The sequence below is a fragment of the Haliotis cracherodii genome, unplaced genomic scaffold, assembly GCF_022045235.1.
Source record: "Haliotis cracherodii isolate W230 unplaced genomic scaffold, xgHalCrac1.p SCAF_4, whole genome shotgun sequence".
Classification (NCBI taxonomy): domain Eukaryota; kingdom Metazoa; phylum Mollusca; class Gastropoda; order Lepetellida; family Haliotidae; genus Haliotis; species Haliotis cracherodii.
This window is the reverse complement of record NW_027266297.1, coordinates 24,305,376-24,368,746: the sequence shown is the minus strand read 5'-3', so window position 1 is coordinate 24,368,746 and position 63,371 is coordinate 24,305,376. Positions and strand designations below refer to the sequence as shown.

General features: G+C 40.9%; 2 protein-coding genes and 1 pseudogene across 2 annotated transcripts; 1 reads left to right on the top strand and 2 right to left on the bottom strand.

Moving 5' to 3' along the window:
* Positions 1–22,951: 22,951 nt before the first annotated feature.
* On the bottom strand, positions 22,952–23,359 carry LOC139479337 (profilin-1-like). The gene has a single exon (XM_071262196.1). The coding sequence runs from the start codon at positions 23,357–23,359 to the stop codon at positions 22,952–22,954; it is 408 nt and encodes a 135-aa protein (XP_071118297.1).
* Positions 23,360–35,842: 12,483 nt separating this feature from the next.
* Positions 35,843–58,368, bottom strand: LOC139478528 (DDB1- and CUL4-associated factor 15-like). The gene is made up of 13 exons (XM_071261022.1): positions 58,291–58,368; positions 53,783–53,901; positions 52,048–52,192; positions 50,416–50,522; positions 49,696–49,793; positions 47,127–48,095; positions 44,679–44,782; positions 43,526–43,645; positions 42,764–42,840; positions 41,983–42,041; positions 41,500–41,560; positions 40,945–41,057; positions 35,843–39,017 (listed from the first exon to the last, which is right to left on the bottom strand). The coding sequence occupies exons 1-13, from the start codon at positions 58,327–58,329 to the stop codon at positions 38,962–38,964; spliced, it is 2,067 nt and encodes a 688-aa protein (XP_071117123.1). The 5' UTR covers positions 58,330–58,368; the 3' UTR covers positions 35,843–38,961.
* Positions 58,369–61,882: 3,514 nt separating this feature from the next.
* LOC139479336 (uncharacterized) lies at positions 61,883–62,923 on the top strand (annotated as a pseudogene).
* Positions 62,924–63,371: the final 448 nt, after the last annotated feature.

Genomic DNA, 63,371 nt, shown 5'->3' with positions numbered 1-63,371 from the left:
GGGTAAAATGAAAGTATACATTTGAAAATTTAATTAAATTGACAGGGGGGCAAATATTTGTACAAGTATCAAGTTCAAGTTAACTTTCACAAGGAAAAATGTTTTCTATAAATTGTATACAGTAAACTACGTTTATAACGAACACGTTTATAACGAACAGACGGATATAACGAACTGGTTTTACCCGGGCACTTGATGTATATATTCTTATAATGAACGACGGTTATAACGAACTAAAATTAGTGGTCCCTCTGAGTTCGTTATAATCGTAGTTCACTGTATTTTTTACTTTTGCTGGTGTTATTTTTTGTGCTCAATAACTGTCAGAATTCTAAAGTTCAAGAATTCCATTTGGTCACATTTCTTCCGTCGGCCATTTTGTCGGTCATCATGGATTTCAAAATGGCCGACTTTTAAAAACTATATTCTACCATTAAATTATTCTATCATGGTGGGTATGGTGCTGACTGATCGGCTGTCACAACTGGGTCGAAACCGTGTTGGAACTTACTATCAGCGTGTCATGCCACAAGAGACAGCTATTTTCAAAAAAGAAAACACTCCACCATCCGCGTCACCATTGCGATATCGGCAAATTTCTAAAATAATGAACAAGATAATGAGCACATCCTTGTCAGTCATAGGACAGGATTCAGAAAACAGGTGTCAGTTTAATAAGATCGCAGAATACTGAGTGTAGGAGATATTTTTCTCAACCTGATGATATTGGTGTTGCTCTTATATGGCGGTAGCTAATTCCATTCCAAAAACGGATTTCATAACATATGTTCACAGTGAGTATCAGTTTCCTATCAAGAGTAGGCACCAACTCACCCACATCTGAACTCCCACACGTACATGCATACCCAGATGCAAACACACGTCCACGTCCACTCCAACACTGAAACACACGCCCACGCCCACGCCCACGCCCACCCCACGCCCACGCCTACACCCACACATACGTCCACTCCAACACTGAAACCCACGTTCACGCCCACGCAAACGTCGACGTCGACGTCCACTCCAACACCAACACTGAAACACACACACACACACCAACACACACACACACATCAATACCTGCTCAGCCGCTAACAACCCTCAAACACACACACGCACACGCACACGCACACGCACACGCACCCCCACACCCACCCACCCCACCCACACCCACACCCACACCCACACCCGGTCCTGCCTCCCTCTCTCCCAATTGCGCACACTCCTCTCTAACTCCATACAAGAAAGCAGGTAAACACAACACAGTCTACACACACCGCCAACATTGCTACACCTAGTTCTGAGAGAGATTATCCGAGACAGGCACAGTGAAGGAGGCGAGTTAGATAGTGCATATACGCCCCGGATATTGATTCGGGGAACCATGTCACTTTAGTAGGGAAAGGGTTGCCGGCGTACAGATAGAGGTTATAATAATCTTTCTCAGTCGATAATAAGTTTCCCCGTAAACCAAGCGGTGAATGTAATCTTTTGATATAACAACATGAAGACGGACTCCTAGATTCTGAATAGGCTTGGGGAGACCGAATTCCCCATGTCAAACTGTGTGGAGCCTCATCCTATTGATGAACAACCTATTTATAGAGACAGTTCCCGTCAAACCGTGCGCCAGTATGTAAGACAGGCTATGATATATTGAGGGTATTTATACTTTCTTGCCAAATACCATGTTCACCCTTTCGAGTGAATGAGAAAAGGTCATATTTTCATGACAGGCGCAGTTCAGAATGAAAATTGTTAACCTTTTTCTTTGATAAGTGTATGACAGTACTATACTTCTGTAATCATTACATTGTCAGTAGTATTCGATGAACTGCATTAATTTCAGGGACTGTCTCAATAATCCTAGACTGAGTCTAATATCTCTGATATTTGCAGATGTTTATTTTAGCGATTTGGCAATACTGATTGGTCAGTAAAAGTCACATTGCTTGGTTGTTGAAAACAGTACGTTTGTTGAGAACAGTACCCTATGACGTCTTCAGTTATTCATGACGTAAGAAATTGATGACATTTCGTCATTTGGACAATGGTTTGTCTGTAGTGAAGTTTCTCCCTACAATTGATATTAATACGTGTTTGTTCATTTTCTCTTTAACCAATTGGATGCCGAGTTATTTTTCTGACGCACAATCAGTGCTGAAAAGTAAACGATGTGTGGGAACTGCGCAACCTACTAACATCACGAAGAGGTGTAGATTACTACATTTTCTACACGAGGGTGTAAAATCAATTGCAAATATAAGATATGTTAGAAAAAACAGACATTGCAAAGTTTGTCCGAAATGAAGTTATGCGTAGATAAACAGCAAATAGTTGAAAGTGTAAGCGAACAAAACGCTGCTCGACACCTGAACGACATAATGATATATCAAAATTAATGTATCTATAGTCACCTGACTACCAAGCCTTACCTGGGTTGTAACCACGTGATCAAAACTCAATGAGTCTTGAAAAGCGCAATTTTGAATTTTTGTCATTAATGTCGGTCCGGAATGGCATGTTTTCATTTTATAAGTATTAAAACAGCTGCATCTGTCTTCGTTAACTAATAATCGCGATATTTCGTGAATCTGTTTCAGGTGGCGGGGACTATAAATTGATGACGTTTCAGAATAATCATTGCTGATTTGATAAATCACAGAAACCCGTGATCACTAATATGCTATATTTGTTGTTGAATTCTCCGAGTAAATTAGAAGATATTATCCGGTATTTAGGTTTTAAAACATACACGAAATAACGCATTGAATGGGGATTTAGCAAAAGGTCAAAAGTAGAGATATTTACGATGGACCTAATCTTCAGACGTCGTTTACAGTAATTCTGTTTTGCCCAAAATGACAGTGGGTGGTATCACATAACGGTGAATTTCCCACCGAATTCAAAACTGCGAAGTGAATTTATGGACGTGATGTATTTTGAGTCTTAGTCATATGTCCCTGTGGCAACCAAGGGTTTAAAATGAAAACGAGTAATATATTTCTATATTTGACTAACCTACTTGGAAAAACAGATGGATTACCTGTCGTGAATGAATGTTGTAAGTCCCTCGCCAACTGGAACAGATAATGATGATATAATCGGTATTTTCTCTAATTCTCTAAATAGCTTGTTACTGCGGACACATAACGTCATCCATTGTAAAGTGACGTACTGCATTTGAACGTGACGTCACCGTTTTTTCAGCGCGGCGTTATCAGTGTATCGTCGGCTTTAGCATCTATAGGCTACATTAAATGGCACACACACACACACACACACACACACACACACACACACACACATTTCATCATCTCAGTGATTTATAGTTGGTTAATTGGTAACATAGATATCTATATAATGTGACCGCCTCCGTGGTCTTGTGGTAGAGCGTCCGCCCGGAGAGCGGAAGGTTCGGGGTTAGATCCCGCTCCATAACAAAAGACGTTAAAAGATGCTACTTGTTGTTACACTGTCTGGCGCTCGGCATTAGGGGCTAAAACAAGGACTGGTCGGCTCGGAGTCAGTATACTGTGTCTGAGTGGGGTATTCATGTTAAACTGCGGCATGGTATCTCAAAGACCTAGCACTATAAATCGGCATCAGTCCGGACTAGAACAAGCAGCAATGCACACACGTGCATGCACGTCGCTATATAAGTTGATGCGACGTTAAACCCAATTTCACCTCACCTAACCTCACATCTTTATAATGTGACGATTGCGCCAGGTTTGTTTTCGCTGTATTTCAGAGAAGTTAAAATTGTAGACAGGGAAGGCAGACAGCCGGCGGAAAACGTGCGTGATGCGGATACTCCTTACTGGACATAACACAATGATAGTTGTACACACTGTTATTGTGGAGCGCATGTTTAGAGTTACATAAACAATCCAAGAGCAAATCTTGATTACACCGTTTCGGGGATCTTATATTCTGCGCGCCATTTCAGTGCTCTAGACTACGACAAGATTATTTTTTATAGAAAACGTTTTCTGAGATTATAATTAACATCATTTTAGCGACATTTAAAATGTTAACGGTGACAGCATAGACGAAAATAGTAATAATCAAAACATGGCAATTATGTATGTATGTGGCTAAGCTAAAAGCACCATTTGTTTGTTTTGTTTGTTGTTTAGCACATCACTTGTAAATAGTAGTCAGGATCAGTTTGTTTGTTGTTTAACGCCGCACTCAGCAATATTCCAGCTTATGACGGCGGTCTGTAAATAATCGAGTCTGGATCAGGCAATCCAGTGATTGGTATCATGAGCATTGATCCACGCAATTGGGATCGATGACATGCATCAACCAAGTCAGCGAGCCTGACCACCAGATCCCGTTAGTCGGTTCTTACGACAAGCATAGTCGCCTTTTACGGCTAGCATGACCTATTCTATCCCGGATCTTCACGGGTCCATTTACATTAAAATTGTACAATGAAATTCAATGTTTACAATATGCTCTATCATTTAAACAAGTTAAATATCTTTCGGTTTGTAACAATGATTTTATTTTGCGGTATTTGGTAAGATAAAGTGATTCAGAAATACTTTGGTGCCACTGATGACAAAATATATCCTTTAGTCTTTGCTTTAATGAATATAACAATAATGCACGTCGCTACAGAAGAGCAACAATCTTGAGCGCGACGTTAAACCCTGGTGTTATTCCGCCCACGAGGTACATGAATAATGTGTGATGTGATGTTTGTTTTCTTTACAAAGTGTTGCCTTTTGTAAACAAGATTACTATCCGGACAACATTGTTATCTACTTTGAGATTGATGTATGGATGAAGATGACACCATTAATCTGTCACAAGGGATTATCGTTGATCACGTTGACAATACATAACTCGTTAACATTGAGGAAATAGCGCCGCGACATTGCGAGGTGACATCTTACTGACTCTCCGTCTTGTTCTAACAGATTGCTACGAATTCCTACCTAAAGCGTATGTATGTCAATCAAATGCGAATACAACTGAGTGAGAGAGTGAGTATGGTTTTACGCCGTTTTTAGTAACATTCCATAGATATCGCGGCGGGGGTCACCAAAAATCGGCTTCAAACATTGTGTCCATGTGGGAAATCGAACCCGTGTCTTCAGTGTGACGAGCGAACGCTTTAACCACTAGGCTACCCGACACACGAACATAAGATGAGCAATAGAAAGAAGGATGGCAGTATATTATTGTGATGTAAAGATACTCCTTGTGTAATTAATGTTATGCCAATCATCCCTTCAATATACGTTTTGGACGTTCAAAGCAATCTGCTTATAAGCTGAAGAATTGGTTATTCGATGGTGATCTATTTGATTCGGGTATCGAATTTATCTTTTGGACCTTAAGTTTGCAGTGTATCAGTGACTTTTTTCAGCCTGGTAACGTTTTGATAACGTTGGTAATTTTGGGGTCAAATCAAATTTTCGAATGTATACCTTCTTTTTCCCGGCAGTTTACATTTGATCTGGTGAACAGGGTCCCGTTCCTCAAAGCCATCTTACTGCTACGACTGTCTTACGTGTATGTTGTAGAACGAGGCATAGTCTGTAGTTCATGAAAGGCTTTCTCCTAACCTAGCGCGGTACCTTAGTGAACTACATAGCGAGAACACCCAGACGGCACATAGTGAACTTAAATCATTGTAGCACGATTTGGCGGTGGCAGCGTAATGATGTGGGTGGTATTCTCCCACACTGGTAGAACAACTTAACGGTCTAACTCTATTGTTATGAAATTCCACAGCCGCCTGTTGTTCCGATCATGAACCATTAAACAGAACCACAATGAGTGAGTGAGTGAGTGAGTTGGGTTTAACGCCGCTTTTAACAGTATTCCAGTTATATCGCGGCGTGTCAGCTTAATGTGGGAGGAAAGCCTGAAGTGATGCAGGTCTCAGATGTTTACCACTTCGGTGAAACCCAGGGGCACGGGTATGTGCTGACAAACCTAGAAACATAATCGGGGCGAACCGGGATTCGAACCCACAATCAAAGGTTTCTGGCGTGCCCAAGGGACGCAACTCTGCACAGCGAATCGCAGCGCCTTAGACGACTGGGCCATCCGTGCCCCCAGAACCACAGTGGCCCTCTGGGGCGGTCGGGTAGCCTAGTGGTTAAAGGGTTCGCTCGTCACGCCGAAGACCCGGGTTCGTTTCCCGACATGGGTACAATGTGTGAAGCCAATTTCTGGTGTCCCCCGTCGTGATATGGCAGGAATATTGCTAAAAGCGCCGTTAAACCATACTCACTCACCCACTCAATGTGACCCTCACACTCACCAGATTTGAAACACCTGTGGGACTAGTTGGATGGCTGGGCAAGACATCACACTGCAACAGCTAACAACCATTTGCCACATAGCAAATACAATAGGCACTTGTCAAGGGAAAGAGCGGAGGATTTAAGTAAGCATGACAAAGGTTCCCGCTCGATGGGTCCCAAGGCCCCTGACTCGTTATCAGAAACGCTTCAGGTTCACCATCTCTAATGGGATATTTACATCGTTTTGAAGCAGACCCAGCTGACTGTGTTGAGTGATTTGTAACCATGGATGACTCTTGGGTTCATCACTATCAGCCAGAGACAACAGTCAACGCAGTGGAAACACTCCGAAGAAGGTAAAATCTGTTCCATCATCTGTCATGGTGATGACTTCGATTTTCTGGGATTCCAAAGGACTCCTACTGGTGGCCTACCTCCCAAAAGGCTAGAGCAGTAATGGCTAAGTTCCTAGAGCACAGCTCAGATTCATACGTCAACGTCACTTGCGTGAAACAATCACCAATACCACCTCTACACAATTACGGCAATACCAGGAGTGCGTAGGATGTCAGCCACGACTGCGAGGAACCGTTTACGCGCTGAAGGTATTCGCGCTAGACGACCAGTTCGAGTTGTCATTTCGACGGACCTGCATCGTCGGCTGCGACGTCAATGTTGTCAAGGTCACAGAGTATGGCAACAACTACGATGGAGACAAGTTTGGTTTAGTGACGAGTCACGTTTTATTCTTCGCCGTGCGGATTGTAGACGTCGTGTGTACAGGCGTCGCGGGGAACGTTTTGTACAAAACTGCTTACAGGAAGTGGACAGATTTGGTGATGGTAGTGTGATGATATGGGCAGCCATCTGCTACAGTGGTAGAACAGACTTGGTGCATATTCTGGGGAATTTAGCGCCACAACGTTACACGGGTGAGATTTTTCAGTCACACGTCCTTCCTATTATGCAACAAGCGAATGCCATTTTTCAACAAGACAACGCCCGACCTCCCAAGGAAAGACTGTCACCAGCCCCTTCAGGAATCACAACATTCAGGTCCTCCAGGCCTCAAGATTTAAACCTAATCGAACATGTATGGGATGCACTGGATCAACGACTGTGAGCACGTCAGCAACAACCACAGAACCTCCCCCCGACTGTTGGCACCAGCACTGCAGAGTGGGTGACCATTTCCCAGGCAAACAATTCGTGATCTGATTGCTACCCAGGGACGACGATGCCAGTCATTTTGGACTCGAAAAGTGGCCATACAAGATATTAAAAATCTACTGCTCCATGTGTGCCATATGCCATATGGAACTTGGGTCAATGACAATGTTGTGTGCCTTTTTTCGAACACTCGATTAACACCTAATGATTATTTATATGATATGAAACATATACGTCTAAAAATCACTTTTGCGTTTCTTTTTTTGCAGAGGATATAAACCTCTTATTACCTACGAGTGAGTGAGTGAATTGGGGTTAACGCTGCTTTTAACAGTATTCCAGTCATATCACGGCGTGTCAACTTAATGTGGGAGGAAAGCCCGAAGTGATGCAGGTCTTAGAGGTTTACCACTTCGGTGAAACCCACGACCACGGGTATGGTGCTGACAAACCTAGAAACATAATCGGGGCGAACCGGGATTCGAACCCACAATCATAGATTTCTGACGTGCCCAAGGGACGCAACTCTGCACAGCCAATTGCGGCGCCTTAGACGACTGGGCCACCCGTGCCACTTTATTACCTACGACCACAAACCGTCATCCTATAATATCAGTGTGTGTTTGTGAGCCAACTTACCCAGTGCTGCTCCTCATCTCCGGTGACATACAAGATAATGACTATCTTGTATTCAGAGAGTTTACAGCGGTAACGGAATATAGGTGTTTGTTGGCCAAATGAAATTGATAGCAGTGAAATTAATAACACACCCCTGACAGCTGTTTTTCTTGTCTATGTGCACATGATAGACGGCCGTCTCCAGTACGGGGTGATCGATCCTATCTCGTCTCGTCAGTGAATAAGGTAAACACTTTAATTTGATTTCTTAAGAAAAGAAATTGTAGAAAAACATCTTATGACACATCAAGCATACTGCAATGCTTCCATTTAAATTCAGCATGGTGAATTGAACACTATATTTGAAGAATATGGACTAGAAATCGGGAAATGGGCGGGGGATGGGGATTGTTGTTGTTTGTTGGGTTTGTTTTGTTTGTTTGTTGTTGTTGTTGTTTTGGGGGGTTAAATATTTTGTTTGTTTGTTTTCTGTTCATTAGGGGCGGGGTTGGGTTATTGGGTAGTTTTTTTGCTTTTTCTTGTTTCTTTGTTTGTTGTTGGGTTTGTTTGTTTGTTTGTTTGTTTTTTGGGGATCGGTTGTTAATGGGTTTTTTGTTTTGTTGAGTTTTTTTAGGGGGGCTTTTGATTTTGGTTTGGGTGTTTTGGGTGGGTGGGTGGAACATCGTGAAGCGTGACCTTATTCGGAAAACAATTCGCTCAGGATTGTCAAAACGAGGTATCCCTGGACCCAGCTTCGTTCCTGAATTGACATCACCATCTCAACCTCTCTTATAACTGACGTAGCGCTGACCTACTTTGGCTCAAGGTGTAGTTTGACTAGATGTTGTTTTAGCGTCATGTTAACAGAATCGGTCTCGAAACGGGCAGTCGTTGCGAATGAATCCAGGGTATCAATATAGGATGGATATATACCCTGGAAATGGGTTGGGGACATGTTCTGACATCTTAGAAAAACTCTCTCCATCTACATATACACTAAACAGTCACATGCCTAAGAAAACAGAGTGCACAAAGATAGGCGATGGTGACAGGAAGCTATGTACAACTATCTATATAGTGATGTACAGCTTTAATTATCAGCTCATCTTTCTTACGGTGAGATCTGATATGCTACATGGCAGGAGTAATCAACACTATTGTGAATATATGAGAACAACTTTATTTATTGTTGATTAAAACATAAACTTGTTTGTTGTTTAACGCCGCACTCAGCAATATTCCAGCTATATGACAGCGGTCTGTAAATAATCGTTTCTGGACCAGACCATCCAGTGATTGACAACATGAGCATCGGTCCACGCAATTGGGATCGATGACATGCATCAACCAAGTCAGCGAGACTGACCACCCGATCCCTTTAGTCGCCTTTTACGACAAGCATGGTCACCTTTTACGGCAAGCATGGTCACCTTTTACGGCAAGCATGGTACCTTTTACGACAAGCATGGTCACCTTTTACGACAAGCATGGTCACCTTTTACGACAAGCATAGTCACCTTTTACGACAAGCATAGTCGCCTTTTACGGCAAGCCTGGGTTGTTGGAGACCCGTTCTATACCGGATCTTCACGGGTCAACACATACACATTCAGGTGTAAAATGTTACTTACTATCGATGTAGACTATACGTTAGGGACCGACACATTTGATATTCTGAGAAGGAGGTAGGGGTACCTGGGACTTGGTATCGAAATTAAATATTTTTTTCAGCTACAGCCACAAATAAATTAAACTGTCAGCCTGAATTTTTAAAAGAAGAACGCCTTGCCTATTTCGGCAAAGTTCGGAACTGGACTTTGATCGTCATTTATCGTCCTTGCTTCGAGAAGATGATATTGAGAGTGAGTGAACAGGTCTTACGTAAGCTACAACACGACAGTGACATGAGCTTCACAAAGTGTAACCACACAAGGAATCAAACATGGACCGTTGACGTGTCGAAAGCATGAAAAAGAACATAGATTATTTACAGACCGCCGTCATATAGCTGCAATATTGCTGAGTGCGGCGTTAAGCAAACAAGCAAACAAACAAACAAACAAACATGACTAACTGGCTGAGTAGAGGTTGTGTGTTTGTTTGTTTGTTTGTTTGTTTGTTGTTTAACGCCGCACTCAGCAATATTCCAGTTATATGACGGCGGGCCATACAATCCAGTGATTAATATCAGAGGTTGAAGCTTAGCAAAATACTACACTTCTATATAATAAAACAATGTATGTATGTATGTATGTATGTATGTATGTATGTATGTATGTATGTATGTATGTCTGTCTGTCTGTCTGTCTGTCTGTCTGTCTGTCTGTCTGTATGTATATGTTGTTTCACGCTGCCGACAGTCATTTTATGTCACAGATGTGTGAGTCAGATCCACTGTCATAATGGCTGAGTACTTGGCAAAAATGACCTTTATAATTTGTCTGTTCGTCGGATAGGACGGACGGACGCCGGACAACGCGCCACGGGATAAAGCTCAAGATCTGGTTCAAGTTCAAACTATCTGCTCTACATTAATTGAATATGTTTACTTCGGGAAATGTTTATTGCGAATGTGTCGCTTTAAACCTTTAAAAGCACGATAAATGTTTCTTCGATTCAACCACTTTAGGTTTGGCAAACAAATCTGAAAAGCCAAAAATTAAACCTTTCATCTTTTATCATTGCAGGCTTATCTAAGATCAATATTAGTTCCGGCTTTTTTTAAACGCTGTCTTAATATAAAAAAGTGATATGTAACAGGCATACAACACGAATAAAGGGCAATCTGGTTTAACAAAATATGAATTATGAATCTTACCGGTATAAAATCAAAAAATCAAAATATAACTGCCATGACAAGAGAACCGATTTCCGGATTTCGATGTATATCTCTCCTTACCTGTCACGTCAAGGGTGGTGTGTTCTCCAGCCATCCCCCGCCATCCGCATCAACACTGCCGTGACTACAACAGCCGCGAAGACGACCTCATGAATGTTCATCGCCCGTTATCAGAGCCGCTTCGCTTTGATTTCCGATCACAGGAATAGTTCAGATCGAAGGCTCCACATCAAAGATCCTAGCGGCGGGATGGGTTCCACTGGCTTACAGAATAAACATTAGGATAGAAGCGACCGATATTACGAGTTGCTTTAGTCGTGTATTCGTGATAATCTAATTATACTGTCTTGATGAAGTTAAGTCCGCCGTCTTTGCGCCTGATATAGATAAACTGTGACTCACGTGTTGCGATTGTGTTCATGTGATTTACGGCGAAATATTTGGGTGTTTTCTTCGAATTTGTTTGTTGTTGGTGAGGAGTTTCAGAACAAGGATACTAGTAATCACAACTGATATCGTTTTGGAGAAGAGGTTATGTTTTGAGTTGAGATACCCGTGTAGTGAGACTATACTTCCCGTTTATAACTGTACTTTTGCATAATCCACCTTTTATCGCCAATGTTTAGTCACGGTAACAAGGAAACAAGTGAATGTTGTTTTACCCTGCTGCAAATAGCATTTCAAATATATATCTGTAATTGATCGAATCTGGTCCAGGCAAACCAGTGGTTGACAGCATGAGCAGATATCCACTATGTCGGAACACGATAAAACACAATCAGCGATGTCACACAGTGTAACAAACCGATTCTGACGGCAACCAAGGAGAGCAAGACGTCTATTTATCTCCGGTATACTGACCAGTCCTTGTTTTATCCCGTTAATGACGAGCGCCAGGCAGGGTAACAACAAGTACCATCTTTTTAACGTCTTTTGATATGACGTGGTCAGGGGATGGAACCACCCGCCTTCCGCCTTCCGCCTTCCGCCCTCCGGACCATGACACTAGTAAATCATATGTTACCTTTGTTTGTTTGTTGTGGTGATACAATTTGCTGTCCTGAGTTGCACCCCTTGGCTGAGACTGGATCTGATGATTGTGGGTTTGAGTTTCCTCAAACATGATCCTTGGTCCGTCAGCACTATACCCATGGTTTAGGTGTCGTCATATTTGTTATCCTCCGTCACTTACTGAAATACTGTTCAAAGCATTAAAGTGATCTTACTCATTTTAATTGTCCCTGTTAGAAAAGGACCCCAGGAACCAATGCTGGTCATGAGAGGCGACCGAATTAGGTTTGTTTGTTTGTTTGTTTGCTTGTTGTTAAACGCCGCACTCAGCAATATTCCAGCTATATGACGGCTGTCTGTAAATAATCGAATCTGGAGACAAACCAGTGATTGACATCATGAGCATCGATCCATGCAGTTGGGATACGATGACATGCATCAACCAAGTCAGTGAGCCTGACCACCCGATCCCGTTAGTCGCCTCTTACGACAAGCATCGTCGCCTTTTACGGGTTGTTGAAGACCTATTCTATCCCGGATCTTCAAGGGTCGAAAGCTCCTTTGACCTGCATGTCAGCGAGAGCTGTATTGGAGGACGTTTAGGACTTTTGTAATATCTAAGAACACGACCAATATCGGGACAAATCTGGATTTCAAGATGACAAGCGAATCTTATCTTATAAGGGAACAACTGCGCGTCTGCAAAAGACAAATATTCGGTTGTTCAAAATATGAAAATTCTCAGAAGTAACGACAGGTCAGGTGAGCCTCATCCATCCGGGCGATTACTGTTGTCCGTCGCGGGGAACGGCATCACTGCTTACTGCATGTTTTGTGTGTTGATTAACGCGGTATGTAAATGATCTGGACCAGACAAACCAGTGATTGACATCATGAGCATCGATCTAAGCAGTTTGGATACGATGACATGCATCAAGCAAGTCAGCGAACCTGACCGCCCGATCCCGTTAATGCCTCCTGCTAGCCCGGATCTTCGCAGGGGAGACAAACATGGGTGGCTGAAGGTAACTTCTAACCCGGTTCATCACGACGGGAGACAAACATAGGTGAAAGTCAGAAAATCACTGAGTCTAAATTAAGTAATACATCGTTTTTAAAGCCAGTGGGTGAGTATGATTTTACTCCGCTCAAAGCCCAATACAAGTCGAGGGGTGTTTGGGTAGCCGCGTGTTTAAAGCGTTCGCGAGTCACATGAAGACCACGGAGTTCAATTTGTCAAGCGGATCCTTGGTGTTACCCACCGTGGTTTTGCTGTACCACTGAACTGCCGGACAAAATAAAATATACACTTGAAAATTTGGTTAAAAAATTACAAGGCTATCAAAACGTTACTGGATTGAAAACAGTCGCCGAAACACCGCAAACTTAAGGTCTAAAACACAACTGTGATATCCGTATCAATACATCACAATCGAATAACTATTTCTCGCTTGTTTCATTTTTAGCCATCATCAAACATGTGTGTACTTTCTTTTGTCCGGCAGTATAAACCCCGTTTACAAACTCATCCCACTGTCAACTCAAAAAAAAACATCTGTTGCTGCGTAAGACGAATCGGATCCTGTTTTATAATAATGGTATCACTACCAAATATGTAAATATATATTTGTGGAGACGGTCCCTGTCTTCTGTCTCGGTGTCCTCACCACCCAGTCTATACTGTCAGTGCACTGTGTGACTCGGCTTATCACGGGGTCATGTCAAAGCTTCATTGTAGATATAAGTGGATTCACTTCGTCCACGACTGCTGGTGGGGTTGTATGGTAATGCACTCGAAGTATTATATTCCGACCAGTACGAGTGTTTGATATGTCGTATATTCAACAGGGGCTTGTTTCATTTCAGTGTGATTTATCGATTTCATATGCAAATACATCTTATCGTACCCCTACATTATATTCCACCGAATATTTCTATGAATATATTGTGCATATCAACGCCCGTAGTTTCGTTGTAAAAAACGATAATATGTTCCTCAAGCACTTTTGAAGATAACAATACTGTCGTTATTAACGGTTCGTCAGGAGTATGTTTCGCAAGCTAATATATCATTCAAGTAGTCATTGCACAATCCATTTCTTATACAACCGTGATATATGCCCTTGTAATAAGCAATGCCATATCAAATGACATAGAAACTTTGATTATAAATCAGGAACTCCATCATGCTAATAGGTTATGAATTAGTGAGTGGGTATGGTTTTACGCCGCTTATGGGAGTATTCCAGCAATATCACGACCGGGGACACCAGAAATGGGCTTCACACATTGTTTGTATGTGGGGAATCGAACACGGATCTTAGGTGTAACGAGCGAACGCTTTAACCACTAGGCTACCCTACCGCCACCGAAGTTAAGACATGAACTTTAGGGTTAAATAGAACTCCTTTAGGGCACTATAGTAGGGTTCGTCATAGCCGAGTATGAGCTAAATGCGACTTCGTTCATTGCGGAGTTGAACCGGGGCGAACCGGGATTCTAACACACAATCATAGGTTGCTGGCGTATCCAATGGACGCAACTCTGCACAGCGAATCGCGGCGCCTTAGACGACTTGGCCACCCGTGCCCCCTCCTCCCCCATCAAGCTGACACGCCGTAATATAACTGGAACACTGTTCAGAACGGCGTTAAATCCAACTCACTCACTCACTCGTTATATAGAAAAGAGACCTCATAGGCGAAGAGTGTGCTAGTGTGAATGCGTATGTGTGTGCCTTATATTGTACATAAGATACACACAAAATAGAATATTAGATCAGATGGTATATATACAGAACATAGAATATTAGATCAGATGGTATATATACAGAACATGGTACAAGGAGATATATCCATAACGTCTGAAGTCGTACATTATACAGTAATTTCAACAATTGACAATTGGCAGGGAGTATTCCTTTTTTAAAGACCGTATACGAAACAACCTATAATCACGAATAGTGCCACACATACCAATTCACCAACGCGTGGTTCACGTTGTACCTCTGTTCACACCAAGTCAACCGTTCACCCAGCACAGGCCATGCCAAGTACCCTGGATTGTTTTGTGACAATACGGGTTGTAAAATATGTCCACGGATACTTATAATATACATTAAGTGTCGATTCGCAAACGTGGGTCATAAACACATCTGCCACCTTCCACGCCGGTCGCCAGGACAGTCTATATACTAGTATCACGTCCCAGCGTCATGGACACAGACTGGGGTGGACTGTGTGGAGGGTACGATATCAAGGTGATACTATATCCATTTGAAGTCAGAACTAATAAGTTCAATAACTTTAGCTTCTACTGAGCTTCACTAACTGAATCAAACCTCGCCCTAAAATAAAATCAGGCAACTTACTATAATTGTAAATGTCGGAGTATTAATTTAGGCACTGATGGATCTAGGTTTACTAGGGGTCATGACCTGACCTTCAACAAGATTATGTGGTGATTGAGTGATTGAGTATGGTTTTACCTCGCTTTTAGCAATATTCCAGCAATATAAGGTCGACGAACACCAGAAACGAGCTTCACATATAGAAACCATGTAGGGAATTGAACCCGGACCTCCGACGTGATGAGCGAACCCTTTAACCACTAAGCTACCCCTGTGGTCCGTGGTGTGTAGACTATCACGATACACTAACATACAATTGTTATAGATGTACAACAATTGCTATAGTACTGTCCTAGCATGACGAGTATCTTCACCTCCCTCAGTAGCACATCTTCCCTATACTCTGCACTCCCTATAGGCACTGTACGTTACTACAATGTGAACCATGTGTTTAGCCATCGAACACATGCTTAACATGTTTAGCCCTGAGTTCCTACATGGAACAAGGATGTTTCGTACCTTATCGTACAACGATGTAAAGGCATATGAAGCTGTATGAGCTTTCTGTATATGTGGGTGTGGAGTTACACCGTCCCCTAGCGCACACTGGGGAAATATAAGTGAGTGAATTCTGTTTTTCACCGCAGTCAACAATATTCTTGTTGTATCATGGCCGCCGGTCTATTAGAGACTCTGCACTCGGTAATGGTCTACACCTCTATCATGGCGGCTTGCAAGCAATCGACTCAAGCCTGTGCCATCGTTTGTTTTAAATAATAATTTTATCATTTAATATGAAATTTAAACAAACTGTGATGTATTTCGTGAATGAGTGTGTCACATGTAAACAATTTGCAAGAATTCGTGAAAAGATTTTGTTAGACATCCTGATGCGATATGTCCATGTACTGAAGTAAAGTAATGGCAGCTGTGTTTAGTCAGCTGTTTCTACAGACAGGTTAAAAAACCCTGTATAGTTACACGCACAAACATATTTTGCTCTGTAATAAATTCGAGTAAATTTTTTCCACGCCCCGCGAACAAAACAGAAGGCTAGCAGAGATAAAGGTTGTGAAGGAAAATATCTTAAATCTTAACTATGGGTAATTATGTGATATGTATCTCTACCTCATTCTAACATTCCAACTTAAAGAAACCCTTAACAACAGCTAACGTGCAAAACATGCACCGTGCAAGTCGTTCAGTTTCCCGCGCGATCACCTAATCCTCATATAAACTAGAAGTTTAAAACAGTAGCATATTAAACACAGTTCAACCGATATCTATGGCATTATGTAATCGAACCACTGAACAATATACGATGTGTTGAATTTGTATGCTCTCTATTTCAAGATATATCCCTATATTTATCACTGTTCCCTTTCAATCAGTATGTATATACATATATATATAGAATCAAATGTTGAGATGTGTTTGTGTTCATTGTTTCCAACGTGTGTTGGACAAGGTTCGGAACCCAGGATAGCATATATACTGTGTCTAAAACTAAGTGTTCCCTTATTCATTTCCCTCAGTATATCTAAAAGCGAGAAATCGCTTTCCATAATCTATGAATTCTCTGCTGAAAGGATCCGTGAAAATCCGGGGTAGAATAGGTTTTCAGCAGCCCATGCCGCAAAAGCGACCATGCTTGTACTCTGCTGAGAGCATATTCCCATTGTACGACCCCGACCACTTCATGGGCATGTGTTTATGAATCACTATCAAATAGTGATGATACCAGGTTTTCGCGAAAAGGCAGGCGTATCCTGTTCCACCGGTGACACCCGTCACAAACACATGCAAAGGCAAGTCAATTGTTCATCTGAAAAAACACGGGACATATGGTTCAAGTTAAAATAAGGAATTGCATCGGACACCCTGAAACACGGTCAAATCCACCTGTAATTAAAAGTAATAGAGTAAACGGTTATAACGAACTCAATGGAGCCACTAACTTTAGTTCGTTGTAACCGTAGTTCGTTATAAGCATATACAGCATATGTACAGCAAATGGTCTGGACAACAACAAAAGTTCCTTATATCCGTCAGTTCGTTATAGGCATGTTCGTTATAAACGTAGTTTACTGTAATTTGAATATTATTCATAATTCAGGACTTATCGTTTATTGACGGTGTGGGTGTGGGTGGGAGAGAGAAAAGACAGGGGGGGGGGGCAGAGAGACATGTATTTGGGGGGGACATAAGAAATGAGAATGGGGGTGAGTGGGTCGGAGGTCCCAGCAAAATATGACGCCGTCCCAAAACCAATCTCATTGCAACCAGTGATGTTACCAATAAAGATACTTTTCAAAGATAATCGTATTATGAAAGAAACATTAGGATGGAACTTTTTACGGAGTTTTGCATGTTCGTATAATGATGGTGAGGTCGAACTGTCTTGTTAATTTTTAAAGAGCCGGAACTTACATAAAATGCTGGTATCGTCCTTCAAACTGCTCGTTATGAAATAGAAATTGAATACACGCATCCAAAACACTTAAATCTACACCATCGTCATAATCACTACATTATTAACGTTCAGCATGTGAGCCCACGTATTACCATGGCAACATGCAGTCTCACATTTCCGTCACCGTGGAAACGGAAACTCAAACAGTCTGCACACGTTTGAAGCATGTGCTGACTGTTGCAATAAACACGGGCGCGATGACTGATAGGTGATATTGACACCAAGATCCATATAGCGGCCATGTCCTTCACAACCCGCTCCTTGCTCTAGAAGACACGATGACCACTCCTAATGGTTAAGTTTAGATGAGTGAGTGAGTATGGTTTTACGCCGCTTTTAGCAATATTCCTGCAATATCATGGCGGAAATGGGCTTCACACATTGTACCCATATCGGGAATCGAACCCGGGTCTTCGGCGTGACGAGCGAACGCTTTAACCACTAGGCTACCCGACCGCCCCTAAGTTTAGATGAAGGCACACGATTGTATCAATATATTAACAGTATGATAATTATATTTATGATCCTTCTACCCCCCAACCCCCAAACATATATAATATGTGTATGTTTGCGACCACACGCTACATTTGGCACAAATAACATATATGGCATTGGTGGATAAACTTTGCAATGAGGCCCAGATATCACAGTTAGAAACATGCGGCCAGGCCACACAACAGGGATAATTTGTTCGACTTGACGAATATAAGCAGCCCCATTAACAAATATTAAAGACTAGAAAGAAAAACCCGATTAACCTCAAAACTCTATTCACGGGAAATACATCTTCATGAAACTAGGGCAATCAATCAGTAATGGACGCATTAACATCAATTAAACCAAGTTGTTTTTCCAGATGTATTTTCAGTTGGAATTAATTGTCATTTCAAACAGAACCTTCGCCAGTTTTACAATATTAACAAGAAATCTACAAACAAAACATAAATTGTACATGGTCTTATATCGTAATACACGCATCCAAAACACTTAAATCTACACCATCGTCATAATCACTACATTATTAACGTTCAGCATGTGAGCCCACGTATTACCATGGCAACATGCAGTCTCACATTTCCGTCACCGTGGAAACGGAAACTCAAACAGTCTGCACACGTTTGAAGCATGTGCTGACTGTTGCAATAAACACGGGCGCGATGACTGATAGGTGATATTGACACCAAGATCCATATAGCGGCCATGTCCTTCACAACCCGCTCCTTGCTCTAGAAGACACGATGACCACTCCTAATGGTTAAGTTTAGATGAGTGAGTGAGTATGGTTTTACGCCGCTTTTAGCAATATTCCTGCAATATCATGGCGGAAATGGGCTTCACACATTGTACCCATATCGGGAATCGAACCCGGGTCTTCGGCGTGACGAGCGAACGCTTTAACCACTAGGCTACCCGACCGCCCCTAAGTTTAGATGAAGGCACACGATTGTATCAATATATTAACAGTATGATAATTATATTTATGATCCTTCTACCCCCCAACCCCCAAACATATATAATATGTGTATGTTTGCGACCACACGCTACATTTGGCACAAATAACATATATGGCATTGGTGGATAAACTTTGCAATGAGGCCCAGATATCACAGTTAGAAACATGCGGCCAGGCCACACAACAGGGATAATTTGTTCGACTTGACGAATATAAGCAGCCCCATTACCAAATATTAAAGACTAGAAAGAAAAACCCGATTAACCTCAAAACTCTATTCACGGGAAATACATCTTCATGAAACTAGGGCAATCAATCAGTAATGGACGCATTAACATCAATTAAACCAAGTTGTTTTTCCAGATGTATTTTCAGTTGGAATTAATTGTCATTTCAAACAGAACCTTCGCCAGTTTTACAATATTAACAAGAAATCTACAAACAAAACATAAATTGTACATGGTCTTATATCGTAATAATGCTTAACTCGTTCCCAAGTTATAACCAATCACATCCGACTCATCTTCCCGAGGCAAGAGAGTTAACTGACTATAAAAGTCCAGTTTCCACCCTTGCCGAACTAGGCTGGTATTATGGGGGTTACATTTTGGCTGGACTAACGAGTCTATGCATAGTCCAATCAAAATCGCGCAACGAAATCGAAATCCGGTTCGTAAACTGTCATGCAGATTTTGGTCGATTGCAGGATTTGCAAAGCATGTGCACCGCCAACTCGTTGTCAACAGATATTTTTCTAAATCTTTTCATGTTTTTTTATCAAGGTGCTCACGTTATTTGATGCACTTCGCTATGTAAGACCCGTTTTATTACAATATAGATCTTGATTATCGATCAGATCGTCTTGACAGGGCGCCACCATTTTGTTTGAAACAAATGCCACTGGTGGCGCTACGGTCGAGCCCAGGAATTCCAGCCAAGTTCGGCAAGGGTGGAAACTGGACTTCTGAAGTCAGTTAACTCTCTTGCCTCGGGAGTGCATCCAACCCGACCACCTACCCTCAGAGATTGTGTTATCCCCTCTAAAGATGCCACAGTGTGGCCGAGGACATGCTCAAACCTAGAGAGGTATCCATTGCGATGGATGTATGATGGACCAAGAACACCACCGAACAAACAAGCATATTTTATACCGACATCCACAGGTCTCATAATCTGAGTTAACACCCCATCCTGAGCTCACAAGACAGCCCCTCTCCCTTAAAAAGATAGCTTTGACAGCTGCAGCTACCTGGAAAGTATCGTCGAGGAAAAGGCTTGCTTATAAGGGGCCAGGCATATATTACAGGGGGGAAATAATGACCCTCCTCTTTAGCCTGTCATATTTTCGGATTTTCTTGTCATATTTTCGGATTTTCTTGTCATATTTTCGGATTTTCTTGTCATATTTTCGGGTTTTCGGATTTGACCATCCCCATGTCCTTGTACATTTTTTTCATGACCCTCCGTGAAAAGACAAAATGCAAAAGCACTTTATGTTTTATTATAGAATGTCCATTTGGCATGTGTATGTGTTCTGATGCGTCAAATTTTGGACATGTCTACCTTACAAATTTTTGACAGCGTAACTGAGACCTTGGATGTTGTAACCTTGATCAAACAACATTGACGCTCTTTGGAATCATGGTAGAAAGGGCATGGTCGATTCTACCTAAAAAAATGTGAAATGTAGACACCAAGGGTTGGAGCTGCAGGAATATTGCTCGACATAAATGGAAAGTTGACAATTGGAAAGTTGAAGTCATCCCACTTGTCATACAGTCTTGTTTAAAGTGTGTTTTTTTCACTCTGAAGCTTTAAGCTTAGATCTAAATGAAACAGATAAAGCGGTCTCACTGGTCTCCTGTTTTTCTTGTTCAGGTGGGTAAATCTGTTGAAGGGAATTGTCTATCTGATGGTTATTGAACTATATCAGATTAGCGATATACCAGATGTTTAAATTAAATGTATTGACTTTCCCCATTCTGATTCATATGCATAGAGAAACAGATCACCAAGAAGTGCAACTGGTGCTCATGGGGATGCATTCTTCTTGCCTAAATGTCTTACCCCCAAATTTTACATAGATGCTATCAATGAGGAAGTTATAACCCTCCTCTGATTCGCCCTGACCCCCAGCGGTCACTTACGTGGAGGGTGTATATTGTTCTATATTCATAAAGTTACAAATCGCTGAAGGTTAAACTCATTCTGTTACTTCTTGGTGATTGTTACTTCTCAAAGCGTAAGTAGCTGTATGTCAATACTGTTCGGCAGGTTGTGGACATCATTCACGACGCTTTCTTCTGGGTGATCATTCGTTTGTTTGTATATTTCTTGTTTAACGCCGCACTCAGCAGTATTCCAGCTATATGACGGCGGTCTGTATATAATCGAGAATGGACTAGAATACCCAGTGATTGACATCATGAGCATCGATCTACGCAATTGGGATCGATGACATGCATTAACCAAGTCAAGGAGCCTGACCACCTGATCCGGTTAGTCGCCTCTTACGACAAGCTCAGTCGTCTCTTACGGCAAGCATGGGTTGCTGAAGACCTATTCTCTTCCCGCATCTTCACGGGCCGGTAACCATTGGTACAGACCATTGACCAGGATGCAGTGGTTGACTGGTAACGAATGTTACCGTCTTGTTCATGCCTTGCTGTTGGGTGAGTGAGTTTGGTTTTACACCGCTTTTAGCAATATTCCAGCAATATCACGGCGGGGGACACCAGAAATGGGCTTCACACATTTTACCCATGTCGGGAATCGAACCCGGGTCTTCGGCGTGACGAGCGAACGCTTTAACCACTAGGCTACCCGACCGCCCCCCTTGCTGTTGGGGATGGTGTCAGATTAACTGTCACTGTATTGCTGTGTACATGTACTTAAAGTCGTCATGGACAAACTCTCATAATTGATAATGTTCCGAAACAAAGACACCGATTTGTAAGACAGTTCACATATCCTTTGTTTTTAATTTTATATATGTTTAAATTGAATTGAATACTGAATACACAGGGGGACCATGCTCCGTTGTTGGTTCTAAATGCATGTATCCAGTTTCAGAAAGGAAATGACAGCCACATACTAAGAAACACTGGCATATGTGTGCACGCATAAAAGTCACATCCATTCTCCTTTGAAACAATGAAGAAGAACCCCAAACCAGTCTACAAGTACTCAGAAGTTGGTTTCACTTTGACACAAAGGGGGACATTCACGCCATGTAACCGCCGTATTAAGGAAGAAGTCCTGTATACGTTGCATGACGTCTTAAACCGTCACCAAGAAAACGTCTTGATACAACGTCGTTGAATCTATATACAGCATAGTATGTATATTATAGTCAATGTGTAACATGAAATTCTCGCGAAGGCAATTTACAAAACGCCAAAAGATTCATCCACTATTCTTTACATTTTCAATTAATTTCCCGTCAGATTGACTAGAAGTTTTTAAGACATTCAAATGGGCTCAAAATATCACAAGAGCCTAATTATGCTAGGATTATTCTAGCCCAAAAAAATAATAAAATATACATTGACTTTTGGTTTCTTTTAATCCTAAAATTTTCAGTCACTTGGTGATGAAATAGAGCCTAACAATGTTTGGAAGTTGTTATCATAATAAAGAAAAATAATTGTAAAATGACTGAAATATGTTGGCATTTTTTAAATTAAATTGGCTGAGTGAAAGTTTCAGTCATGTAACACAATGGCCGCATCATGTACAAGCTTCCATAGATGAACATCCGTGTCTAGTAACCGTCGTACCGCAAGAAGTCGCCCATCCTGGTGATGATGTTGTAGCATCCTCCAGCACATGCGCAGTCCTCATACACACCTATCACAAAGCAGGAACAGCATCTGTAGATGACACAGCCCGACCCTGAAGCAGCCGACCGACCCACCATCGTGGTAGAGTTGACCCTGGTCAGTGTGTACTGGGCGCAACCCACACACAGACCGTCTTCCCTCAGCTTGGCACCACAGTCTTCAAAGCCTGCTGCTATGGCCATTACTTCCGCCGCAGTGACGTCAAACCCAGGACTCGCTGCCCATCTCTTACCATCCTTGATGGAACAAATGGCGGCCCTGGTTACGTATCCTTTTTCGAGAAGGGCGCAGATATATTGTTCCCAAGTTGGTGTCTGTTTAGCACTCATTTTGGCGACGGGGTTGCTCTTAAAGGGTTCCGTAACAAATTTCATTCAATATGAGATGCAAATCAGAAATATCTTTCCAAAGCAGACGACAATTTTGTCACTTCCTGTCTTGAAATAATATTACAATCAGTCTTGCGGAAGCATCAATGAATATTGGATGTTGGTCGGTTTTTTTCCGAACGGCGCAGGGAATATTTTAAAGAGTTGTTGGTGAATATTTCTGAATAAGAAGGCTCGCTAACGGGTCTGTTTTAACATCCAGATCCTTTTTACGAGCAGCATAGAGCTGATTGTCACGGCTCAGATCCGATCACAACTGATCCGTTTTGATATACGCATAAATATGTATGAATTAGTAGGCTCACAGGGCCCGCTCCAATATCACTCGCAAATGACACTGCGCTGTCTTTATAATAGAAGAATATGTCAGCTTTAAACACCTACCAGTATTTGTCCTCACCGCACGTATTCCTTTAACCTATCAACACTGTTACCAAAGATGAACACCCTTTAAGGGCAGCAGCACCAACCTGCTCAAAACACGAAAAGCATCAATCCACTAGTCTTCGTGCAAATTTCCTCAGTTTGTATTCATTCAATAATTAATCAAAATATATCTTTCACTGGACATATCCAGGAACGGTCTCAGGTGCTTTCTCACTAACCAACTGTCGCTGTCATTCTAGCTCCAATGTTAACTGATCGACCCGCCATACAAAGCGGGCGTGCTCACACCACGGGCGCCTTTTCTCTGTATGAATGCAGTACCTATGTGCTATCTATGCGTATTATCGATAGTGTTTACCCGAGTTACCGAATAGTACAACGCCGATTTAGCGATAGCGCAATAAAGGGGGCCATTGTGGTCTTTGAGCACACATCTGTTGGCTGCTATCTGACCAACACGCTGCCTTTCATTGAATTACACTTTGAATTGTATCTTCGGTCGGAATGTCACGTGGTATAAACATGACAGATCGCTTTACCTTTCGCATGAATATTTCATTTTAGGGACGGTTTTGCCTCATATGTATTGTAGGGATAAAGACCTCATGTATAATGCTGTACTTAACCTATAAATCTATGAACATATGATTTAATGAGCACACCTTAACTTGGATTTGTGTAATCGTAAGCAATTGTTTTATTGATTTCTATGCAGACAGAGTGAAACAACAGTTCTTCGGCATAATGATGTTACGAAAATCCCTGTCCCGTAAGTTTGATAAATACGAATCTGGTTCAAGCAATGACTTGAACTGGCGATAAGTATCATATCTTGAACTTTCGTAAATATCTGAATGCCATTTCTGATGAAACATATCAATGACACGCATTAAACTATTTATCTTATTCTTACCCACTGGATCAGTGTACACGTGATTTTCATTCTCAGCTCCCAAGGGAACCGATGAGGTGAAATGAGGTTTAACCTCACGTCCAAGATTATTTCACATACAAACAGTGACGTGCCATGCGCGTGCATGCGTGCGTGTGCGTGTGCGTGTGCGTGTGCGTGTGTGGCTGTTCTGAGCCCCTTAATGCCGAGCGCTAGCCAGGCAGGGTAACAAGAAGTACCATCTGTTCAAGTCTTTTGGTATGACGCGGACGGGGATCGAACCCGGGCCTTCCGCTCTCCGGGCCGACGCTCTATCACTAGACCACGGAGGCGGTTCCCCAGGGTACAAAGTATAAGTGGTATACGCATCATGCCTCTCCAATGTAACACTGTCCTCTCCAATCTCTCACCAGTAGCCACTTCACATCTTGGCGGGGCTGTGTGGTGTGCCACTCAACATACCTGGTTACCCATGTAACAAAGGGGTTTGTCTATGATGCCCACCCAGCTACTTCTAGCTCAGCTGCTGGTGAAGCTGGTGTCCCTACCCACAGCCTATCTTGTTTGTTTGTTTGTTTGTTTGTTGTTTAACTCCGCACTCAGCAATATTCCAGCTATATGACGGCGGTCTGTACATAATTGAATCTGGGCCAGACAATCCAGTGGTTGACATCATAAGCATCGATCCACGCAATTGTGATGCGATGACATGCATCAACCAAGTCAGCGAACGTGACCACCCGATCCCGTTAGTCGCCTCTTACAAGCATAGTCGCCTTTTACGGCAAGCATGGGTTGCTGAAGACCTATTCTACTCCGAATCTTCACGGAACCACAGCCTATCTGTACTGATGGTCCTACTGGAAGCAACACCTACATCTACTGACTAGTTTTGGAAGGTCCGTGGTTATAAGCAACAATATGGATTTTCTGCTCACATCTTTGACAAGGGCCATAATCAAGTCTTTGGTAGGCATTCAGAAGTTGGAAGAACATGAAACATGACACTTTTTATGGATACCAAGTTCTTTTATTCTGTCATGATGTTTCAGAGCTACTTCTTGCTCCATCAGGCGAATGCTGAGCAGGTGCATAAAGTTAATATATACCTATTTACGTCATAATCTCTTTGATGTTATCGATCGCCTCCGTGGTCCTGTGGTAGAGCGTCCGCCCGGAGAGCGGAAAGTCCGGGGTTCGATCCCCGGCCGCGTCATACCAAAAGACGTTAAAAGATGGTACTTGTTGTTACCCTGTCTGGCGCTCGGCATTAAGGGGCTAAAACAAGCTCGGAGTCAGTATACTGTGTCTGAGTGGGGTATTAATGTTAAACTGCGGCATGGTCTCTCAGTGAGCTAGCACTATAAATCGGCATCAGTCCGGACTAGTACAAGCAGCCACACAAACACATACTCGTACATGCACGTCGCTTTATAAGTGCAATAATCTTGGACGCGACGTTAAACCCAATTTCACCTCACCTCACCTTTGATGTTATCTCAGAGTCAAACTTTGTTTCTTTGATGACCTGTCACACAAATATATGCCACTCAATAATGGTATATCCAGTTTGATATGTGATGACCATCAAATACTACTGAAGCAGAGATGTCCCGAAAAAATTCAAGAGGGCATTGGCAGGTATATCCAGTATGCAAGAAGTACTGTTTGAAATCTCAAATCTGTGATCAATATTTTGAAATTTGGTGCTGCCTAACCAGTACATGCAGGCACCAAGCAATAGTCGTAGAAACAGAATTTGAAGACCCTTTTTTATTTTTCATCCTTGTGAAACGTTTCACCGCTGTATTCACCAATTTTGAAACCTCTTAGGGTATCAAAGCATCCATGTTGCTATTCTCTTTATCACCTCTGCTGTCTCAGCAAAGTCTTTTAGTAAATTATGTTTGTGACTGAAATGGCCTTGGCCTTATTCAACAGGTCAGGCGGGTTTCGATCCCCGGCCGCGTCATACCAAAAGACGTTAAAAGATGGTACTTGTTGTTACCCTGTCTGGCGCTCGGCCTTAAGGGGCTAAAACAAGGACTGCTCGGCTCGGAGTCAGTATACTGTGTCTGAGTGGGGTATTCATGTTACACTACGGCATGGTATCTCAGTGGGCTAGCACTATAAATCGGCATCAGTCCGGACTAGTACAAGCAGCCACACACACACGTGCATGCACGTCGCTATATAAGTGCAATAATCTTGACGCGACGTTAAACCCAATTTCATCTCACCTCACCACAGGACAGGCTGTATACGAGGAGTGTTCATTAAAGATTTTCCCTAAACCACTTAGGGTTATCATATTTGGTTGAAATTTCACATGTGTAATGATACATGTATCTATGGGTTATATCTGAATTTGCAGCCCCGAACTATTAATCTTACCACTTTTACAGGTGTTATGATCGAGTAGGGTGTGACAATGGAGCCAGTAGAATACCGAGCAGTGATTAGGTTTTTATATTTGAAAGGTCGCACACCAAAAGAAACTTTCCATGAAATGAAAGCAACTTATGGGGAAGATGCCCTATCATATGACGTTGTTAAACACTGGCATCGCCAGTTAAAGTGTGGTCGGACATCTGTGGAAACAGCTGCAATTCCTGGTCGCCCCCATTCAGCCATTGATGAGGACACTATCCATCAAGTGGAGACCGCCATTTTGGCAGACCGATGTATGACTGTTCGCCAGTTAGCACAAGATGTCAAGATCAGTGTAGGGTCTGTGGTAAAAATCATCCATGACAATTTGAACATGCATAAGGTGTCTGTACGATGGATTCCCAGGTTGCTCACACCTTTCCAAAAGCAGGAACGAGTCAATTGCTCAAAGGATCTTTTGGACATGTGCAAAAAAAAACAGGCAAACTTTTTTGACAGACTTATCACACAGGATGAAACATGGGTCCATCACTATGATCCTGAGACTAAAGTTCAGTGGATGCAATGGAAGCATGTGGAGTCACCACCCCCAAAGAAGGCACGTGTCCAACCCTCTGCAGGCAAGGTCATGCTCACGGTGTTTTGGGACCAGCACGGAGTAGTGATGAGGGATTTCTTGGCACAGGAGCTTATTGTGCTTCACTGCTGCGGAAATTGCGGGACGCTATCAAGCTTAAGAGGCGTGGCATGCTGACCAAGGGTGTCCGTCTCCTGCAAGACAATGCTCCAGTACCCAACTCTCATGTTACCCAGACAGAAGCGCGGTCCTGTGGCTATGAAATCCTTCCACATACTCCTTACTCTCCTGACCTTGCACCATCTGACTTCCACCTCTTTCCAACCATGAAGTCATTTTTGAAGGGAAAACGTTTCACAGATGATGAAACACTGATTTCTGAAGTCAAGTCCTGGTTTGAGACGCAAAATGAGGGCTTTTACAAGCGAGGTCTCCATAGTTGCATAAAACGATGGGAGAAGTGTGTAACTTTTGGTGGTTCCTATGTGGAGAAAGACTAATACCTATGCCAAGTTTCATTCCACTTGGTCCATCGGAAGTGGGTCAGGGGAAATCTTTAATGAACACCCCTCGTAGGTATGTGGCTGAGGTAAAAGCACCATTTGTTTGTTTTGTTTGTTGTTTAACACAGCATCTGTAAATCGTAGTCAGGATCCGTTTGTTTATTGTTTAACGCCACACTCAGCAATATTCCAGCTATATGACGGTGGTCTGCATATAATCATGTTTTGAACCAGACAATCCAGTGATTGACATACGATGACATACATCAACAAAGTCAGCGATCCTGACTACCTGATCCGTTAGTCGTCTCTTACAAACATAGTCGCCTCTTATGGCAAGCATGGGTTGCTGTAGACCTATTCTCTACCCGTATTTAGGGGTCGGTGACAGCCTATTGACCAAGATGAGTTGGTTGACTGGTAACGAATGTCTAACAGCCATGTTCAGGTCTCTTTTGACATGCATAGTTGCTTCTTACGACAACCATTTGTTGCTGAAGACCTGTTCTAACCCAGATCTTCACAGGTTTAGTCAGGATCAGACAAACCGGTGATTGATATTATGAGCAAAATCCTGCATCATGGGGCATGATAAGAACAAGCATAGGTTGCTACTCCAAAAACCAGGAATCCCCAATGTTTCTTTTCTTTTAGGGCATGTGGATCAGAGTGAGTGAGTTGGGTTTAACACTGCTTTTAACAGTATTCCAGTTATATCAGGGTATGTCAGCTTAATGTGGGAGGAAAGCCAAAGTGATGCATGTCTCAGACGTTTACCACTTCGGTGAAACCCACGAGCCCGGGTATGGTGCTGACAAACCTAGAAACGTAATCGGGGCGAACCGGGATTCGAACCCACAATCATAGGTTTCTGGCGTGCCCAAGGGACACAACTCTGCACAGGGCCACCCGTGCATCCTTGACCTTGAGAGGCATGGACTACGGGGACAAAGTCTTCCTCGGAAATCCCCACTGGGCACATGTTAGTCTCGGCTTCACTGGCTTCTCCGTACATCCTTGATCTCAGTCCAACATGAACACAACACAAGTAATAATAGGTTACGATACCTTTATTAACATAGTTAACGGTATCAGCAATGATCAATGGATCAGTCAACATCAGGGCACAGCTCAGCGAGTCCGCCACCCTCACAAATTCCTAGGAATGAACTACAATCAACTACAACTCAAATAGGATGAGAATATATAACATGATAACATGAAGGTAACTACAGCTCAACTCAAAATGATAAAAAATGACATGAATGAAATGGACTAAAAGTGACTAGTGTTATTGTACATATTCACATGGTGGTAGGGGGGAAATGGGATTTCTCTTAAGAAGCAGCATGATGGCACAAGCAACACTGCTATGGCCTGTTTGATTTGAAATATTAACCTGCAACTAACCAAAATAAAAAATAGAGTGTAACTCAAAACAGTAATCGGTCACAAAAACAATTTTGAAAACATAAATTTCTTAAAATAGAGTCAAATGCCAGTTTGCATGATATGGAAGTGATTGTCTCAGGGACAAAGACTATTGAATAACACAGCAATTGTATGATGTGTGTATTGTATGGGTGCACATCCTTGGATATGAGGAAGGTCTTATGATGTACTCCTCTCCCACCCCCCTGAACTTATGGACAGTAAATTGATAGAATTAAGCTTTGCTCGAAGCATGCCAGAGCGAGTGACTGAGAAAGTTGTGTTTAAACCGGCTTTGAACAGTATTCCAGTTAAAACATCGCGTGTCAGCTCACACAAACATGCAAACAGGGACTCGAACCCACCAGCATAGGTCTATGGTGGGCCCAAGGGACACACCTCTACACAGCGAATTGGGACACCTTTAACTGGGCCTTCTGTGCCCCCAGAATGCGAAGACCCATCAAGCAACTGCGAAGAACAGCAATATATAGGTTCATACTCGAAGTATATCTTTTCCTGCTTTAAGTAGTTTCAAACAATATCAAGGACTTATTTCAACTTGCTCTTAAACCAATTGCAAGACCCAAGTCTGCTGCAAATTTCCCTACAAATTTTCACATGGGAATTCCCAATTAATGTTCATACAGTTACAACTAGTTTGATGGCTTGGTCGAGGTGATTTTTCTTTCACTGATAACAGGACCAATAAACATGATAAAGAGGAAGAGTTTTCATGCATAATCTTATGTTATCACATTGAATGCAACATTAAAACACAATGCTAAATTACGTCTAAAGTAAAGAAATTTAGTTGGTTTCCCAATTTGCCTGCCAAGGGCTCTTATTTCGGAATAAATCCCTGTAAATTATTTGTCAACTTCTTTGTTCATCCAAAGCCTGGATGACCAGAAGTTTCTTATCAAACAAAGGTAAGATGAAATACAGGTCAGGGTAGCAGTACCTCAGAGAATCCAAGGATGTTGTGAGTATAGATGTTGCTTGTATCACAGTAAGATGGGAGGATGAACATACATGAGATATAAAACCATTTATACAACCATGTGTGGAAATATCTTATAAGCAATTTGGGATCTGGTCAGCCACAATGCACTCCCTGTTGCCCTTTTACTCAAACTATTTGGTAAAAGTATAGGCTGTGGGTACACTATGATCCAAGACACTGTGTGGGAAGTTAGATTTGAACAGTACTGTATGAGTACACCTTGACACATGAGGGAAGTTATATTTGAACAGTAGTGTAAACACCTTGACACTGTGAAGGAAGTTATATTTGAACAGTACTGTTTGAGAACACCTTGACACTGTGAGGGAAGTTATATTTGAACAGTACTATGTGAGTACACCTTGACACTGTGTGGGTAGTTATATTTGAACAATACTGTATGAATATACTTTCACCCCTTGACACTGTGTGAGAAGTTATATTTGAACAGTAATGTGTGAGTATACTTCGACCCGTTGACTAAGGGAGGTTAGATTCCAGAGTACTGTATGAGTGCACCATGAAAGTGTGTGGGAAGTTAGATTTGAATAGTACTGTATGAGGAAACCTTGAAACTGTGTGGGCAGTTAGATTTGAACAGTACTGTATGAATACACCATGACCAATCCCTTTGTCTTTTTTGGGACAATAAAATATGTTTAATAATACACCTTGACTCATTGACACTGTGAGGGAAGTTAAATTTAAACAGTACTGTATGAGTGAGTACACATTGATCCCTTGACACTATGTGGGAAATTAGAATTGACCAGTACTGGCAGAGACATGAGCCAAACACCATGACAGAGGCTGAGGTGGAGCCATGTTACAGGGTAGACAATGTGTGGACGTACATTCTTCATCCATATTTACATACACTAATACAGCACTTACACAGTAGGCCTACAATTTAAAATTGACCAAGATAATAGTGACGGGTAGTATCAAAAGATGTGTAAAATCGGAAGTCATCTTTGGCATGTCACCAGAGGTGTTTCAGGAGAGACTCTTTGCAGGCATCGAGATGTGACCTTTTCAAGCTATACTTGAATATGCCTTATGCCATTATTTCTCATTAACACAAAAACATACAAACTAGATAAGTCATCCCAAGTTTACCTGGGTACAAATGCAGGTCTAGTTCTAATTGGATGACTGGATCTTAAGCACTGCTATCCTGTTTTACCGAGTAATTTTAGCCACATCTAGTACAGGAGAATTAAGGTTTTGCAGAGCTAAACTGATAGTATGAACACTGCTTTACTTAATCACACTTTCGAAGAGCATAAGAAGACTAGATGGATTGAAATTGTTGGTTATATTGACAGTAAATGTTTTTTTCAATAGCACAGATTGCCAACGGCCAGCATGTCGCTTTGCAAGGATCTGACTCTTGAACATAATACCCAGTGTTTCAGATTGGTTCATTTTCTAGGACATTGACAGTCATCCAAGATGCCCTGTAGATATTGATTTAAAATTGGTAGAGATATGGAAGAATGACCTATCAAAAGATGATAAAATCATGAAAATGTCCCATTGCAATTTGTCTCCAACAAAATCCCTGATGTAAAAAATCATCATAATGCGAGGTTATATACTACGGGGTTCAGCACTAGCATTTATTATTGAATTTACATCAAATAACTGTTAAAACCTTAAAACAAAAATGCTTATATTGTGAAATTATTTATCTCTAATTTTCACATTTCAAGGAAAGTTGCATTAAAAAATTATTTTATTTCAACGTGGTTAACGAATCCACTGACTCAAACAAAAAATTATAAGTGAAAACAAATTTAAAAAATGAAAAGCAGTGGGGTTTTTCTTCCACCAACCAGAAATAAGTTTAAAAAACCCAACTTATTAACTGTGGCTATCAGCATCAATAAATTATTTAAAATACCATAACTAATATCTGTTGAAAATGTTGAAAACTTCAAAACAATGACTCACGAGAGGAAATGAATAAAAATTATCTATATGAAATTGGAATTAAATAAATAAAAACCTGAACTTTTAGGCCGAAAATCCATAAACCCAAAAATGAAAATGAATGTTACCGTTAGTAGCAGGATTTGCTCAATCCATGACATGAACTAAATCAGTTGGCCTTGATATCACTTGTATGCAATAATAGATAACTGTATTTACTGTAGTAATCACCCTGGTCCAATAAGCACCCAAGGCCAACTTCTAGACCAATCTGTAAGTAATCTTTATAAGGTCGAAAATTTACATATTACACCTTTATTACAGAAAACAGGGGAATATAATTACCAAATGACAATCATCGAAAAACTTTTAAGTATTTGAACTAAATTGTTCACTAAAAAATCAAAATAACTACCAAAAAAACTCCTCCCCCACACCCTCCCCGTCTAATGTATTTTCTAATCACTGAGGGCACTTCTTACAACTAATACTGTAATATGTAATATGGACTGACACAACATACTCCCTCAAACAACCAGGAACACCACAGTAATGACCATAACATCATGAAATCTGACAGAACTGATGTGAGTGAGTATGGTCTTATGCCGCTTTTAGCAATATTCTCGCAATATCATGGAGGGGAAAACCAGAAATGGGCTTCACACATTGTACCCATGTGGGGAATCGAACCCGGGTCTTCGGCATGACGAGCAAACGCTTTAACCACTGGGCTACCCACCGCCTGGTAGAACTGAAACTAATGGAACTGTACCATGTTTATTGGTCTCTTATGTAACCATGTTAACAGCCCTGGGAGCACTTCACAGAGCATCTTGGTGTGACCAATGAGTAGCACCACAATGTCCTTTAACTAAGACATCACTGAATTGTAACCTGGAGGCACTGTCATGACAACAGGACAAGGCTTCACATTAGAAGAGGGTCCTGATAGGTGGGTCCCATAAGCAATAAGCATTAAAATGTAGGGTACTTTAAGCAGTAATTTTTTCTTCTTTTTCAATAAAATTGTCGCGAAAAATTCCCAAATTGGCCATGGAGGGACATTGGACTTTTAATTCTGCTTTCGTTTCATCCTGACAATTCATATTTTTAATACCTGGTAAAATCTCAAATCGCTAAACATTCTAGACTGGTCCCCTGCGTCAGATGCGCAGCCTGCTTTCTGTGGCGAAGCATTTGGGTTTTAAACACAGACTGTTTTTGACCATTTTAATCATTTTACGATAAGCAGTAAATTATTCATTTATGTTAGGCAGTTATTTTTTGGTATTTTACGATAAGCATTTACGATAAAAAAAAGATGAATTTTACGTTTACGATAGTTTGAAGGGTGTTTTACGTTAAGCATTAAAACCCATCAGGACCCTCTTAGAAAGGGACACAACCTGAAAATAATGAGTAATTGTACCAATATATTAAAGTTGTGACCCGTATTGACAAAGTGAAGATTGTTTAGTATAACTGCTTGGCAGGATCCTTACTTTATTTGCCAATGAAAGGGGAGGTTAGTGTTGTTTGTTATGTAATGCCGCACTGAGCAATACTCAAGCTGGTGTTTTAAGACATTCATAAGCATGACTCTCTAGATGGTTGCATGAATTGCTTCTCTAAAATGAGTGTTCTTACAAGATATCAGACTTCATATTTGGGGTAACTTATAATAAAAAGCTAAACCCATGCTGAAGCAGCAAGATCCCAACAGACAGTGACAGCCGTCAAGAAATCAGAAAGTGAAAGTATTGTGACTGACCCTCTATGTGGACAACAAGGCCCCAACATGTAAACTTGGACTGACTTGATAAGTACATATTCCTACACCAGATATTAGTATCACTAACACAATACAAAATGGTAACCATGGTAACTAACCAACATCAAAAGGAACAAAATAGAACACCGAAACAGAAACTACAGGGAAAAAGGTATAACATAACCATTGATAATACTGTACAGTTATAGTGAGACATCAGTATTTTGATTTTTGAAGTCTGCAATTTACACCAACAACAATGGACTTTACATTACATATACATCATATCATTCATTGGTCTGTGTAGATAGAAGTGTGTTCGGTGTGGTTCCAGTACAGAGGAGGATCTTTCAACATCAATTCTTTCACAATACTTTCTGCAGGTCATCAGCAAAACCAACAGGGATGAAATGATATTGTGGTACTTCTTGCAGTGTGATTCTCAGATCCTGACATGCCACATCAAAACTAACAAATACTTAGTTTACTATTGATACTTTCACTGTTTCCAATTGGTTGAATTAAGAGCCAGGGCCCTGTTCCACAAAGCAATCAAAGCACTACAACTGTTTAAGAGCCTTACAATCGCTTTGTGGAACAGGTCCCTGAACATTTCCCTGAACAATTCATGATACCTGACTAATGATACAATACATGATGCATATATCTATATATCTTCCTTACCTTCTTTGCAAAAGTTTTATTTTTAACAGCGAGGGAGCGAGTATGGTTTTACTCATCTTTTAGCAGTATTCCAGCAATATCACGGGGGGGGGGGGGGGGGAAAGACAGAAATGGGCGTCTCACATTGTACTCATGTTTTTAACAGATTTCCATTGATGTATTACTCAACTTTACATAGGGATATTCTGAGTGTCTACAGAGTGAAAGCAACAGATTGCTTGCAGATATTGGCATACAAACAGTATCTGACGTTGTCATGGAAGTGGCACATTGAAAGTTTCATGTCAAGTTAAAATAATCCAGGGTACCGTAAACAAAGCTTGTCCTCTTAATTAAGGACCACCTCCATGGTTTAGAGGATAGATAGAGCATCTGCTCAGAGAGCGTAATGTTGTTGGTTTGATCCCTGTTCGTATCATACCATAAGTTGCTAAAAGATGGTTGTTTCCCTACCCGGTGCTCGGCAAAACGGGGCTTAAACAAGGTCTGGTCAGCTCAGAGTCTGTATACTGTGTCTGAGTAGGGTATCTATATTAAACTGTGGCATGGTATCTCAGTGAAATTGCATTATAAAACCGACATAAGTGTGGACTAGTACAAGCAGCCACACACGTATGCATGCACGTTGCTATACAATAAGAGCCTTACAATCGCTTTGTGGAACAGGTCCCTGAACATTTCCCTGAACAATTCATGATACCTGACTAATGATACAATACATGATGCATATATCTATATATCTTCCTTACCTTCTTTGCAAAAGTTTTATTTTTAACAGCGAGGGAGCGAGTATGGTTTTACTCATCTTTTAGCAGTATTCCAGCAATATCACGGGGGGGGGGGGGGGGGGGGGAAAGACAGAAATGGGCGTCTCACATTGTACTCATGTTTTTAACAGATTTCCATTGATGTATTACTCAACTTTACATAGAGAGCGTAATGTTGTTGGTTTGATCCCTGTTCGTATCATACCATAAGTTGCTAAAAGATGGTTGTTTCCCTACCCGGTGCTCGGCAAAACGGGGCTTAAACAAGGTCTGGTCAGCTCAGAGTCTGTATACTGTGTCTGAGTAGGGTATCTATATTAAACTGTGGCATGGTATCTCAGTGAAATTGCATTATAAAACCGACATAAGTGTGGACTAGTACAAGCAGCCACACACGTATGCATGCACGTTGCTATACAAGTGCCATTATTTTGAATGCAATGTTAAAACCCCATTTCACCTTACCTAACCTTATGTGAAAATTTCAAAAGAAATATATCAGTAACCTTTTCAAAAGTCGAATAGTATAGTTATGTCTGCATCAAGTCATCACTAGTAATCAATACACACATCACCTCATTGGACATCACAGACAATACAATGCCAGTCAACAAGCTAGCATTAACGCATTTCTGAGAACATAAACGTTTACATGGCAAACCTTGTGTCCGAGGACGGTTCAACGTGAACTTGTTATTACCCTGCAGTCATGTGATGTACAACATATTGTTCTATAAGTCAGATATCATGATATGTATTAATCAAGGCTCTATCATTGCCAGTGTTTACCAAATTTTGGCCAGATTGTTTTTGATTAGATTTTTGGTCCACGAATTCAGGCTGGTAGGACGAAAATATGAAACATAAAAATTTCCAAATTCAAATATATTTGTTTATTCCCTTTAGGGATATGTGATTTATTGTCATAATTTGTTGTATTCTGATAAATTTTCAACAGTTTGTAGTTATAGTATTTTAAAGAATATATTTATATTGACAGCAACAGTAAATGTGGTGTTTTCAACAGTTTACTTTATTTGGGTTGAAAAACAATTTTTGGGGGGGAAGACAGATTCGTAAGCCAAATTTTAAAAACGTCTGGCCTTACTAGACTAATTAGTGGCAACATATAAGGGCACCCCTAAAAAAAACCTTAGAAGTCTTGTGCCATTTTATCATTGCAGTCCTAGTTCTATTCCACCACCATATAATCTCAACAATCTTACTGCTTCCATTGATGGTGCAATATTTGTCTCATCATGGCCACCCCTTCATCTCACACATTCCAGGCTCACCGTTCACCAACTCCACTGCAGGCCTTGCGTTCCTTCCAAACATTTTTATCATGTCTTAAAAACAAAGTCACATACACACTCCTCATAACATTCCCAAGTACTAAAACAGTTTGCAGACACAATTAATGAATCCTTCGTTGATTTTCTTAAAACCTTTCATTCCTTACCTGGGTTCAAAAGGCTTTTGAACTACTTGACTAGTTATCCGTTAGCTGGGTAATTATTTCAATCATGAACATAACTATTTTAATCATTAATCAAACATAATATTTGAATAACATTTTTGGTGATTGAGGCTGACATGTTTGATTTATTTTGCACCCTTCTCAGATTTGCAAAGTAGACACAATTTAAGGATAACAACTTCCTTAATTACTGAGAGGGCAACGTTTCGGTATTGATCCTCATACATGATCCTTGACTCTAGCTCCTATGACAACGGTATAAGGATCTATACCAAAACATCACCCTCACAGTAATTAAAGAAGTTGTTATCCATAAATAGTGTCTACTTTGTCATCTGTCAACTTCTAAGTAATGCCTATCAAACAATTCTCAGATTTAGTGTTACTGGATACTAAAATATACTACCAGAAGTGATTTCCAAAGATTATTTTTATGAACACGATTATATGTGACGGGTAGCTTTAATCACCTGGTCCCCGTTTAACAAAGCAATCATATTGCTACGACTGTCTTAACTATCATACCTCAACACAGACTTGTGATAGTTGTAGCCCTACGATTGCTTTGTGAATCAGGGCCCTGTACATCCCGTCTGATGAAATGTTAAAATGCCCAAGTACCTTCAGTCATGTGTAGCCTTGTTTCCCAGCGGCGATAACGACTCACAGATCACACAACACAAAGAATGTCAACATGGTCTGGAAACAAAGCTCAGACATCTTCCCGAGGCAAGAGAGTTAACTCTCTATAAAAGTCCCATCTTCCCGAGGCAAGAGAGTTAACTGACTATAAAAGTCCAGTTTCCACCCTTGCCGAACTAGGCTGGTATTATGGAGTTACATTTTGGCTGGACTAATGAGTCTATGCATAGTCCAATCAAAATTGCGCACCGAAATTGAAATCCAGTTCATGAACTGTCATGCAGATTTCGGTCGATTGCAGGATTTGCAAAACATGTGCACCGCCAACTCATTGTCAGCAGATATTTTTCCAAATCTTTTCATGTTTTTTATCAAGGTGCTCACGTGATTTGATGCATTTTGTGATGTAAGACCCGTTTTATAACAATATAGATCTTGATTATCGATCAGATCGTCCTGACTGGGCGCCACCATTTTGTGTGAAGCAAACGCAAGTGATACGAGGGGTGGAATTTGATTGGTCCATAGGAGAGGCTTAGAAGGGACATAACTGGTAATAGCCACTGGTGGCGCTACGATCGAGCCCAGTTATTCCAGCCTAGTTAGGCAAGGGTAGAAACTGGACTTTTAAAGTCAGTTTACTCTCTTGCCTCGGGAAGATGAGCTCAGACAGCTGAGTTAACTCTAATGACACTCAAAACCATTCGTTATTTGCAGCAACCATAACACCTATTACCACTCATAGGGATAAAGAACTGTTTGTTGTAGCCAACTGCTGCATTTTCAAGGTGTTGTTTATCCAGAACTCTCTTTACTGAAGGTTATACTAAAATACAAATTTAAACCACAAACCATACCTTCCTTCATATATCCGCTGTGATCGTACTACACAAACTGTCAGTGAATTATTGAAATTGTCTCCTGCAATGTGACCTTAAAGGTGTCTGTATGGTAACACAGAGACCTCACACTGATTTCCAGTTATTACACATGTAAACTGTCGAGTAAGTAGAGGACATCATGAACCTCTAAACCATTTGTTCCACACACATTCTTGTAGCCTCCTCTTGCTTTCACAGTAAAATAGCAGTATATTGATATGGAGCTATCAGCATGGGCAGGGAACGGCCTGAAATGGAAAGGAAACATTTATGAATTGAATTAACAAACTTTTGTAGGGCTAAAATAAATAATAGTCACCGCCCGCATCATCATAAAGTTTTCCACACGTTTCATTCTTATTTCCATTTGAAAAACAAGCAAAAGATCTTTAAATATTCCAAGTCCAATGGTATTCAAATACTGTATTCCATTGTTTTACTCATCAAGGAAAACATTTATGCAGGGAGGCCCTTTCCTAGGTTTTTTGGACACAACTGTTCATTTGGTTACAAGACTGTTTATTTGGTTTCATAATAGTTTGAATAACAACAAAACAAAACAAAATCACTGCCCACCCGTAATATATTTTAAAAAACATTGCCTGAGAACCAATTCTTTTATTTTTTTAAGCCTAGGCTGTGACAAGACCAGGATCACACGTAATATGTGTAATCTGAATATAAATATGTCAAATCTGGACAAAACTGAAAATCAAAGAATATCTGAACACGTTACCATAAACAAAACTGTATGTTACCCTTGGTCCATTGGTGATAATATACATGGGGTCAATTAAAAAAACGTCAATGAGAGGGGGTATTATTTTAAACAAGAAGCCAATGAAACGAACACGACAACATTTCTTACTATGTTAGGTCCAAGGTGACAGTAGAGCTGTCATTGGCTGCCACTTGTCATGCTTGTTGTTCAGATCTCTGATCTGAATTCCATAATTTGACTGTGGCACTCCACAGCTGACTCACTTCTACTTGATCAAACCGTAACATGCAAATACTTTTTCTGCAGTTCGTAATCTAGCTAATTATACATTACTGACTGAAGCTTTACTCGCTGGTAATTCGAGTGAACTTCATGATGTCTAACATCACAGCTAGATCAAACTTTTACATAATAAAGTTTGTTTGATTGTAGTTTAATGCCGACATCAGCAATATTCCAGATATATGATGGCAGTGTAGATAATAAAGGTGGGACCAGACAATCCAGGCAAGATCCATGCCGTCGAGGTATGATGACACGCAATCAACCATGTTACTGAGCCTGACCACCTAATTCGGGATCCCAATGGCATGGATCGACGCTCATGATGTCAATCACTTGATTGTCTGCTCCAGACTCGATTATTTACAGACCGCCGTCATATAGCTAGAATATTGCTGAGTGCGGCGTTTCACAACAAACAAACAAACAAACCTAATTCGGTCGCCTCTCATGACAAGCATTGGTTTCTGGGGTCCTTTTCTAACCGGGACAATAAAAATGTGTAAGATCACTTTAATGCTTTGAACAGTATTTCAGTAAGTGATGCGGGATAACAAATATGATGACACCTAAACCATGGGTATAGTGCTGACGGACCAAGGATCATGTTTGAGGAAACTCAAACCACAATCATCAGATCCAGTCTCAGCCAAGGGGTGCAACTCAGGACAGCAAATTTTATCACCTTAGAACCTGGGTCACAAGTGCTTGTTATATCAAAAGTTCACTCAATGACCAAATAGAATATATAGGTTATTCGCTCAGCAACAAGATGTCTATACAGCTAACAAGTCACCAAGAATCAGTGTAGGTGATGGGTATGGAACCAAATAAATAGATGTGTAACCACATAAACAGTTGTGGGAAAGGGCCTCCCTACATAAATATATTCCTTGATGAGTAAAATACTGGAATACAGTATTCCACTACAGTTGGACTGGAAATATTTAAGGATTTTGGGGAGTTTCTTAAAAATGCAAATAAAAAAGAAACGTGCAGTGAACTTTATGATGATGCGGGCAGTGCCTGAGAACCAAGACTATTTTATTTTTTTTAGCCTTAACAATCTACAGTCCACATCCATATTTTCTTAATCATGCTCATCGACAAGACTGTGTCACTGCATACACAGAATGATGGAACAGAATGACTAATTTAGACACTACTGTTACCTTTGAAGACAGCTTCGTTGGAGAGGATATGTACACTTCTGTAGAAGGACTGAGGGCAGTAGCTCTTCCTCCTCAGCTGGCCACACTCCTTGCTTCCTGGCTTCCACTCTTTCCTGGAGGAGAAGTTTGCCATCAGTCATGCACTGTCATCAGCAATGAACTACAGCATGGTTTATGTCTATCAGGCTCATAGCAAACTCAAAATGTGAGTGTGTGTGAATGTTTTAAGCTTTGTTCAGTGATATTATAGTGAGTGTGAGTGAGTATGGTTTTACGCTGCTTATAGCAATATTCCAGCAATATGACGGCGGGGGACATCAGAAATAGGCTTCACACATGATACCCATGTCGGGAATCAAACCCAGGTCTTTGGCATGACGAGCGAACGCTTTAAGCACTAGGCTACCCGACCGCCCCAGTGATATTATAAAGATAGTACCTGACAAGACACGACGCAAAACATTTCTATTGAGATACAGTTCCTACATCTTTTGTTGTGTGCAACACAATAAATTTTAACTGCACATGTAAGGACTCAGATGCTGTTGTTCTTACCCTCTCATGATCTGTTCGTTCATCTCCGTCAGTTCATCTATGTGCAAAGTTGAGTAGTTCCCTGAAACAAGCACAGAGGGGTATTAACAATGTCCAAGGCAAAGGGCAGAGAGCACTCATTCATGACACAACCACTTCACCACAGCAGCCTTACAAGCGTCAGCCTGCTTTGAAGTGTACTTGTGGCAATAACAACACGGAAGTGAGAAATCTTTACCTTGCAATTCTTCAAATGTCTACTGATATACTGCTACCATTCAAAGAAGCAGCGAGTGTGTGAGTATGGTTTTACTCTGCTCTTATCAATATTGCAGCAATATCACAGCTGGGAAACCAGAAATGGGCTTCACATATTGTACCAGTGTTGGCATTTATACCTCATCATAACGAGAAAACACCTTAACCATTAGGGTACCCTACAGCCCCTTCAACATGTTAAAATCAGCAGTACTTCAATGCTGTGATGTATAGAAATCCACTTACCTGTACGCAGATTCCACTCAAAGGTAAAGCTGGTTTGATATGACTTCACTGCTCCTTTGCTGAAAACACAAGCATTGACTCTTTGAAGACACCAGATCATCTTGTCTTACTCATGTGGAGCTTTCACCAGCAGACAACTGGCAGACAACTAGCTACACGGCTGCTTGAAGGGGACTAGACTCAAGTCAATAGAAGTAACTAACACTAAGCCTGAAAACACCTAAACTGTCTGCAAATGTTGTGCAATCTAGATAAATTGATCAATCAATGATTACGATAATAAGATCATGAAAATTTCACATAAGGTTCTAGAAAAACACTGAAAATGGGCTGCACACTGTTGAGACAAGTGTTTCTTGAAGAGGATTTAACAATGTCTAAATAGGCTATCATGGATAAGTATGGTGACTTGAGTACAGGTATGTGCCAATTTTACCACTATTTCACCCACATCACAGTGGGGACACCCGGAATGGACTTAAATGTTCCCATCACAGTGAGGACAGCAGGAATGGACATCACACAATGTTCCCATCACAGTGATAAAGCTTTGTCAGAAATCTTAACATGTATCTCACCCTTGAATACTGAATGTTTGAATTAAGTTTTCAGAATTGAATATGTGGTAAAATACTAAAATTTGACATGCAAGTCTCTAGAAAACAACTGTTTTTTAGAAGAATATGCAGACATGATGCTTAAATGACCAGAGATGAGGAACACAACTTTATATTTGGAGTTGGTGAAAAGACTAGGATTGGCAGTGACAACAAGTACATACCTTTGTTTGGTTAGCCTATCTCTGGCCTGGATGAGAGCATGAACTGTGCCAAAGACACGGAAGCTGTCAGGGCACACCTGCAACAGACATGTTACTGCTGCAGATACCTGGCTAGTGTACAACACGCTTGACGACTGACGGCACAGTCATGATGCACAGTGAAACCTCCCTACTCTAGACACATCCATCCAAAGATTGTCATGATAAAAGTGAGGAAATACATCCATCCACCATTGTGTGTGTGTGTGTGTGTGTGTGTGTGTGTGTGTGTGTGTGTGTGTGTGTGTGTGTGTGTGTGTGTGTGTGTGTGTGTGTGTGTGTGTGTGTGTGTGTCTCTCTCTCTCTGCTTGTACTAGTCCGGACTGATGCCCATTTATAGTGGGCACACTGAGATACCATGCCACCATCACAGTGGGGACAATGCCATTTAACATGAATACCCCACTCAGACACAGTATACTGACTCCGAGCCAACCAGTCCTTGTTTAAGCCCCTTAATGCTGAGCGCAAGACAAGGTAATAACAAGTACCATCTTTTACCGTCTTTTGGTATGACGCGGCCAAGGATCGAACTCCAGATCTTCCGCTCTCTGGGCGGACGCTCTACCACTAGACCACGGATCAGTCCAATACTCATGGTAATAATGCCTAGATTGACATGCAGCCATTGTCACACAATGCTGACAATGCTCTCCGGGTGGACACTCTACCACTCTACCACTCGACCACGGAGGCAGTCTCAATCTTAGTTCTAGTACTTACATCGAGTATCTGCAGGTCGTAGTTACAGAAGGCCACATATCTCGGGCCCCACTCAGCCTCCTGGTGGATCACCTCCACCATGTAGTGCTCGATGTCAAATGTCATCTGAAGCACAGTCACCTACAACACAAACCATGCACATTAATGTCACAAAGATTTAAGCTTGATAACAGCACAATAACCCTGAACTTGAACTTGTTTCTTAATACTTAAGGTGACGAATGACAAAGTAGAGACAACTTATGGCTAACAACTTCTTTATTACACTATTTCTGTATAAATCATTATACCGTTGCCAAGGAAGATTGTCAGTCTTGCTTGAGAACGGTATAAGGCTCTATACCAAAACGTAATAATAGAATATATCAAAGTAGTTGTTATCCATAAATTGTGTCTACTTTGTAACTAGGAACTTTCCCACATTTCAGAGTCAATATTGAACAGTAACCTTTGCAGAAAAAAATCAGGGCTTTGAAATTTCTAAGTGTATCTATTCACTCATTGTGAATTTCAACTTGCAGCACTAAAACATCCAACATTCCTATAAATGATATGCCCTTTTTCAAGTATCAGTGAAAACAAAGTAGACCCGTGAAGATCCTGGGGTAGAAAAGGTCTTCAGCAACCCATGCTTGCCGTAAAAGGCGACTATGCTTGTTGTAACAGGAGATTAAAGGGATCGGGTGGTCAGACTTGCTGACTTGGTTGATGTCAATTGCGCGGATCGATGCTCATGTCAATCACTGGATTGTCTGGTCCAGACTCGATTATTTACAGACCGTCGTCATATAGCTGGAATATTGCTGAGTGCAGTCTAAACAACAAACAAACAATCAAGAAAACAAAGTAGAAATACTTTCGCCATGTTATAAAGTGAGAGGCACATTTGATCCTCAATTTTCCCTCCAAAGAGGTCACCCAGAGTTATACTACTCATAAGAAGTTAAAGAACACCCAAAGTTTTCATATGACTATAGATCATCTTTGGTGCGTAGTGTAATACACAGATGGTGTTCTTTAACTTGTTTTGAGTAGTATATTTCACGAAACACCATATCACAGCACGCCACAGTGGAAAAGTAACACTATCTTGGTGCAAACAAACAACAACGAGGTACCAGTGACCTTTGTCAGTGTGTTGTCGTAGACTTACCGCAGGGTTCTCTGGCATCATGGACCTGATGATGGAGAGCTGCTTGCTGTCACACCACAGCACTTCCACTGGAAGCACACTGCGGTACGCCAGGTCGTAGTCATCTGACACACAGAACCTCACAATAATCATCATCACTAGCTTGTAACACACATAAAATACATGCTGGACAAACTTTAGGGATCATGAATTTGGGGGGGGATGTTTTTATGAAATTGTGTGCTCAGTCCTCACCATCAAAAATATCCAAAAAAATATTCATGATCACTAACTTGGCGCTGAAGTTGCTAAATGGAAAAGGCGCAGTTAAAAAAAACTACCTTATGCAAGAAGAGCACCATTAGAATTTGTGACAATCTATGTCATACGAAGTCACTGATAAAAGTTCTTGTGGACAGTATGATTCATAAAAAAACAACTGAGAAAGCAGAAATTTAATAGGCTGCAACCAATCTCAATGAACAGGAAGAGGCAAGCTTTCTAAATTACAACCACTTATCAGTCGCAGACGTAACGTGTACGCGTGACGGCTCTGCCGTCTCTTGTACGCGAGACGGTGCGGTCCGCAGTACTCAGTGAAGCGCTTGATACTAATTAATTCAATCACCGTGGCTGTGCTGTCACCCGCGACCTCCGCGAAAGTAATTAAAGCGCTATGTAAAATCTTATCATGTATCTAGGTCTTTGTGAGTGAGTGAGTGAGTTTGGTTTTACGCCGCTTTTAGCAATATTCCAGCAATATCACGGCAGGGTACACCAGAAATGGGCTTCACACATTGTACCCATGTCGGGATTCGAACCCGGGCCTTTGGCGTGCCGAGCGAACGCTTTAACCACTAGGCTACCCGACAGCCCCTAGCTCATTCTGAAATGACATTCACCGTGTTCAAAAATGGATCACAAGCATTCTCCTCGTTGGCACAAGTATTTCCAAAGGGCACAGCTAAATTTCTGTGTCAGTGCCCTATGGCACACTGGAATTAAATTCATTTCTATCCCTGTACATGAATGCTTGTATCATAAATGAGAACTTGAGCATGTTCAGTGTGAACAATGCTGACTGTGCCCTTGACCATGTAGACCATGTAAACATTTGACTCAGTAGAACATCCTAAATTTCAATATCTTCCCGAGGCAAGGTAGTTACTGGCTTTAAAAGTCCAGTTTCCACTCTTGCCAAACTAGGCAGAAATTCCAGAGTTACATTTTTGCTGGACTAATGACTCTAAGCACAGTCCAATCAAAATCCTGTAATGACATCAACATCCGGTTCATAAATAACATTGTGATTGCCGTGCTGAATTCATTCGATTGCAGGATTTGCAGAGCAAGTGTACCCTCAACTGGGCGTCGACCGAATCTTTTCATGTTTTTAATAAAGCTGCTCAAGTGATTTAAAGTGAGGTAAAACCTGTTCTCTTTACAATAAAGATCTTGATTATCGATGAGATCATCTTGACTGGGCGCCACCAGTTTGTTTGAAGCAATGCAAGTGATGTGAAAGATGGAATCTGATTGGTCAGTAGGGGGGACATCAGATAGAAGGGATAACTTGTAATAGTCACTGGTGGCACCAAGATTAAGCCCAGAAATTCCAGCCTAGTTCGGCAAGGGTGGAAACTGGACTGGTCAGTTAACTCCCTTGCTTCGGGAAGATGAAATTTTACCTGAAAAGCAGGTCTCAAGATGATTGTAAAAGCATAAGTGCATAAAACAAACTGACAATAATGCCATCAAAACCTTAAACTCAACAATGGTAAGGTAAGGTGAAATAGGGTTTAACGTTGCATTCAAGATTGTTGCACTTGTTTAGAGACGTGCATGCACATGTGTGTTCATGTGTGTGGCTGCTTGTACTAGTTTGAACTATTGCCAATTTTATAGTGCTAGCCAACTGAGATACCATGCCACAGTTTAACATGAATACCCCACCCAGACACAGTATACTGACTCCAAGCCAACCAGTCCTAGTTTTAGCCACTTAATGCTGAGCACCAGGCAGGGAAACAACAAGTACGCTACAAAATAAAACTTGTGCGTATCATCAAAATATTGTGAAGTAACCCTGCGTATTCGATTGGCAAATCAGCAACTTATTTTGAAATTAAAAACGGGCATTCCGTCAACCTTGCCCAACTCCACGATGACAGTTACATCATGATCATTTGCCATCACGCTTTCTTGTGGAAGTATCGTGGTATTTTTGAGTCCTATAAAGCTCTCGAACCCACACACCAGTTTGCGGGGACTAGATGAATAGTGTTTTTAAATATTTAACTTAAATACCCACATGTGTAAAAACTAGTGGGTAACAGAAATTTGAATACCCAGATAGAATAGCTGATACGCAGTGATTTTAAAATGCATGGGTAAAATACCCACAACACCAAAAGCTTATCTGGAGCTCTGGAATGCGTAAAACACAATAAAATAAATAAACTACTGTACCTTCAACTGGCAATGGTGACTCAGACGAGTCTTCAGTTGTGTACCCGTACTTTCGAAGTGAGAATGTAACAGTCCGAGAATGATTTGTATGTACAACCACACTTTCAGAGCTCTTGGATGAGCCTGTCGTGCTTGCTCCGCTATTGCTTGGCGAGAAAAACGATCGTTGGGAAGACAACTTGGATGTTGAGCAATTATTTACAATATCGTCCAAGTCATGCAGGTTGGCACTGCTGCAGCCAGCTCTCATGGGCTGCTCGGGACTGTGGCACTTAGTATCAGTAAATGGACTATATGAGTGGGAGCACTGGTTCCCGGGGGAACCCACGGGGCAGGTCAACTTGCCACATGCCCCCATGGGTTTCATACAATCAGAATGTTGACTATTGCTCTCGCCAGTACAATTTTTAGCTTTAAGAGCGGGACGGTAACTTGGTCCATGGCGTGTTTCCTTGGGGATGTGACGACAATGTTCACAGTTTTTAGTTGACTTGCACTCGGAACATTCGAGATCAGAACCCTCCAGCTCAGGAGAATGCACATTTTCCTCATCATCGTCGGCAGTGATTTCCTGCATGCCCTCCAGGAATTCGTTGACTCTGCCTATTCCTCCTGTATGGTCATGACACAGGGGGCTGTTGCTATCCTCTATGGTAAAAATAGATGTCCGAGTTTCTAAAATAGAGAGTTCAGCACCAATATAGGAGTTGTCATGTAAGTCACTTTGCATATGTTCAGTGTTTGAGGTTGTTTCCCCTAGAAGGGTATCGTCTGTTTGATTAAAGCTACTTGGTGAGTGAGTTGCATCCACCTGGAGGGCTACTATGGAGTCGCCTGTGTTGAGGATGGCGATGCCATCTATCTTAAGTTGCACTCTTGGTGAGAAGGCAGGGAAAGGAGGTGCAAGTTCATACTTCGTATGAAGACAGAAGCTGTGCTGGAGACAGGTGCCAGGGTTACCTGAGGACTCTGAAATAATATTACAAACACCAATAACATAATTTTATGGAACCTAATTATTGAAATATTCTTAATATTCATGGTACTTCTCTTGAAATACTACACCATCATAGTTTGGACAATTCACTCAGACACTTAGGTACAGAGGATAAGAGCATAACATTCTTCCACCATTCATGTTGAAGTTCCTATAAATAAGAAGATGTTTGTGGATAAGTGGCAATGAGACTTTCAAAGAGTTAAATTGATCCAGGGATAAAGTACTTTTACTAAACACTCGCCTGAAATCAGTCTACAATAATCTTTCCTACGTTAATGCTATGCTTCAAGTATGTAGAAAATTATAAAAGCTGAGGTTTTTCCCAGTAGACCCCTTATTTCAATGATTTGAGACTAAAGACAGAGTGAGTGAGTGAGTGAGTATGGTTTTACACCGCTTTTAGCAATATTCCAGCAATATCACTGCAGGGGACACCAGAAATGGGCTTCACACATCGAACCCAGGTCTTCAGCGTGGCGAGCAAACGCTTTAACCACTAGGCTACCCGACCACCTCTAAGGACAGAGGATTGTTGAACACTATAACATTTGCCAACAGCAATCCAGACTACATGGACTAATTCGAGCTTATCTCTAAGCATTACTTCCTGTATATTTTAGTGATAAAACATGAATAATTATTAATTTGGCTTAAGACCGACAAAGACATTTTACATCCAACAAATAATTTGACTGAAAGCATTTACGTGCAGAGAGCTGTTTTATTTCAATGTTCGATATTGAGTCCGAAAGTCAAGGGTCCTTTTCATAACCCCAAAGTTGAAAACTGTTAACACTTGCAGTGTAAAATTGTGCAACAGGACAAAAGCAATAAATTTTTAAAAACTCATCAAAGATATTACAATGGCTATGCTGAACATGCTAAATTCATTTACACAGATTATGTTTTGCAGAAGTCTTTTAGAGTTTCATGTCACTGTAAGAAATCTTGCAAAGGGTTTCACATATTGTTCACCCTAATCAATATCAATTCAGAGTCTCACACATGCAGAATTTGAAATTAAGGGGATCCCGAGGGCCTTGAGGTCTTCTATGAAATCTGGTGATACCCCAAATCAATGTTTCACATTAGGATCATGACAAGGACTTTCATGCTTAACACAGCCCTTGTTAACATTTATGTGACCCATATGATGAAGCTTTACTGAAGATGTCAACCACAAGTCAATCAAATGAATAATTTAAGGTTTTTCAAAGTTGTATCACAGCAAAACGACTACCCAGAGTGAGTGAGTAGGGTTTTACCCCACTTTTGCAATATTCCAGCAATATCACAGCAGGGGACACCAGAAGCTTCACACATTGTACCCATTTCAGGAATCGAACCCAGGTCTTCGGCGTGACGAACAAACGCTTTAACCACTAGGCTACCCGATCGTCCCCGACTACCCAGATGTCAAGACTACACTTTCAACTTTCCTTCATGACACTTCCTCTTAAAGTTCCTGAAATGCAGAACTATTCATCAAAAGAAAAACTACAACAATAGTTACACAGACAAGCTACAATCATTATAATTGTGATCACAAAAAGTCCAAATATATCTTACCTTTCTTGAGTAGACGACATTCTTGACATCGTTTGAGCGACGGCACAGCAGTAACTGTCAGGTAACACTGACAGCTGTCATCCCCTCGACCAGGTACACTGAAACAGCATGTTTTGTCTCAAATCTACACAATCTCCTTTCTCTCCACACTTCTATCAAGCATGAGTCAATGAGTAACTCTCACAATCAGAATTGCTGTGTGGTCCAAATAGCTTGTTGCAAGGAAGTGAGGTGAGGTGAGGTGAAATGGGGTTTAAAATCGTGTCCAAGATTATTGCACTTAAATAGCGACGTGCATGTACATGTGTGTGTGTGTGTCTGTGGCTGCTTGTACTAGTCCGGACTGATGCCGATTTATAGTGCTAGCTCACTGAGATACCATGCCGCAGTTTAACATGAATACCCCACTCAGACACAGTATACTGACTCCGAGCCGACCAGTCCTTGTTATAGCCCCTTAATGCCGAGCGCCAGACAGGGTAACAACAAGTACAATCTTTTAACGTCTTTTTGTATGACGCGGCCCGGGATTGAATCCGCTCTCCGGGCGGACGCTCTACCACAAGACCACAGAGGCGGTCCCACCTTGTGATGAGAATATTATTCACACACAATAAACTGAAACATTTCTAATCACTGCCTTATCTACTTTTAAAACAGTTTTAGACTCAATGGTGCAGCACATGTAACACATGCCTTTTCCCCATGCTGAGAACTCACCAATGGCCGTACACAAGAACCTTGGTGTCATCTTCTGGCCACTCACAAAATGCAAGGAACAGATCTTGGACTATATCTTCTTCCCCAAACAACCGTACTTCAGACACCTACACAAAAACAACATCAATAGTAATTGCCCTATGTAGACATGGCTATGGTAGAACAGTTCTCAAATAATTCTCCTCTCTAAACTTAAACACAAGAAAATGCCTGTGAATTGAGGTTGAGGAACTTTGTTTTTTTGTTGGTTGATTTGTTGTTTTACGCCGCACTCAGCAATATTCCAGCTATATGACGGTGGTCTGTAAATAATGGAGTCTGGACCAGACAATCCAATGATTAATATCATGAGCATCGATCAACGCAATTGGGATCGATGGCATGCATCAACCAAGTCAGCGAGCCTGACAACCCGATCCCTTTAGTTGCCTTTTATGACAAGAATAGTCGCCTTTTACGGCAAGCATGGGTTGCTGAGGACCTATTCTACCCCGGATCTTCACGGGTCGTTGAGGAAGTAACAATTTTGAAAATTATCTCCCTTCTTACAGTGTCAGTACTGTTTCTATCAATCACTGTAAACGCTTCTAATTGATTTCTGATCTCAAGGAGCAACGACAGATACCGTATTCAACGTAATAAGCGCCCAGGGCGCTCTCAAAATTAGAAATAGGGAGCTCTTATTAGAATATAATTTTGGTGAGATAAAAAACAGAGTTGAAAGATTGTAAAGTTTGTAGTTTATGCTGACAGCATGAAATGATATTGAAGAAGATTCTGTGCGTACTAAATACAATAGATATATTTTCGAGAATTTAATTGCCCATAATATAGGGTACATATAACACACGAGTGTGTATTATACCCGAATAAATAAGTCTTGTATATATTGAGCAATCAGAAAGGGTGCTAATTGGGATTGTTCCCAATATATTAGCAAATATCGCCATGGGCGCTTATTAGAGCAGGGCGCTTATAACGTCAAATACGGTAAGTTCCCAAAGTGGAAGGTATAAGAGCACCATAATGTAGTTGTTGATATTTCACACACCCTGTAACTTCTGATCGCCAACACCGGCATCTCCACCCACAAGGGAGAACCATCGAAAGAATATTTGTGTTCTGTGTGAGTTTCCATTGGTACAAAAATGAAGATCAGTCTCCTTCTAGAAGGGACGTTAAAGTTTGGTCAGGGTTTACCTGACACGACCACCAATGGGAGAATCCTCAGATCTTCAAGCAGAGAAGTATCATATCAGAGTAAAAGATCTGACTTTAATGAGATTGTAAAAATACCATTATATGTCTTGCACAGAACCGAACATATTTCAATTTTAATCCCTGGATTTACAAGCTTGCATACACTCTATATGAGATAAAATATAATAAAACCTCTTCAGCACCATGTCTTTTTGAAAGCTTTTGTAAGACAAAATGTTACTTTCTCTGGAAGGATAAGATCATTTAACATTGTCCAAAATAAAGCACGAAAATCAAGGGGTACAGTAATTGTGAGAATCCCATGGTAAAAAAAGAATGAATTTGAGATCCCTTTGATTAACATCCTACAGCAGAACACCTCAAGGTCTGCATAACATTTCTGGCTTTGAGATGGCAAGTGTGACAGCTCACCAGTTCTAGCGGCCTCTCCGGGACAAACCTCCACCAGTGCAGCCTATAGACGTAGACAGGGTAGGCTGTGTGTTCATCAGCATCCACATGAAGGGAGTAGGACAACACAAACTGACCTGACTTGGTAAAACCTAGGAACACATGTCTGCAAACAAGGAGAAAAAACACAGTGAGCAATATTACACCTACATAATTGGAAAGCAATCAGGCCTGGTGCCATTAAACAGACAACTTCAGCGCTAGGACTGTCGTAAGTCTATGTTACGGTATGGGAGTTTCGATCACCTTAGTGCTAAGATCACTTTGGATAATGGTACCCAGAACCCGGCCGATCCCGCTATTCTCCTTTTACTACAAGCATTTCGTTGCTGAAGACGAATTCTAACCCGGACCTTCACGGGTTTGTGGTCAATAGTATGAGGAATAATAAGACCAATGGGTCCTGTATATTACAAGGTCACCATGGTCACAGGAGAGTCTTCTTTTGCCTACAGTAACTGATAATCTACAATAAATGTCCTCATGATGAAATGTGTATCACCCTATCTGCTACATATACACAATGAATCAATGACAATTTTTATCAATCCAACCAATTCACTTGAGCATGTGAAGTGGATTAAATTTACTCCTATCACAGTCAGGGTCCATACAAAGCTTCAGTCACCAAATTTAGGCCTTTTCAAAGCCCTCGCACATAGATCTAAGGCCCTTATAATGAAAAACGCAACATACTTTCAACAGGTTTAATGACCTAAAACGGAACAGGGCTTATTAATCCTTGAACCAATTAGATTCAACAAAGACAAATGTTTATCAATATTTCACATTCTTAGCAGTCAAGCAGGCAACAATGTACTCCCCCATCAAAATATGAACACAACAATTATCTAAAAGGCGAAACTGCAAAATAAGCTTGACTGTGGCACTTTACAACCAATTCCAAGCCTATTCAAGGCATTAGTCTGAATTTCAGGCCTTTTCATTTTGCATTTAAGGCCCATTAATATAGGCGAATGTCTCAATTCCAGGGCTTTTCAAGGCATGTGCATACCATGAAAGTTTCAATGCTGATTTCAATGTGTAAAAGCTGTTCATAATCTCAATGCATGCTTGTGGAACATTGCAGAGTACCAAAACAAAGTTCTGGTGGGGCCCAAAATCTGTTTTTGTTTGTTTTTTTGTTTGTTTAACGCCACACTCAGCAATATTCCAGCTATATGACAGAGATCTGTAAATAATCGAGTCTAGACCAGACAATCCAGTGATTGATATCATGAGCATCAATCTGCGCAACTTGGGTACAATGACATACATCAACCAAGTCAGCGAGCCTGACCACACGATCCTGTTAATCGCCTCTCACAACAAGCATTGTCGCCTCTTACGGCAAGTATGGGTTGCTGAAGACCTATTCTACCCCGGATCTTCACGGGTCTCCCTTGGATCTAAAAACCTTGTTGCATCACTGACAACAAATTGTATCAATTATGTCTACACTACATCACAGTTTCAGATTGGTTCATTTTAAGGCCAATTGTTAAAAAATGTTGTAATTAATCTTTTCAACATCAGATTTAATGCCAAAGAATGAACCATCAAAAACTGATGAAATCATGAAAATATTCTGGAATGTCTGTAAAGGTTTTTTCTCTAAGCAAAATCACTGCTCCCTTGATGGTAACATTAAGTTCCATGAAAGCTCCAGGCTTCAATCACACAACACTGTACATACCCTTCTTCCAGGACAAACTGGGGGACAAGAGACTTGAGGCGATAGCAAAGTCGGCCAGGAATTTTGGTGAAAGGTTTCCATGATAATGATTTCTTCTGTACTTTTAATTTACCAGTTTGCTGAAAGAAAAACACATATGGTCAGTTAAAAAGGACCAAGAATTTAAAATCAGCATGATTAAGCAACACATCTGATAATGACCATCCATGACAGTGTAGCAGGGCGTGGAGTCATCCCACAGCTGACATCCTTACCTTATCAGCTTGCTAACGGGGTTAACCTCTTTGGTCATGTGGACAAGGCGTCCGACCTTGGATCAGAAGGTCTGCGGTTCGAAATCCCATCACAGTACTCGGAAATTTTATGGCCGTGACAACAGCATGAAACCTCTATGTTAGATGACATGCAGTAAACCAAGTAACTGAGTCTGACCACCCAATCCAATGCAGTTCACAAACCTCCACATGTTTAATAACAATGGTGCAAAACTGAAAGTAGATGACACAAATGTTGCTCCAAAGTTTGATACCTCCATCATATGAATATTCGGATACTGTCACCTTGTTCATACTGAGTCTTTGATTGGAAAGGTGAGGATGAAAACTTATTACTGATGACAAGTTCTTTATCATAAGAAACGATTACATTAGCGGCACCCTTATTATTCATGGTTGGTTTATTTCCCTCCAATGTTAGAAATCAAGGGGGGTCATTCGGTCTTTGAGGTTTTCTGCTTTAGTATTTTTTATCAAGGACTTCCTTTGATGTTGATTTATCACATTAGAATTATAGCAAGGGCCCCTTGACTTTCATGCTCAATTTCGAATCTATTATCTATCAAATAAAATTCATAGAATCATTGCAAGGTCCTGAAGTAGATCTCTAAATAGTTATGAAAGAGGCAACTAGTTACCAGGAATTTCAGAGGGAAAAGTAATCAGAATGGTCATGTCTTCCACTAAAACTTACCGATGTAGGGGAATTCAAACAATACATGTAATAATCAGGTTTCTACTTTGACCTACAAAAATAGGGGCCCAGGGGACCCCAAATAACAAATTTCAAGGGTCCATACAGGAAATATGTGTGTCCTGTAAAGTAATAAAATGGTGTAGTGTTGCGCACTGTAAGATCTGATCATTGCTTTAATTACAAGACCTTTATATTTCTTGACAAGTGAGTGAGTGAGTGTGGTTTTACGCAGCTTTTAGCAATATTCCAGCAATATCACGGCGGGTTCTTGACAAGAATTGGGTACAATTGACATGATCATTAATATTATTGTGCATCCCTTGATATGCAATATTGTTTTTTCTGCGTCCACTCTTTTCACTTGTGAGTACTGGACGCACTTTTTGTCACATTTTTTAGTAATAGTAATGGCAAGTTATACCTTGTAGAAGAAACAAACAGAAACAATTTACTTCTGATCCATATGGGACAAGGGGACACTTATCATGCAAATTGGCAAAATGGCACTCATGTAAACTTTAAGATCCTCAGTTGTCAATTCTTTAAACATCAAGCAAAATCCTACAAGATACAGACAGGATAACATTAGAGGAAAATAATAGGGGCGTCACGATACAGGTACCTCACAATACGATATGTGTCTCGATTTTGAAGAAAAGATACAATATGTATCTCGATACAGCAATGCCAACCTTTTATGCATAAATTTAGAAGCAAACATTATAATTACATATCACATTAATACTTATGTGTTCTAATCACTATCAGTAGATTATTTTGTAAAATAATAATACTTAGAAAAGGTTGATTCTGTTTATTCAAACAAGTGTCAGACACTAACAAGTTTTCATATGTGTCAAATTCAGAAAATATGATGACATTTCGATTCGAAAAGAAAAATCAATCGATACGCGAACAAATGGATGCCGGTTTCAATAAAATTTCGTATCAATATAAATTTACATCTATCTCATATCATATTGTGAGAATTATCTACCGATGCATCAGCATGATCAGTACAATTGGTGAATCATGACATCCCTAGAAAATAATGTTAAAGTTCATTTCTACTAGCCTGCTAGTTGACACTACATTCTTACAATACTGAATGGATGTTGCCATAACAAAATTACGTCACCACGGGCTTAGGATAATGAGTATTCGTTAGCTGGGTTTTGTTAACATCCCAAGTCTTTTCTTACAATTAATTTCTCTATTCATCTTGGTCTTACAATACAAAGTTCTAATGAAAGGAATTTCAATCATAACAGCCTGGATGTAAACTTAACCAGGTAATACACACTACTTAGCACCACATTTATAATTTTCGTTTGAGTTTTACTGGCGGTCAAGAGATTGTAATTAGGGTCTTATGTTCAACTAAGACATGGAATTAGCATAATCACTCATTGTTTTATTGATACAGAAGGGAAAAGTATTTGTTTGAATTATAAAAATCAACAATGAATATCCAGTGGATAACTTAAGACTGTGAAAATAGGAGTCGTCATGACTCAATGCATTCTTTTTGAAAATGATGAGTCATGAGTACTTGTGTACAAGATATTTTTGACAAGGAATAAGTCATGAAAAGTAAGTCAACATGGTTAACATCCCAAACATTCTGTATATTGAAACATGTTAGAGTGAAAATAGAAACAATTTCTGTTACTAAAGTCTTTTTGACCCGTGAGATCCGGGCTAGAATTATCTTCAGTAACCAGTGCTTGCCGTAAAAGGCGACTATGCTTGTCATAAAAGGCGACTAACAGGATCGGGTGGCCAGGCTCACTGACTTGGTTGATGCATGTGGATCGATGCTCATGATGTCAATCACTGGATTGTCAGGTCCATACTTAATTATTTACAGACCTCTGTCATATAGCTAGAATATTGCAGAGTGTGGCATAAAACAACAAACAAACAAACAAACTATTGGTCTTTTTGGTACAAGTACTGACTGATAAAAATATGTTGTACCAAACTTGACTTATTGAAAGTATCAATAACAGCATTTGAAATTAAAGGGGGTTCACGGTGTCCTTGACCCTTGCCCTTATATTAGGAGTAGGGACTACCTAAATCTTTATCGTTTAACACAAGAGTTAGGATGTTTAAGACAAATACCCCTTGACTCTCATTCAACACACATTAGGTGTAATTTGGATGAAAATTGCGTCAATAACAAATGGGTTCCTGCCTCATGTGAAACTATCTTTGACATAACCCCACGTCACATGTCATCGAGCCTCACCTCTTTTCCAAGGGCCTTAACAAACTTACATTTTCACTAATGCACATTTTAACAAAACTTGATCTTATGGTAAGTTTGCATCAGAACAATCGTATGCACCCATGACGTATCGGCTGCTGTTTGCAAACTTCCTGTCGTTAATGGCATATGACAAACCATGTTGTGCATCTATTTTGAATAAAGTGGCTCGTGGCGGTAAAAAGATGGCGCCTGGTTGACTCGTCTCGCTCAGCAAGGCATTATCATTATAAAATTAACAAGACATGGTAATTTGACCATCCAAGTGTTAACAGAAATAAATATTCTCAAAAGTAAGACTTAAGTTTAGTGTATTGGGATTGTTATTAGACATGTAATCAGAAATACTTCTTAGGGGCTTGAAAACCCATAACATGAGGATACACTTATACGCATGGATGAGGAGACATTTATAAGCATGATAAGTTTATAGCTATTAGAGGCACAAGATATGTGAATTTCAATTTTTGTGTTCTCTCTATATAACATTTCAAGGCTACTTTTGGCCCCATCATCAGTGAATTAAGAGGTAACCTGCTCCAAACTTTCTGGGATTTCAAAATGACCCGAGAACATAGGCGCTGATGTAAATATTCTTAAACAATACAGTCAAAACTTACAACAATCATTATGGTGTTGAATCTATTCTATTAAAATATTCGACTTTACCATTACGTCTGAAAAAAAATAATGATCACAATAGAGATTAAAGCGACAAAAAAACAAGCATGTTCGGAAAAGAGAGGAAAAACACCAATCAAAATGAATAGAAACATAAAGGTGATAAAGCAACCTCAAAGACAGGTCTGCCATTTGTTTTAAATATTCTATCTAAAACATCCACATACAAACCTGCCAACTTTCGAAACAGTATCACCAAAAGGGAATGAAATGACAGACAATCGAACCAGAAGTGTCAATAATGACATTTTGTTATTGACAACAAACAGAAAGCTCTCAATTTCAATTCTTAGGCTAATTAAACATCTGTCAGATTAAGTCAACTACTATCATTAAGATGCTATGTCGCATGTGTGGCTTATGTCAAACTATGAACCTCCCTTTAAAGTTGACACAAACTTTGACAATCTAACGCCCTCACGAATTTAGGTGACTATATCGAAAAACAATAGGGTAGTCGATTCTTCAGGTCGGAAGTCTTATCGTGATGTGGACTTGAGCAGAATCGGTGGCATTATTCTAAAATGTAAAAAGGTACATTCCTCCTTGAAATTTGTGTCACATCACTTTATCGATTCCTTACCTCTCGAACCGCCAGTTTGTGAACAAGACTGGCCGCCATTTGTTTCAAACATTGCACGCGATCAATGTGGATGCATGTGGGGCGCGCACCTGATTGGATCTTACTGGTTATCTCCCCTTTATCTTCACCACCTCCGCTGTTAAGAAAATTGATTTTTAGGTGGGATGGTATTAATTTATTTGTTCATGTTGTGAATGTCATATGTGTCACACACACACACAAATTATAAAAAATGAAAGCGTTAATTGTTTTCAATACTTAATCTAATTTGATCACATGTATTCATTTTATTTCCGAATTTAAATTAACATTGTATAAACGATGTCTTGAAAAAGACATTTCTGAAAATACTTTCATACGGCACAATTAAAACAAAATTCACTGGCACATTATGATACTAAATGCCAACGTCAAAACTTTAGTGTTTTCATACTGCAGCTAACAGTTACACGTAGTGTGCATAATTGCTCACATGTGTGTGTCTGTGGCTGCTTGTACTAGTCCGGACTGATGCCGATATATAGTGCTAGCTCACTGAGATACCATGCCGCAGTTTAACATGAATACCCCACTCAGACACAGTAAACTGACTCCGAGCCGACCAGTCCTTGTTTTAGCCCCTTAAGGCCGAGCGCCAGACAGGGTAACAACAAGTTCCATATTTTAACGTGGCCGACGCTCTACCACAACACCACGGCTGAACAAAGGAAAGTGACAAGTCATCTAGACACCTTATGTGTAACAAATAACTTGTTAACTACATGTTGTTCATCATTATAACACTGAAATGAAACTTCACAGTTTGTGACACGTTTTCCTTGCAATCTCCATGTTCATGCATCATATATGAATACTATTATGAATTTCATTTTACGGTCTCTGATAAACGTTATGTTTATTTTTAATATTATACGCCTACAGATAGATGAAAAAATCAAGCTCTGGAATTCAGAAAAGAGGTGTAGATTAATTTCAGTCACATCCACTCAATCAGAAATATTAACACGACTTCACTGCTATTGCAATTCGGGTTATTTCAGCAAATGACATCCGACCAGTGTCCACATTTCCCGAGAAATCGAAAAATCGACGACTAAGGTGCTTACAAACAAAGGTACATCATCGGTTCCATTCATTCGTTTTTCGAAGCCACGGCCACTGGATCCCGGTACGACTAAGGGGCGCAACTCCGGAAAGAGAACTGCGGCTCTTCATACTTCTGTGTCGACCGTACGGAGAGTGCATACTTACCTATACAGAGAATGCTCATGTACTTGGACTTCAGTAGTTCCTCCTGAGATTGTGTAACGTCAGGGTCACAACAGGACAGGCGTTTCTGAGATCTTTAAATCTCCGTAAATATAGGGACGAGGTTGGAACGATGTCCTTAAAAAAGTGGTAATTGTACTTCACTGTGCCAACATTGCCATTGTCCCTTGTGGTACATTGACTTGGTTTAATGGGTCCATGATATATCTTGTATTTACCGTTACTTACCAACTTCCAAAAATGACAACTGAACAGTTGATTTTGGTTGTTAATATAAACTTTACATCTATAATAAACTATACTGAACATAAACAGAGAGAGATCATGAGTTTCTTTAAATGTGTACTGTATATAAAATATTTCATGAACATTAACTTGTCTTGTTCTGTATATATATGAGAACCCCCTTAACCCTGTTGGGTATACCACAGTTCAATAGTAAATATAAAATAGTTTTGTTACCTATCGCAATACTGTGGCATTAGTGAAAGGATCCAAAGTCCCTGTATATATGCATGATTGCACATACATTCCTTGCTTAGCACCACGATATATTTGAATATTGATACCTATACAATTTTTTTCCAGGAAACAGTCACACGTTACCTGTTAGTTTTATACATGCATAATGTCGATGGAGTGAATGATTATGGTTTTACGCCGCTTTTAGCAATATTCCAGCAATATCACGGCGCGGGACACCAGAAATGGGCTTCACACGTTGTACCCATGTCGGGAATCGAACCCTGGTCTTCGGTGTGACGAACGAACGCTTTAACCACTAGGCTACCCGGCCGCCCTGCATGCATATCATCCACTGTCTTCTTGTCTTGTCTCCTTGTTAGCGCTGAAAGGGTCGTTGTCGGCGGCACGAGTACTACATATATGTACCCCAGGTACGTTTGAGTATACAGAAATGTACCCTAGTTAAAATCAGAAAACAAAACTGTACCCAGTACCCTAAACGACGGACGGGTCAATTGTCCTCAACCCGAAACCGGAGCGGTCGGGTAGCCTAGTGGTTACAGCGTTCGCTCGTAACGTCGAAGACCAGGTTCGATTCCCGACATGGGTGCAATGTGTGAAGCCTATTTCCGGTGTTCCCCTCCATGATATTGCTGGAATATTGCTAAAAGCGGCGTAAAAACAAACTCACTCAACCCGAACCAAAAACCGGTTCATGTTATAGTTCCGGTACGCCAGATTACGAGTGCATGTGGGATACATTCGTGACCAACTCGTCCCATTCCGTGACAAGCCGAATGTAGCCTTGTTGAAGGTTACGGGAACATGCGAGTGCTGACAGGTTCGAATGCATCTGCGGAATGCGGAATGTACTCAACCTTGGCAAAGACCATAAAATAATTTATTTTATGGTTGCTGTCCTAGGGCACCGTTCTGTATTCTGATTTTGGCTATAGGGTACTTTTCTATATTCAGAAACGTACCTGGGATACATCTCTGCATTGCACGTGTGACAACAGCCCCTTCAGCACGAGTAGAGGGAATTATGAGCATAGGCTTGCTAAGTATTTTATGACATTCATGCGAGCTCAAATGAAATTTAGATTTATCTTTATAGTATCCCAAAAAATACGTAGGATTAAACTGATATATTAAGATGACATAAAACTGAATTATATTTGCTGTTAACATATTAAAATTTGCTGAATTGTTTAAAAATGTTTAAAGCCACAATGTGGGATACTCATTCTCAAATGCGAGACTCAATACATCTTCCCGAGGCAAGTGCGTTAACTGATTATTACAGTCCAGTTTCCACTGGAAACTAGACTTGTATAGTCAGTTAACGCCCTTGCCTCGGGAAGATGGTCATAATATAGCCGGACAGAGGGAACCTTCCCTTCGCTCATCAGATAACAGTAACTATTGTGGCGACAGGCTTGGCACGGATGGTTGGAGAACTGCAGGGGCCTGAGGGGGTTATCTCCCAAAACCCCTACATCCCAATTCCCCTACAACCCAGTTCCCCTACAATTAGTTAAAACAACACGCGGCATTTACCTGTCTGGCATTATGAACTCATCTAAAGGAGAGATTAAGGTCTGGAGTAGAGGTAGTAGAAATGAAAGGGGCAGAGCTTTAGGGTATTATGGGACTTAAAGGAAAGTTTTTTTAAAAAAAGAATTAATGTAAGTGTTATGAAAGATGCCTGTATGATGAGAAGACAATTTCTAGAAATTACAAAAATAACAATAGGAAGAAACAATTATTTCACTGAGAAACTGAGATGAGACGATTTACAGTTGAGATGGCTAGGTTTAGTATATCGCTACTTGAAACTGACTAACATGACATCAACATGGCTGGTCTTCGCAATGTTGAGTTTGTTATGTCACAGAGAGGAAAGCCCCAAGTCCTATTTGATGGTTATCTTCACAATAAGAACGTCGAGAGACTGACTTGCGTACACTGGAAGTGTGTCAAGTCCACATGTAGAGGAAGACTCACGACAGTAGGAACCGTGATGAGGAATGCTACAGAGCATGACCATGCCCCTGAGGTTAGCCAGAAGGTCCGGTTTATGAGCCAACCCCGATGCACACCCTCTACAACGACGAACTCTCCAACTTGAACAGCGACGAGACAGGAATGATGACATCCTTCCTCACCATGAGCAGCGCGTTGTACCGGCACAGACAGAGGACGATTCCTGTTTTGCCACAGACAAGATCGGAGGTGGATCTTCAGGATTCCTGGGCGCAGACAGCAGATGAACGACCCTTCCTCCTGTTTGCTGACGGTGATGATGACAAAATTCTGGCGTTTGGCAGTCTAGAGAGTCTCGAGGCCCTGCAGTCATCTGAGATTCTATACATGGATGGAACGTTCACTGCCTGCCCTGGACTGTGGAATCAAATGTATGTCATCCATGAAAGACTCGGAGCCACGACCTGTCCCCTCATCTTCGCCTTACTCCCTGACCGTCAGACAGACGCAATAGACAACACACCAGATGTACCAAGAGCTGTCGCCTTCAACGACTACATCGTCACTACCTGGGTCGACCACGGAGCACGATTCCCCCTACCACTGTGGAACCGTCACGGTTCCCATTCCCAGGACGAACAACAACCTGGAAGGCTTTCATAACCGACTCAACCGAGGTCTCCCCCACCGACATCCCAACATCTACCGATTTGTGGAGGTAGTCAGGAAGGTGGAACAGGCAGAACGAGCTAAGATTTTACAGATCGGCTTTGGAGCAGCTCCAAGAGGCAGGAAGAGAGTGTACAGAGAGGTGGAGAACCGTCTCCGCCGCCTGAAGGACGAGTTGAATAGAGAGGTGAAATCCCCAATGCAGTTTCTAGATGCGGTTGGCCATCTCCTCAGGCTGGGATAAAGAGTGAATTAAACATTTGAGATGAAATTTATAATAATGTATTATGAATTTTGAAAAATGAACATTTTGTTATAATGTATTATGAATTTTGAAAAATGAACATTTTATTATAATGTATTATGAATTTTAAAAAATGAACATTTTATTATAATGTATTATGAATTTTGAATAATATCGTAATCGTAATTAAATATTTATCTCAATCTATTCGTGTTTCCTGGGTTGTTCCATTGTATGAAATAGGTAACAGACTAGGGATTAGCAGAGCCATGGACCGTGAACTTTGTTGTCTTAAGCTGTAGGGGAAATGGGATGTAGGGGTTTTGGGAGGTTACCCCTGAGGACAGTAAGTTGATGGTACAGACAAACAAGTGAGATCGTGTTACAACTACAAACCCCTAATTCCCCAAAGTAAATGCGTCATGCGAAGATCTACACTGACATACGT

Coding starts and splice junctions, on each gene's coding strand:
- LOC139478528 (XM_071261022.1), bottom strand. CDS start 58,329: ATGGCGGCCAGTCTTGTTCACAAACTGGCGGTTCGAGAG. Junction 49,794..50,415: donor GTTCTTGTGTACGGCCATTG/GTGAGTTCTCAG, acceptor ATGCTGTTTCAG/TGTACCTGGTCGAGGGGATG. Junction 42,841..43,525: donor ACGACCTGCAGATACTCGAT/GTAAGTACTAGA, acceptor TGTCTGTTGCAG/GTGTGCCCTGACAGCTTCCG.
- LOC139479337 (XM_071262196.1), bottom strand. CDS start 23,359: ATGAGTGCTAAACAGACACCAACTTGGGAACAATATATCTGCGCCCTT.